Below are 60948 nucleotides of genomic sequence, written 5' to 3'. Positions count from 1 at the left end.
CCAGGCACTAAAGGTTGTCTAAACCTTTCATCCCAGGGCAGCTGTGGAGGAGTGGGGGTCGTCCCTGCAGCAGACATGATCCAGCAACTGGAAACGGAAGCCTGCTGTTCTTTTAAAAGTGGTTGCCAGCATCACGTTAACGTTAGTTCATCTAGAGCTATAGTGAGGACTTCTTTTGCCAGAGCCAGGTTTTCCCTGGTTAGAATTGCAGGTAGCAGCAGCATAACCTTGAAGGCAGCAGAATTCCTGAAGCAGAGAACTCATAGCCTTTCCCCCAGTCCAGCTCACCCGGCTATCATATTTGCTTCTGAAACCGGTTTTGTCACTTGCTTGCTGAGTCCCCATGGCCTGTGTACCGTTCTAGCGAGGGGTCTGCTACATTTCTCATCCAAAGCTTGTGGAGAGTCATTTGTATTTCTGTCACTGTCTGCTGTACCTCTGGTTAGAAGTAGTGGCCATCTCTTATTTTTTTGACACCCAATTTGCTAAAGCTTCATTGCAACTCGTGTCTCTGTCTTTTGGATGCAGTAATAAATAATCATATTAATCGATAGCCATACCTGTGAGGAATGGTTCAAGACATAGGATGCACATAAGCCTTTGGGTTTAGAGGCATGCATGCATCAAGGGCCTGGACAGGGGAAGTGCCAGATGACTAATGCTGTAGACACAATCTAGGCTTTAGCAAAGCCTTTGGCAAAGTGCCCAACAAATTATGACTGGCAACTAGCAAAAAGTAGGCTAGGTAGAACAACTGTTAGGTGAATCCACAATTGGCTACCCAAATGGACTCAAAGCGTACTCATCCATGGCACCTTCTCCAACTGGGGAGAGGTAACAAGTGGGGTGCTGCAGGGTTCTGCCTTGGGCTGTTACTCTTCAAACATTTTAATTAATGATTTAGATGAGGAAGAACAGGGAAAGGTAATTAAATTTGCAGACAACACAAAACTGGGCGGGATGCCCTCAAAGACAGATAAAAGATTCAGGTGATCTTGATAGGTTAAGGTGCTGGGCTGAGAACAATAGAATGGAATTCGATAGGGACAGATGCCAACTCCTCCATCTAGGAAATAGAAACCAAACTCACTACAAGCTAGACAAGAATTGACTCAATATTGCAAATGAGAAGGATCTTGCAATTATTGTAGATCACTAGCTAAATATGAGCCATCAATGTGATATAGTTGCAAACAGACAAATGCTATTTTAGGCTGCATTAATATAAGGATCACTTCCAAAACACGTGACATACTAGTTCCCCTATATTCAGCACTAGTCAGACCTCTCCTAGAGTGCTGTGTCCAGTTCTGAGCACCACAGTTTTAAAAAGATGCAGAAAAGCTAGAAAGGGTATGGAGGAGGGCAACAAGGATGATCCAGGGACCAGAGGGAAAGTCCTGTGAGGAAAGACTGAGAGAACTGGGCATGTTCAGCCTCAGGAAGAGAAGGCTGCAAGGAGATATGACAGCATGTTGCAAGTACTTGATAGGCTGCCACAAAGAGGAAGGACAAGATCTCTTCTCTTAATGGACTTAAGTTAAAAGAAGCCAGATTAGACTAGACACCAGGAAGAATTTCTTAACTGGCAGAGCAGTATGACAAAGGAACCTATTACCTGGGGGAGTTGTGGGCTCCCCCTCACTGGAGACATTCAAAAAGTGCCCGAACAGTTATCTGAATGGGATGGTGTAACTTGGTGTCCAGCAACAAGGGGGGTTGGATCCAATGTTTTTCTATGATTATGTCCTAAATGACTTAGAGATGTCATTAGATATTGCAAACACTGGATTTCCTTTTCCTTGGGCATGTATGAATGTTCAAATGATTCTTAAAGCAGAGCTGTGCTTCAGACTCAAATGATGAATGAATGTGTTTCCTATGAGCTTAAGTATTACAACTCCCTCCTACAAACTCCCTCCCCCCATAATTCTTGGATAAGTGTGTTCAGAAGCTCTGCTGGAAAATCCCTAACCAGCTGTGTGTGCAACAGTTCCTGTGGTGAAAGGAATAATACTTAAATCACTGCAATTGATGATTTCTCTTTTCTGTGATGTTGTACTTTGCTATGCCACTGATGATTGCAAGGTTCCCTGTTATGATGGCCCACAGGAGCTTTTCCACTTGGCAGCTGTGTGATTCAGATTCTTCTGAATCTGGGCTTGGGGAGGGTGCTTTACGATGCTCTCAGCCCAGTCTCTCAAATGATGGTTTGTCATATAGTCAGATGTAAAAGAAGCTTGCTTCTCTTTTGAATATGGTGGAACTTAATTCCTAGCAAACATGTGTACAGGATTGGCCTCTAAGTCCTGGAAATCATTCTTTGGTGATCTTCCCTAATGCCCAAGCAGGACTAGAGGTATTCTTTGCATTGCCAACAGTTTCTGCCTGATCTGTTAGTATGGAGGTAGAACTATGCAAGAGAACAGTGAGATGTATGAGTAGAACTGCAGCTAAATTCCCTGAATTATTAGACTGGTGCATTTGAGGCTATACTAACCAGAGTCCCGGAAGCCAGAAAGACCTCACGCTACAAGCCTATGGGAATTCCCATGGTAGAATGGGAATGGAAATTAGAAATTATTAGAAATGAGAAATTAGAAAACTAGTTGCCATGAGAAAGAGTTGTGCATTCAGATTCCCCTGCCTGCCTCCCCCCTAACCGCCCCCCCCATCTATGGACCTGGCTTGCTTGTTGACTGGTTACTAAATGACTACAGTCACATTCCTGTATACCCTCCACTTGTAAGGCAAATAGGATAAAGAGGGATTTACTTCTAAGTTAACAAGCATTGAGTTGCACTTTAAAGCTGCATTCCTCTGTGCATTGGCCTGGGAGCAACCACATTGGACATGATAGGATTTGCTTATGAGCAAACATGTATAAGACTGGACAATTAAGCCGTAGCAGCCAAAGATACTGTGGTCATAAACCAGCATCAATGGAACTGAAACTGAGTTTTGGCAGCTGAAGCAGGGTTTGGACTTGATGGCCCTATAGGCCCCTTCCAACTCAATTATTCTATTATCCCATAGAAACATAGAGTGAGTCAGAAGGGGCCTCCTGGGCCATCCAGTAAGACCCCCAGCTGCAGCCAGCTCCACTCATGACATGCCTGCCATGTGCATGTCTATCCTATCCTTGAACACCCTCACCATTGGGGCCTGAACCACCTCCCATAGAAGCCCATTCCATACTTTTGGGGTCCTAACTGTCAGGAAGTGCTTCCTGGTATCCAAACTGAACCTTGATTCCCTGAGCTCGGCTCTGTTGGAAGGCGTCCTGCCCCCCTCCGCAGGGGAAAACAGGTCTCTACCCATCTCTGTGTGACACCCCCTCGCATACCTAAATGTTGCCAACAGGTCCTCTTGGAGTCTTCTCTTCTCCAGGCTGAAGAGACCCAGTTCCCTCAGTCTTGCCTCATATGGCTTTCCCTGCAATCCAGCCACCATCCTTGTGATCCTATGCTGCACTGATTCCATGAAACCTAACTTCAAACACAAATGCTTATAATAAGAAGAATATTAGAAGATCCTCATTAAATTAGTATATTTAGCCACACACGTATGGCAATTATTTATATTTATTTTTTAAACTTATTTTATGCTAAATTGGCCCAAGGATTACAATCAAATAAAAACATGTGATAACAATGACAATAAAATAAAGTGGTTAAATACAATAAGCAAAATAAAATAAAACAAAACAGCTGAGGACAGTTGATTTAAAAGTGCCAAGATAAAATCCATTATTAAAATGCCTAGAGAATAGAGTTGTTTTCACCTGGCGCCTCAGAGATCATAACTAAGGAACCAGGCGAACTGCTTTTGGGAGACTGTTCCACAGGTGGGGCACAACTACTGAGAAGGCCTCTCTTCTATCAGTCATCCTCCTTACCTCCTTGGAGGAGGGCTCTTTCAGAAGGGGGTCTGAAACTGATCTTAGGGGATGAGTAGGTGTGTGTGGGAGCAGGTGCTCCTTCAGGTCCCCTGGTCCCAAACCATTTAGGACTTTATATGTTAGAACAAGCACCTTCGATTGGCCCAGAGCTCAACTGGTAACCAATGAAGATGATAAAGTACTGGAGTCGCATGGGCGTGCAGTCCTGCTTGTACCAGTAGTCATGCTGCCCTCTTCTGTACCAGCTGAAGTTTCCAGACCGTCCTCGAGAGCAACCCCATATGCAGTGCTCTACAATAGTCCATTTGTGAGGTTACCAGAGCTTGGGTTACTGTGGCTTGGCTTTGCCTGTCCATGTAGGGCCCCCGCTGATAAATCATCACAGCCAACAGAAGGAGCTTCTGGCCACCAAGTCTAACTGAGACTCAAATGATAATTTTGGGTCCAGGAGCACCCCCAAGCCGTGGACCTTGTCCTTCAGGGGGAGGGTGACCCCATTCAGGGCAGGTTGAAGGCCCAACCTCTGGGCAGATAGATCATCCACCAACAGCACCTCCATCTTATCTGGATTGAAATTCAGATTGTTAGCTCGCATGTAGTCCATTATAGACCTCAGTTGGTGATTCAGAAAGGAAACCGCCTCACCTGGGTTAGATGAAAAAGTGTACTGATGACACCTCAGTCCCCATCTCCAAATGACCTCTCGCAGCAGTTTCATGTATATGCTAAACAGCTTGGGGGACAGTGTAGTGCCCTGAGGAGCCCCATAGCATAATTGCCATAGGGTAGAGCAACTCTCCCCCAGCACCACTATCTGGACATAGTTGGCCAGATAGGAGTGGAACCACTGTAGTACAGTGCCCCCAACTCCCAGCCCACACATCCTGTCCAGAAGGACACCGTGATTGATGGTGTTGAAAGACACTGAAAGGTCCAGGAGAACCAAGAGGGTTGCACTCCCCCATGCCTCTCCTGGAAAATGTCATCCCATAGGGTGACCAAGGCAGTTTCCATTCAAAACACTGGCCTGAAACCCAACTGAAATGAATCAGGATAGTCCGTTTCATCCAAGAGTGCCTGGAGCTGCTTGGCCACCACCTACTCAAGCACCTTGCCCAAAAATGGGATGTTTGCCACCAGCCTATAATTGGCAACGCCCCTTAGTCCAGGTTTGGATTTTTTAGAGGTGGTCTTATCACAGCCTCTTTCAAAGAGTTTAGGACCACCCCTTCACTTAAGGCATTGATGGCCTCCTGGGTCCAGGTGAGAACCCCTTGGCTAGATGACTTAATGAGCCAAGATGGGAAAGGTGACAAGTGGTGACAGGAACAGAACCAAGCACCTTGTCCACATCCTCAGGCTGCAATAATTGAAACTCAACCATCAAATTTGGACAAGATGGTGCTCCAAACATTCTCAATGGGATGAAGTCAACTGTAGAATCCAATTGTGGCATATCTGAGTGACTTTGTCTTCTTTGTCTTCAACTGCAAGCATACTGCTTGTTCTTAGCATGTCCTATTCCTGAATGTAGAGCTTCCCCTAGTTAGTTAAAGCTATTAGTAATGTTATAGTCACTGGGTTCAAACAACCCAATAGACCACACTAAGTGGTTAAGTATAGGTCATTGTTCAATCATGGATTGTTTTTAAAATGTCAGTTGTCATATCGTCTGAACCCAGCTTGAATAACAAGTCACAGTTGGTTGTTGTTGGTGAACTGTAGGCCATTCACATGGTTTGCCATCTTGGCTGGGTTCAGAGAACACAGCAACTCACATTTCAGCCCATACTCAACTTCTGAGTGTGGATTATCATGTTGCACTGTCTACTTCCAAGATAAACAGTTGCAAATATAGATAGACTAATTCTATGGTCTATATAAATATATACTCTATAAATTAATAAAGGCTAATAAATCTTAATAGACTAAATCTATAGTCTATAGATTGATAAACTAAATCTCTTTGGCCAGTTGTGTGTTATATTTACCACGATGAATGAAAGCAGAGCTCTTGAATCCAACACATCTATTATTTTGCACGATATATATTTTCAAAAGCCTTGATTGCATAATTACAGTAGCCTTTCAGCATTCTGCCATGATAAAGACAATGAAGTTTATTTAGCATAGGGGAAAAGACCATTCTTCTTGTGAGTATGAAATCTGGGAACTTTGGCAAGGAGTATAACCTGGCTAAATGCCAAAGAACATTGGCTAAGTGTTGCAGCATTTAACTATTACATGGGAGAGTACCCACTTTATAGCCACCCTGAACATATTTATCAATATATATTCTCCTGTTTTGGTAGCTTAGGTAATACCAGAAATACAAGGCTATCACAAAGGTATGGCTTTATGATGATCTGGTGAAAATCTGTTGGGTTTTCCTAAAAGTTCTAATTTCCCATTTCATGGGAAAATGGGCGAAGGAGAATTGCTGTTGCTCTCAACTGGTTGTGTGGGGAGAGAGGTAGAAGCATGGTTCCATTCCTGCCGTGAAGGGCTGGGCAATCTGCCACCCTCCATGCAGTGTTGGACTGCATAAGAGCAACTGAGTTCTGCTGGATCAGTCCAAGCACCATCCGGCCCAGCATTCTGTTCACACAGCCACCAGCCAGATGCCCATGGAAACACGTAAGCAGGGCCTGAGTACAGCCATGGCTCCCATCTTCCCTGACCACTGGCCACAGTGGCTGGGGCTGCTGGGATTTGGAGTGCAGGAACATCTGGAGGGCCACCAGTTCATTCATCCCTGTCCTAGTGATAGCTTTGGAGACTTTTCCTATATTCACTTGATTTGCAGTCTGTTATAATACGTGCCTCCAGCCTTAGAACTATTCAGTCAGTGTGGTCAGGAATCCTGGAATGCATGATCCAAAACACCTGGAGGACTCTGAGTTGAGGAATTGGATGAGAGTACAGTTAATGCACTTTGGGGAGCATTTAAATTATGTGAGGTTCATAAAACAATAACGTAGGGATGACAAAAAGTAGGGCCAGCCTCACAGAGTGGATTGTAATAATTACTGAGTTAATATATGCAAAATGTTTTCAGCCCCTATAAATACTATGTACCACCATGAATTTCAATTTTAACTAGCTCCACCCATCTCTGTGTGAGTTCAGGCAATTCCATTAATGGCCTTTGCAAGGGAGTCTGATATTTGGATCACAGATCCTGGCCAAGCAGTTAGGATGCTAATCTGCAAAGTGACTTTTTATGGGTGCATTTCATCAACAACCTTTTCATCTCTAATAAAATACGTAAGCCAAATGGTACCTAAAGGCCGACCCTACCATGCAGTCTGTTGCCAGCAGCTCAAATTAATGGTGGCTCAGAGCAACACTCACTTTCTGGCCATGTGGTGTGACAGTTCCTTTGGAAGGAGAAGTGGGGAAGAGGCCCTTCAGAACACATTTGTGCCTGTTAACAAGAAGTGCCTCTCAGGAACTCGCAGGGACCATTCTCATGTCCCTAAAAAGCATCTGGGCTACGAGAAAGCATACTCTGCCTCATGCTCTAATTGTGATGTGAATTCTTTTGGCTGGCAGCCAGAAGGGATGGCAAGAGAGGAGGCATATCCACATCCATTATATAAATGTTAGAAATAATTACAAGTTAAAATGGAATGTGTTTCAGTATAATGGTGTAACTGGTTCTTCCTCCCTCTTTGCATACCTTCTAATGCAATGCACCAGCAGCAGATGAGAATGTGGCACAAGGGTAAGGTGCAGCAACATGATGTTAGGGAAATCTTTTGGGGTGCAGTTCTGGTGGTTTTCAGCTTGTGGGAGCATTACAGAGAACTGAAGTTTCCAGGTTCCAGCACTGGTTGCTTCCGAGAGGTTGCTCCTTCCCTCTTCTGCTTCTTGAATGCTGTGGGATCAGCAGCTTTCTTCTGCGAAGTGACCAAGTTCTGCTCACTTGCATCCATTCCCTGTGGAGGTGTGTGGCTGCCCTGGGGCTGAGAGTGAGCCCTTCTGAAGGACGCCAGAGGCATCCTTTTGCCCAGCTAGCAAAGCAGGTCAATCGGGCTGTTCTGGTCTTCGGTCTCTGCTGCACCGCAGCAACTTCAGGGATCTTGGCTGCTCAGTGCTTGAAACATTTTGGGCCCGATCTTATGGCTTCACAGTGTTGCCTGGAGGGTGGGGGTGGATAGGATTATTTGGAACCGCCCCTCTGAGGGTCCCGTCACCTTGTCACCCATCCCACCTGCCTTGTGGGCAGACGCCTCTCCGAGTTTGTCTCAGGGGCTTGGCTGCCTAAAAAGGGGTGTGCTTGGGACTTGTGCAAATTCCTGCCTGTGCCTCCATCTCCTCCCCTCCCCAGTCCCATTCCCTGGCCCTTAATCTATATGGCAAAAAACAGCCATCTGGAGAGAGCACACAGTGTGAGGCAGGCCGTGGCTGGAGAGATTGCTGCAGCTGTATCTCATTCCAGCTTTGATTTTTGCAAGCCTCTTGAGTTCTGAGGATTACGTGCATCTGAACGGAGGACATTGGATTGCACCTCAGACAATGGTGCTGTTAGGCAATTTTGACTCTGGACTTAATAAAAAGAATGCGCAGGCTCTGAGAGCAAATGTGATGGCCTCCCTTCTCATTTAAAAGGCTGGCGCCTTCAGTCTCTCATCTGTTAATAGTGAGCATCCTCAGCCCTCCCAGTCACTGTGAGGCTCCTGAGTTCAGAGAGAAGCAGCAGGGGCAAGAAAAGCAGTTGATGGCAACTGTCAGGTCTGCGATACTGGAATGAGGTGTCTGCACTGGAGCACCAGGACCCAAGTGGTGGAATGGAGATCATGAAGATGCAGCATGACTAGAGAAAAAGCTGAAGTCAGAAGCAAGCCAGGAGCAAGTGCGGTCAGGTATTGTCAAGGCATAGTGGGGCCAGGAGTAAAGACAGCGCCAGGGACAAGTGAGGGCCCGATATTCAACAGGGAGGGGCAGGGCAGGGCAGGCCCAAAGTCCAAGGCCAAGCCAGCAGCAAGGGAGGTCAGATACTGACAATGCATGGCAGAACCAGAGCCAAAGGTCAAGTTAGAAGGAGGCAAGAACTGAGGCGTGGCCAAGGGCAAGACAAGACTGGAAGCAGGATCTGGGACGCACAGCACAGGGCCTGTGATGCTGCGGCCAAGCTGAGCAGCCCAGGAGAGCCTCCGAGGGAGCCTTCCAGCACTCCCGGCCGCACTGCATGATGACATAGTCTCCACTCCTTGCAAGCTCCTGCAGGACTGATCCTTCAGCATCGCACCACCAGGGGAAGGTTGTGGAGCCTAGAGGTGCCTCCCCTCCTTGTGAAGGTGGCTCTGGAGTGTAGGATAAGCACCATGAAAGGTGTGGATGTGGCAGGGCCCTGGTACAGAGAACCAGGTTTAGAAGAGGGGAAGCTGCAACATGGTTGGCAGGAGTTGGATCCTTTGTTCTAGTAGATGCGCTGCAGGACTGGATATAGCTCTGATATCTGGCTGGAGGGTTCACCACCAGAAGACCCAATAAAGCAGTTTGAGCACCCCACAACACTGCCAGGGTGCCCATTTCCTTAGCACTGGGCTCTAGCAGGACAGGTGGATATATAATGCCCCTCTGAGTCCCAATACAGACAATGCCCAGGGCTCATCACTGCTGCTTCTCAGTTTCCATCAAGCCACACTGCCCAGCTGCACTACATAGGCTAGGTCTCTGGACACAGCTGGAACAGCTGCTTCCATTAGCTAGGATGCTTCTTTTTGTCATGGTGTGGCAGAAGAGCTGCTGGGGCTCCGTAAGACTTTGGCCATGGAAACAGTGCACGTGTGAACCTCAGCCTATAGGAATGAGGCAGGGGGTATGAAGAACATCTGGTAGTTCCACATCCATTCTGTGCCTTGCGCAGCGTGTAGAAGTGACCACAGCAAATTGTCAGGTCTGGGGCATAGCAGGCAGGTGGCTCGGGCTGGCACGCCAGCACCAGGAATGCTGGAGGTGCCTAGAGAGCCTGGCATTTTTGCAGCAGGGCCAGAGGCAAAGTCAGGCGTAGGCAAGGATCAGATACCGACAAGGTGTGGTAGATCTAGAGGTGAGGATGAAGTCAGGAACAGGCAAGGGTTGAATGAAGCACAGTCACAAGCAAAGTAAGACTGGTAGTACTTTCAGGAATGCAAAGCCTGAATCACGGCAAGTACCTACAAGTCTAATGCTGGTCTGACAGGCTTGAGTGGGGTATGTTTTGCAGCTCCCCAGTGCCACATGGGGAGGCATGTTTCAAGGGTTCATAACCTGATGGCAACCAGTAATTCTCTGAAGATCCAGGGCACTGCCTGACAGGTATCAGTGCCCATGCCTGGATGACCCTGCCACTAGTCCCATGCGTAGTTGGCAGGGTTCTGGGGCAGATGGCCAAATTGAATATTTGGGGCTCCAGAGTAAGTTGGCCACCCCATAACAATGCCACTGATTGGGCAACTTACAAATGAGACACACAGAGAGAGAAATAGTCAATGAATAACACCCATGCAAATTGACTTGCAAGGGGCTAAAAAGCAGGAGCAAGCAAAAGCATTTTTGCCTTGTGCCGGGATATTTTTTTAAGTTGGTGCCTAATGAGTTTGTCTAAAATAATAGCTCTGCAGTGATCCCAGCAGCTCTGAAAAAGGGTATTTTTCTTGTTTCTGAAGAACATACCTTTGATAAAGGAGGCCTTGCATGGGTGGGTAGATGGAAAGAGACCCCAGAAGTCAGCAGAAGATCACAAATGTAGCTGGACTGAGATGGATAAATGTGCTCCTCCATGTGCTGAGGACCCCAGTCATTTAGATAAGAATATAAGAAAGGCTATGCTGGATCAGACCTGAGGTCCATCTGGTCCAGCACTCCATATACACAGTGGCAAACGAGCTGCCCACAGGATCCCTCCAGCAGGATGGGGCAACACCTCTACCAGCCCAAGCTCATCAGCAACTGGTACATGGGGACCTGCCACCCTTGGGGAAGAGGGGGCACCCCTCCAGACTGCTGCCATGGGAAGTGGTGATGGCCACCAGATTCCACAGTTTATATGTAGTGTGAAGGAGGACTTCATTTTATCTGTCCTAAGCTCCCACCAATCAGCTTCATAATCAGGTCATTAAAGAACACTCCAGTACCTTGACCCAGCCCTGGAATCAAAGAAGCAGAAGAGTGCCCTGGAAAGGTATTGGTGATGGGACTAAAATCCATGAGAACTTAGAGGAAAATAGGCAGAGTCGCATTCTTCCTGGTCATTCCTCAGGGCAAGCAAGGCTTTTTGTGCCAGCTGTGTAGGGGGCAGGCTGGGAGCATGTCCGAGAGAATCCCACCTCCAAGATGGCAGTATCTCAGAGCTGGGACTCCATGTTGGGACTGGAAGTGTAGGACCTCACCATGAGGGTGTGTTCACTGCAACAGGCCAATCCATCTGCCCTCTGGAAAATGTATAATAGGGGCATTTCTGCAGTGGTGCAGTGTAATGGTAGAGTTATCTCCTTCCTCATCACAAAGTCATCCCCAACACAGGAAGCTGTTCATGAAAGCATGGGACATGGATGAGAAGCTGCTGGGGGTTGCTCAGTTCCTGCTGGTCCCCCCGAGAACAAGCAGGCAAAGTGTATATAGTTCAGTATACTGTTACTGTGTGGCATCTTGCCATGGACCCCGGGGGCCCAGCCTCAGCTGACAAAAGCTGGCATTTTGTCAGTTTCCAGCACATTCACAAAATTAGCACCCACCACAGGTCTCCTTTCTGTCCTGTCTCTCTTCTGTAGTTCCCTCACTTGGCACATCCACATCAACAACAGTAAGCGGCGTGTTCCCAGGCGCCTGTCTTACAACTCGAAGGTCTTTTTCTAGAGGCCTGTTTCATTTTCATGATATCTGCTACCTGTGAATGAGAGTCTTTATAAAGTCCACATTATGAAGTTCTTCCTGCTCTGTTTTTTAGGCCAACAGGTAAAATTTTGCTCAGAGATGCAACTCAGGAGTGTAAAGACAACTGTGATCTCTTGATTTCTCTCTCTCAATTTTGAAATATTGCAGAAATACTTTTGCTGTCACAAAAACCATTCAAATATTTTTTAATTACTCCTGAGAACATTTTTGTTTGTTCTGTTTTGATGGGGCGGTGGTGCAATCTTGTGATGTCTGCTACTGTATCTTCCTGGAATTTGTTCACGCAACCACTGCGAACATTCTTGTCCCCATGCGGCAAAGTTGCCAGCACATGTTGTGCAATGGAGAAGCAAACCTCAGGCTAGCGTGCAGCACTTACGAAGGTGATGAGGTTACATGCTCACTGCATTCCCCAATGATCTTCCTCCAGAGAACAAGAGTTTTAATTTATCTTACTGATAGCTAAACAAGCCCATCTGAATTACCGTCTGGGGAGTAAATCTCAATATCTCCCTTTTGGTCTTGTTTTTCTATTAAACTCTGCAAAGCAGCTTACAGCAACTTTGGAATATAACAGCACATGCCCTCTATGTGGTAAGCACAGGATTTAGATCTGGGCTTCAAACTGCAAGATAGGCAAAGTGTTCTTGACAGGATGGGAGCAAAGCAGATATGTGACCTATTCTGACCGTTGTCCTGATTTAGGGATTCTTTTTTTAAAAAAAATAAGTTTTATTCAAAATTATAATCCTAAAAACAAAGAAAAACTAAAAACAACATCAATCATCTAAAACATCGGGCCTGCTGGGTCAGCCCCCACATTTTTTTTCCAATTATGATAACTTAAAAACATGTTTAAATCTATACGAACTCCCGTTTCTCTAGCCAATAGTAAAAAGAGTCTCAAGTTTGATAGAAGTCAGTATCTTCTTTCTCCTTCAATGATAAAGTCAATCTATCCATTTCTGTACAGTCCAAGATCTTTTTTAAAATCAGTTCGTCGGTCTGATTTAGGGATTCCTTGTGTGCACATCGAAGTGAAATTATTTCATGGACACACAGAGTCATAAACAGTCTTAAAATCAGAGGATGGATCCCACCTTGCAGTGACCCTTGGAAGGCACATGCTATAATTTAAAAATAGTTGTCAACGGCTCAGTTTATTTTACACATGCATACTTAGCAAAAGAAATAAAGAGATACAGCTGAAGTCAGCAAAGTTTTATTCTTCCTGAAATCCTTTAAAAACACACAAGGAATTTTAATTTTGTGGGAAGGATCTCAAAACATTCTTGATATCTGACAGCCTTGATTGGGAAAAGAGTTACATTTTTCCAGAGTTTTCTGTTGTTCCCAACACTTTGGACAGGCATTGAACAAGCTTTTCCCAGAAATGGTTCTTTTTTTTAATAAATATTTTTATTAAGATTTTAAACTGAAAACTAAAAAAACATCAATCATCAAATACATTGGACGTACTGGGTCAGCCCCCTATAACATATCTTTTTAACATTCTATAATCATATTCAAATCGATTTATAAAAATTTAAAGACATCTTTAAATCTAAGCCAAGTCCCATTTCTCCAGCCAATCATAAAAAGGGTCCCAACTTTGATAGAAGTCAGTATCTTCTTTCTCCTTCAGTAATAGAGTCAATCTGTCCATCCAGAAATGGTTTTGCAAGGAACCAACACCAGGCAGCCCCACAGATGTACACGACTTAGAAGAGGGCAGCCTCTGTCAGTCTGATCTAGTTGTTTATTTATTGTTTATATCTTCATTTAAAGTGTTTTTATTTCATTCCTCAGTCAAAAACTATTCCAAAACAGCTTACCTATAATGACAGTCCCTGCCTGCAAATTTACAATTAAAAAAGGCATGGCACACAATGGAAAAAGGATGAGAAGAGGGAATTAAGTCTTTCTCGAGCAGGACTGCTGGAACACGTTGAGAAGGAACTTTTGTTGCAGTGTGCTCTGGGTTCCTGAGGCGAAATGGGGGAATGGGTGGGCAAGATTCAAATAAGCAAGGGCCAAGTTGCAAGCTACAAAATTCCTACATGGAAAATGGAAGGATGGATGGCATTATGTCAAGGATGTCTTCTTGCTGGCCTGAGCTGATTTTGCAGCGAATTGTATTACTCTGTATATAATTCAAGAAAACATTTCCATAATCATAGAATAGGAGACTTGGAAGGGGCCAATAAGGCCATCAGGGCCAATCTCCTGCTCAGAGTAGAACTCCAAGTTAAGGCATCCGAGATGGCTGTCCAGCTGCCTCTCAAATGCCTACAGGGTGGGAGAGCCCACCACATCCCTAGAATGATGGTTCCATTGTCATATTGCTGCAGCAATCAGGATGTTTTTCCTGATTTTCAGCCCAAACCTAGCTTCCTGACATTTGAGCTCATTATTTCATGTCCTGCACTCTGAGATGATCAAGAAGCGATCCTGGCCTTCCTCTGCGTGACAACCTTTCAAGTGCTTGAAGAGTGCTATCATATCTCTCCTCGGTGTTCTCAAGGCTAAACATGGCCAATTCTTTCAGTCTTTTGTCATAGGGCTTTGTTTCCAGTCCCCTGATGTTATTGCCCCCCTGCCCCGAATGTTACCAAGTTTGTCAGCATTTTTCTTAATCTGTGGTGCCCAAAACTGGACAAAGAACTCAAGCTGAGATCTACCAGTGCTGAGGATAGTGTGTTGCCCCAGCTGTGGGCGGAGGATTTCTAAGGTCAGGACTTTTTTTGTCATAGAATGCACCACAACAGCGTTCCGACACCCTTTTTTGATGAATTTTTCCAGGGGATTTTTCCAAGTGATTGTGAATCGCCCTGTCAGGCATAGCAGGTCAGCGGCAAAATCATTAAAATAGTGCCTGCGGGCTGCTTGTGTGTTAGTGCTGATTGTGAGGGCGCTGCTCGGCTTGGGATGCTGCTTGGCTTGGGATTGGTTGTGTGGTCGCGCGCTGAGTGCTTACTGCCGGCGGCGATCATTATGTTTATGTGTGTGTAGAGTGACTGGCTACGTGCAAAAGATAAATAAGTTCTTTATTTCAAAAAAGTTGGTGAATTGAGAATCTTTTTTAATGTAAAAGTGTGACCGCAAGACATGAGTTCCGGCACTTTTTTTTTTTTTTTACAAAAAAAAGCACTGTCTAAGATTATCATCTTAATAATAATTAATGATCAGCTAGATCCAGGTTTGCTTAGGAGACATTCTTGTGTACAAACCACAAGTGAGCTAGCTTTCAAAGAGTCTCACAGCAGATCACTTAAAATGCACAGCATGGTAGGCTTCAATCAGCTGGACAGACAGTCAGTGAAGCCGCCTCAGGGTGATAAAGTCAAACAGCACACAAGGGAAAGGACCAGTTTATACAGATTCAGCAACTATACACCAAAGTTAGATATTATTAATTAATGAAATAACATTGACACTTGTAATCTCCAAGCAGGTGATGGATGTTACATGAGTGTCTATGACATACATGGTGGGACTGTCTGTTTACTTCATTTCTAGGCCCAAAATACATAACTTATTAAGTTTCCTATTAGTGGCAGTTAAGATTCCCATAATTTTAGAGTCTTATTCTTGCTTCGGGTACAATATCATAAGCTAAACAAACAGCAAAGCACAAGCTTGTTAGCAAGTCCGAGAAGGTACGCCTCCAAAATAGGGCACAGCTGTGTGCCTGTCTTTTGTCCCTTCTCTCTTGCCAGGAATGCTTCTCCATATCTTGGAAGGTCAGGGCCAAGAGACAGTAACTAGAAGCCTACACTTTAATTAGGCTAAGCGAGGTAACTAGAGTGCAGCACTTTGCTCATGTTAAGGAAGACCAGAGACCAAGGCCTGTCTTTTACAGCAGAGTCCTGATACAGAAAGGGAAACCAGCACTTCACATGATTTGACTCATATTCAGCTTGTGATCATATTCAGTTGACTCATGCTCAGCTTGTGATCTACAATTCCAAGATCCTTTTCACTTGGAACTGGAATTTATTTTCCTGTAATGGGTTGGGGTGATACACCCTTTCATGGGCAGTTAAGGTCTCCAGGGTTCTAGACTTATTCAGTTAATTCTTAGTGTGGCATCCATCCTGGACCACTCTAAGACATACATGCCAGAATTGCTACACTTCCAAAAATGATCAGTCTTTGATATACACAGGGGTTTGAGTGGTTCTGCTGTCCCAAGACAAGAAATTTATTTGCCTCGTATAAATTTCTGTATTACACTTCCCTTTAATTGAAGATCTGACCTGTTAGTTGCTTAATTTTCTCTACTGACTTCTAGGGATTTTTTCTTTGTGGTCTTTTTCTCTCTGCTGCTGCTTTTAGCTCATTGTAAATATGTTTTATCGATCAGTTACTTTTTATACAGTTTCCATATTTTGTAAGCTGCTTCATGCAACTGCTTTGGGAGAAGAGAAAAGAAAACTCATCTGGTTAGTAGTTACTTAAGTCATACGCTCAGGGAACCAAGGTTCAATTTGGATGCCAGGAAGTACTTCCTGACAGTTAGGACCCTGAGGGTATGGAATGGGCTTCCATGAGAGGCCGTTGAGGCCCCATCGGTGCGGGTGTTCAAGGATAGGCTGGACGTGCACATGGTAAGCATGCCATGAGTGGAACTGGCTGGAGTCAGGGGTCAGACTAGATTGCCCAGGAGACCCCTTCTTACTTGTTATGTTTCTATGTTTAATAAGTAACTTCTTCCATTGATTTCACCTGACTTCAGCTTAATCAAGAGCCAGCCTGTGTGTGTGTTTAAAAAAAAATGATTAAGAATAGATGTCGATGCCTAATGTGTCACTTCTCTTTTCTTCTCAACCCCTTCAGAATGGAACAACTACTGACAGGCTTGTACAAATGGTTTTGGTGGGAGAACATTTGGCTCCCCCACAACTGCTCATGGGCAAACTTAGAAGATCGTAATGGAGGTGTCTACCCAAAACCACGGCAGCTATTTGCTATAATTCCATATGCATTTGGGATGCTGGTGATCAGGTTCTTTGTTGAAAGGTGAAGTATTGTGATTTTCTTTAAGCAAATATTTGCAAGGATACAAGGGAAATAGAATTATTGTCTTCTGTTGTCTGCATGTGCAGCAGCAGTGTTATAAAGTGATGTGGTTCACATTTGTTTTTTAATCCTGGGAAGTGCCTGACTGTTTTCTAGTCCAGTAGATTGTTACAGCCTTGAACTGCAAAACCCATCTTTTAGGACATGGATCTTTAGCGTGTAGATGAGGACCAAAACTGAGATACAGATGCAGGTGATGGTAGCAAAGAATGGGGAGACAGCAACTCCATTGGCAATTGGTAGATTTTGGGGTGACTTTACTGTAGGCCAGTTTGTTGACTAAGAATTTGCACAAATGCATTTGCACATATTTGCATAAATTTGACCTCCCCAAAATAATCTATTTTCACACTTCACTCTGTGGAGGAAATTGCACATTTTTGATTGGTGTCTTCATTCTGTGTAATTTTCTACATGAAAACCTGTGCAAACCCCCACATTTAAGAATTAGTTTACAAGATCCACAAATTCTGTACCATGTGGGAAAGCTGGCTTGCTGTATTATCTATGGGGCAAACTTGCAAAATCGACCCATTTGGTTCTGTTGAAGACATTTCCAACATCCCTAGATGGTAGAGCTAAAAGCACCACTTTGGCTTTTCATTTGTTAATGAAGGGAACAAGAAGGCAAAGTAGAAGAATAGGCATGGAAAGGCATAAGGGGGAACTGGAGGAAAGAAAAAGAGAGACAGAGAATGAGAGAGAAAGAGACATGGAACAGAAGATTGGTATTTATAAAAGTGGATCTGGATTTGTAACTTAAGATTAAAGGTGAGCACCAGGTCTTAAAGGTTGGAAGGCTACCCTTTAAGGTAGAATAGAACGGATCAAATTCTGTTCTGTCTTAAAATTGCAGCCTAATCAACCAGCCAGGGCTAAGCTCCAGTGCAGTTTTCATCTTTAAGGAATGAAAATATATGCAGAAACTATCAGGCAAGTTCTGTGATATTCTAGTGTGGCCTTCCCCAGTTCTCCCCATATGGTCATGCTGATTGGGAATTATGAGACCCCCTCAGTGGGGCAAAACAAATGGGTTGCAATCTGGGATGCAGGGAACCTCATTCCTAGCACAGATTCTGGGATCCTCAAGGTCTTTGGATGATTTTAGCCAGACCCATCCCCCTTTCAGCAGTGCTGAAATTCTGTATATTCCTACTCCCCTCGCATAGAAAAATGTCTACTCTTTCATGTGCGAGTGGTGCCATAGGCAGTATTTTATTTCTCAATGTTATCCTGGGGGCCAAACCCCACCTCTTACCTCGTGGGTGGCCCAGATGGCACCAAGTCCCTTGGAAACTAGTTTAAAGGTGCCAAGTCTCACCTGTCATGTTTTTCCAGATATATCGCTGCTCCTCTGGCAGACTTTTTGGGTGTAAAGTCTGTGCAACGCATCAAGCCCCAGCCTAATCTCGTGCTGGAAATTTTTTTCAAGAACTGCAAAAAAAAGCCATCACAGGTGAGCTTTTGCTTTAAAAAGAGTTCTTTGGGAGGAGCCTATTTCCAAAGCCACATTCTCTCTCTGTCTCTCTCTCTCTCATTCTGAAACTTCATTCATCTACTCCACTTGCTAGTCCAATGCTGATATCCCAGAATGGCTCACATGACAATCATGATCTGTGCTCACTATAGTTTTATCCAAAAAAATCAGTTTGAATTCAATTAATTAAAATATTCACTTATCCAAAAGTATTCACCACCAGACTTTATTCAGGGAATAATTAAATTTCAGTGCCATGTACCCTCACATGCAGCACAGTAAAAATGCCACAACACAAACCAATACACAGATGGAGAGTGGCACATCCTCACAGACAGCTCTACCCAAACATCTCTGCCGGTGCAGCACAACCCTTCCTTGCTGGGCACTTCCAGACATGGACTTTGCTGATTCGTGGAACTGGCAGGGGAGCGAACTTCCCCTCATAACTCTCCCCTGCCTTGGCACTGTTTTCTCCACCTTTTCTTCATGCCATGGACAATGGTTCAAGGAAAAAAACCACCGTGACTTCTGTTGGTTTGCACTAGGAGCCCTCTGTCTACCCAAAAGAAAGAAATTAATTAATTTAAATAATTAAGGGAAGGGCTGGTTACCTATCAAGATGCAAATCTCAGCATAAGGACTCTAACAATTTATATAGTTGTTTAAAAAGGGGATCAAAACAACTGTGTGGGCAGGAAAGCTGAACCGGTGTCTTTTCTTCCTGTGGTGACTCTACAGCAACAGGTGACTGGGGAGGAAAGTACCCAAAGCAGCAGGGTGCAAGGGAGGACGGCAGATGGGAGAGCTCTGCTTCCCTTGATCTTAATTGGAGAAGTAGAAAAAATAAAATACAAGGGGTCTTCAAAAAGTTTACACACTTTTATATTTTATATTATATAATTATATTTTATATATTTTTGGCTGATGGCATTAAAAAGTTGGTACGGCGCTGGGAAAATGCATCACAAAGGAAGGTGACCATGCAGAAAAGTTATGTAATTTGTTTTTGAAATTCTTAATAGAGTTTTAAAAAGTGTGGAGACCTTTTGAAGAACCCTCGTAAAAGCAGTGCATTAAAAATGAACTGAAACCCAATAGTGATCAGCCCATATTATCAAACAGATTTGCAGCACAAAATGTTTAGCTCACGAGGGACCACATAATGAAAGCTCTGCATATATGGATTTTTTTAAGTTATTGAAGGAAATGTAAGATCACTTAGCAAATAATCAGTTTTTAGTTCCTGCCACTTGTCACCGTTCCTCAGTTTTCCATTCCCAGGTACAGTAACATAGAAACAGAGCGAGTGAGAAGGGGTCTCTCAGGCCATCTAGTCTGACCTCCGGCACCAGCCGGCTCCGCTCACGACATGCCCACCAGGTGGACGTCCAGCCTCTCCTTGAACACCCGCACCGATAAGGCCTCAACCACCTCTCGTGGAAGCCCGTTCCACACCCTCGGGGTTCTGACTGTCAGGAAGTGCTTCCTGGCATCCAAACGAAACCTTGGCTCCCTGAGCTTTGCTCCGTTGGAGCACATCCTGCCTTCCTCTGCAGGGGAGAACAGGTCTCTACCCATCTCCATATGACATCCCCTCACATACCTGTATGTCGCCAACAGATCCACTCTGAGTCTCCTCTTCTCCAGGCTGAAGAGACCCAGTTCCCTCAGTCTTGCCTCATACAGCATCCCCTGCAAACCGGCCACCAACCTTGTGGCCCTACACTGCACTGACTCCAACCTGGCTATATCCTTTCTGTAATGAGGGGCCCAAAACTGAGCACAATACTCCAGTTGCGGGCGCACCAGAGTCGTGTAGAGTGGTAGTAACACCTCTCTTGATCTAGAAGCCACACTTCTGGCTATGCAACCAAGGGTGGCGTTCGCCCTCTTGACCACTGCATCGCACTGCTGACTCATGTTTAGCCTGCAGTCAACCAGTACTTCGAGGTCCCTTTCACAAGTGCTGCTCTCCAGCCACTTGTCCCCTAACCTGTACTTATGACGGCTATTCCTATGCCCCAAGTGCAAGACCTTGCACTTATCCACATTGAACACCATCCTGTTGTCTCCTGCCCACTTCCATAGTCGGTCCAGATCCTTTTGGATCTGGAGTGCCTGCTCCTCAGTTGTGACCACTGCTCCAGTTTTAGTGTCGTCTGCGAATTTGATCAGCAGACTGTTCACCCCTTCTTCCATGTCATTAATGAAAAGATTAAACAGGGTTGGCCCAAGCACAGAACCCTGGGGGACCCTGCTTGTCACTGGCTGCCATCCCAGTGATTCCCCACTAATGGTTACCCTCTGCTTTCAGTCAGTCAACCATGCCCTAATCCACCGGACAGTGCTCTGGTGTATCCCTAAACTCCTCAGTTTCTCCACCAGGATATCATGGGGCACTTTGTCAAAGGCCTTGCTGAAATCCAGGCATACTACATCCACTGCATCCCCTCCATCTAGCCATCTCGAAACCTTGTCATAGAATTCCACAAGGTTTGTCTGGCAGGACCTGTTTTTGCGGAAGCCGTGTTGTGTGGCTGTCAGCCTCCCTTCTCTATCTAGCATCACTAGATCTCTCTCTATTATGAGCCTTTCCATTGTTTTTCCTACAATGGACATAAGGCTAACCAGTCTATAATTCCCCATGTCCTTTCTACTACCCTTTTTGAAAATTGGGACCACTGATGCCACCCTCCAGTCCTCTGGAACTTCACCCGTTCTCCACGAGTTCTCAAAAATGGAGGCCAGCGGGCGTGAGAGAACCCCTGCCAACTCTCTAAGTACTCTTGGGTGTAACCCGTCAGGGCCTGGCGCCTTTGTAATGTCGAATGCCCTGAGGAGCCCCTCTACTTCAAGGGGGGGGTGACTCTAATCTGTGCCCCTAAGTCCCCAGCCTCATCTAATCTCCTATGCAGATATCCCCCGTCCTGCTTTGGGGAGAACACAGAGGCAAAATAGTCATTTAGCATCTGTGCCTGTTCCCTCATATCAGTCACTGGATCTCCTTCCTCCTTATTTAGTGGTCCTACCTCTTGTCTCCCCTTCCTCTTCCTATTTACATGCTGAAAGAAGCCCTTTTTGTTGCTCTTGATATTCTTGGCAAGTCTCAGCTCGTAATCAGCCTTAGCCTTGCGAAGAATCCTTCTGCAACAGGCCTCCTCCCCTCAGTATACCCTTTTGTCTATTTCCCCAGTACCCATTTCCTACGGAGGTTCCTCTTTCATCTAATCCCTCTAACCACCTTCTTTCGCATCCATGGTGGCACTCTCCTCTGCCTCCCCACCTTACTGACTAGAGGTATCGTCAAGGCTTGCACCTCCAAAACCTCCTTTTTGAGTGATATCCACCCCTCTTCAACTCTCTTACCTTCCAGTAACCTATCCCAGGAGACTTTCCCCAGTCTGGCCTTCAGTTGGCCAAAGTTTCCCCTCTTGAAGTCCCAGCTCGACCTGCTGCACGTCCCCAGTCCCCTGATCTCAAAGCAAAGGATGGAGTGATCACTTGCATCCAGAGCTCCCCTAATCTGTACTTCATCTATCAGCTCCTCCCTATTGGTAAGACCAAGTCAAGGATGTTTCCCTTCCTCATTGCCTCTCGGACCCTCTGTGTGAAAAACCCTCCCTCTATAGCTTCTAGGAAGCGACGTGACCTGGCTGTCACCACCGCGTGAGTCTCCCAACTAATATCCAGGAGATAGAAATCTCCCATAATTACTGTGTCTCTCCCCCAAGATATCCTTAGAATCTGGCCTGTCAGGACATCATCCAGGGTCTCAAGTTGACCTGGAGGGCGATAACATACCTCCACTGTCACGTCTCTTTCCCTGTCAAAACCCCTAAGTTTCACTCAGACTGCCTCTACTGAATCCCCATCTGTGCTGCATTCTATCTGACTGCATCCTATCCCTTCCCTGACATGCACCTCAAAGCCTTCCCACCGCTTCCTTTCCTTGGAGTTCCCAGCCTCCTCCTTCCTCCCATCCTCCCTGATACCTGGCCCCTCTCTGTAGGAGCCCTGTCAGTCCCTGCAGTATCTCTAAAACCCTGCTCCCAGAGCCCTGATCCTCCCCCCACACTTGTCCAGTGCAGACAACGTTACTGGGGGACCTGAACCCCCCCCCCGGCTCAGTTTAAAGTCTTCCGGACGAAGCTCGCTAGAGCATCTCCAAAGGACCTTTTCCCCATCCTCGTGAGGTGTAACCCGTCCCTTGCCAGAAGTCCATTGGCAAGAAACGAGTGCTGTGGTTGAGGAACCCGAAGCGTTCCTTCTGGCACCACACCCTAAGCCAGTTGTTCACCTCAGAGGCCCTCCTGTCCCTTCCTGGCTCAAATCCCCGGACTGGTAAGATTGACTCCCTGAGTTTCTTCCCCAAGGCCTCAAAGTCCCTGGTGGTCCCAACTACACCCTGCCTGGCCACATCGTTTGTGCCCACATGGATCACCAGGAGCGGCTGGTGACCCCCGGAGTGAACAAGACGCTCCACTCTGTCCTTCACATGCCAGATGTGTGCGCCCAGCAGGCAGCAGACCTCCCTTGTCTCCAGGTTGGGGCGGCACACCGCCGGCTCAGTGCCCCTCGGCAGGGAGTCCCGAACAACAATCACCTGCCGCCGTACCTTCCCGGTGCTGGTGGACGGTCATGCCCTGGCCCTCGCCTCTCCTGCAGTGGCTCCCTTGCCGCTTGTTGTCCCAGGCTGGGGGTCCTGCTGGTCCCCCGAGGCCTCATCAGCCCCAGCCCCCCCGAGTGGAGAGAACCTTTTTCCCAGCTGCAGACTGGTACCAGGAGAAGGAGGAGGCTGTGCTGGCCTCCTCCTCCTGTGGGTGACATACCTCCATGTCTCCGTGGCTGCTCCTCCCGTGGTCTCTCCCTCAACCCTCTGTCCAGAGGGGGGCTGTTCCTGGTGGGCCTGGAGAGCTCTCTCAGCCCTCAGGCACCTCACCTCCTCCTCTAGCAGGGTCACCAGCTTGCATCGAGGGCAAGTGTATCCCTGCCAGTAGCACATAGGCACTAGAATTAACTCTAAAAATAAGTATTGCTGGCTGAATGAAGTATTCTTACTTTGGGTGAAGTGTTTCCTTCTTGTAAGCTGGACAATGTTGAAAGTAAACTGGAGCTAATTTTCCAACCTTTAGAAGGCACCAGTTGGTTATAGCTCCCCTGCTAAGACAACATCCACCTATAGTTCAAGTGGAGAGAACACTAGTCAGCCGGGCTCACTTGGAGCTACCCACTGGGTTATTTTTCCCCCCTGCCCTCTGCACAAGAGGCATTGTGCCTTGACATTTCCTGCTGTGACTCTCTCTCCCTTGGCTGGGCTTGCCCACCATGCCTTGTCTTTACCTATCTTGACTAGACTTGAGCTGCCTTGATCTGACTCTACCAGATGCTGCTGACTTGCTCTGTGACCCTCTCTTATTTGCAGAACCTGACAACCTGGTTTCTTTCCTACAGTCTCTGGGTTTTGCACTGGATCATGATGGTATATCAGATTAAGCCTCCATTGATTAAACAGCAAAGTTAATTAACATTTTAACTGTGGGGCCTTATTCTACAATCTTTTAAATATTCTGAATACGAGTTGTCCTATTTGAAAATGGTGGGTTTAGAAAACAGAAGCAAAGAGAAATGTCATGATCAGATCAGAACATTCTATGGCCATGGAGGTGCTTTTCTTTTCTTTTTCTTTTTCTGCATTACATGAGAATTTAGAGGTGCTGCATCTGTCATCATTTGTCACTGCAACAGAATTATACATTGTGCAACTAAAAAGCATTGGAGCTGAATCAGCCCCTCTTTGCCACACCTTTTTACTCAAAACACATTAATTCAGTATTAGGTAATTCTCCAGAAGCAAAACTTCATAATCCGTCCCGTATGATCACCCACATCTGTTTAAATGGGATTACAAGCTATATGCCTGCATATCTAGATGTGTATTGCTGGGAAATATTTATCCTCTGACTCTGGGTGCTTGCCATGGCCTCAGGGTCTGAAACTACAGTTTTTCTATCTTTTTTTGTGGGGTGGGGTATGGAAATGAGGAAATAGACTTTCAGGAGGTGACAGAGTGGAGGATGGACTTCCTAGGGAAAGGATACCACGCTGCCCTCCTTGGAATCTATGAATCACAGACTGTGGAAAGCACAGCACAAATGCAGGTTCCCCATTCCCAGCAGAGACGACAACAGGGGCAGCCTCTTCAGGTACAAGAAGCTTCTCCTAGTGCAGTCAGGGCTTGCTCTCTAGGTCAGCCCTGCAACCTGGTTCCCTCCAGATGCACTGGGGTGCATCATTCCCAGCAAGCTGGGCCAACACATCTGGAGGGTGCCAGGATGGGAAAGACTGGCCTAGACAGAGCTACAGCCCCGCTGAAGTCACCATCTACCATTGTCTGCTGTTGAAGGAACACAGCCAGCTTGCACGTTTTCTATCTGGGAACTCCTTGGAGCTGTCTGAGGTGCTGTATCAGTCCAGGTGGCTCTGTGTTATTTATTCATTAAGCTGTGGAAGCGATATTTGAGCACACTGGTATGACCCTCTGACCTGGGGGTCACCAGTACTTGATGGTGCCGAAGTTACTGTCTCAGTCTAAGGTCCTCTGCTGCTGAAGCACATGCTGAGTCTCCTCGTGGGCATCTCCAACTGGAGTGTTGAGTGGAGCTCTCCCAGGCACTGCCTCTGCTGATGAAGCAAAATTAGGTCTGTCTGCCTGGGTCTCTTGGCTTGGGTGCTTTTTGGAGTTGTCCAGCATGGCACCTTGAAGCCTGAACCAGGACTCCTGTGGAAGCTTTGCATGGGCTGGAAGCATCAAGTAGCTACGACCACCTCCTGGAGAAGATTCGCAGTACTGAGTGGCTGAGGATATATGAAATGTGGTTGACTACTGGCCCCTAGATGAAAGAGATTAATTCCATTCCACTAAGCATCAGCACTGAAATCCAAGACTGAAAATTGCAAATGTGTGTTTAGCAGTAAATTTTCCTTGTTAGCGATCTTCCAGTTGGCACTGGCAATGGGCAAATTGACCCTGGTACAATTCAGGCACCAAATCGAAGGGCCCAGCTGTATAAACGTGTGCAAAAGTGTGCTACGTTAAGATTTCAATCAAGGTTGGATTGGGGTGTGGGACTAGGTGAAGCCTGGCAACATGGCTGGCTGAGAGTGATGTTCGTCCCCACCCCATTTTCTGAAGAAAAGTCGCCCATGCCGAGATGGCCTATTCCCTTGTGAGCCATTGGATGCATGCACTCCATTTACACTCCAGGCCAACCGAGTGGGGAGCTTGGAGAGAACAGGCGACAGCTGCAGCAATGATACTGCCCTGCCTGTCCAAACTTCCAGTCACATTTTTTCTAGTGCCATTTCAACTGCCACTTGTGCCATGTGCAACCTCTTTTCACAGTTGCTTTTCTGCCCCTTTCACAGGGATGTTGAAAATTGTGGAGAAATGTCTTCAGTGCAGATCTTAAGCTAAGGAGATGCTGAAGATCCTTGCTTCACACCTCACATCTAGTTCTGTCCTCGTAACCTCTTTGCTTGCTTGAGCTTTCCCAAAAGCTGCCCTGTGGAAGGCAGAAGCAGAACTTTCTCCCTTGCAGCCTTCCAGAGCTGCTGCCTGCTGGGTGCCTGAAAGCTAACAGCAACCGAGCCAAACCAAAAAAGGTCTCACTCAGGCTGCTCCTGCACTCGAGTAAAGGGAGGCTGAAGACAAAATTGGCTGGAAGGATAGGAAGCAGCGGTTTGTATAGGTCAGGCAGTCCTGGGGTTCCTTTACCCACTGGAGCGGCTCACGTGTCCTGCATTTTTCAGCCAGCCCTGCAGAAAGGTGTGTCTTACAGCTCTTGGCTATCCCAATCAACATTCGCATCAACTATTAATTAAAACTTCTGTTGCAGAGATGAACCTGTCGATTAAAACAATTAAGGGTGCAATTCTAGGTATGTTGGGACATGGGGAAGTCCTGCACGTCTCAGCATTTCTAGCCAGCCACAGTGGCGGCAGTGCCAGAATTTTCTGTCTAGACATGCAAATGATTGCACCCTATGGGCACGGTGATGATAACTGGACTTGCTTAGAGTAGTTGAGGCATGCTGGGATTTGTAGGCCTTTTTCTTCCTAGTTATGCATAAGCTTGCACCCTAAAGTTTATGCATAACTACTAGCATTAAATCTTGACTGCATCACTACTTTCATCCTTAGTGGGAAACGCTCCTGGTCTGCAATGTGGAAAGTAAAAGCAAAACAGGTGAATAAACTTGTGGGATTTAGTACAGCGTATGTTTTTTGTCTCCTTCATGGACCACTGCCTTGTCATGGTGAAGGGGCTTGCATAGCTCAATGAAGCTATGAGTGATGCCATGCAGGGCCACCCAAGATGGACAGGTCATAGCAGAGAGCTCTGACAAAACGTGATCCACTGGAGAAGGAAATGGCAACCCGCTCCAGTATCTTTGCCATGAAAACCCCATGGACAGTACCAAAAGACAAAAAGATATGACGCCAGAAGATGAGCGCCTCAGATCAGAAGGTGTCCAATATGCTTACTGGGGAAGAGCAGAAGGCTAGTACTAGTAGTGCCAGAAAGAATGAAGCAACAGGGTCAACGCCCAGAAGTACAGGCAGGATTTCGAAGAGGGAGAGGAACTAGAGATCAAATTGCCAACATACGCTGGATCATGGACAAAGCTAGGGAGTTCCAGAAAAACATCTGCTTCATTGACTATGCTAAAGCCTTTGATTGTGTGGATCACAACAAGTTGTGGCAAGTTCTTAAAGAGATGGGAGTACCAGACTATCTTCTTGGTCGCTTGAGAAACCTATATGTGGGTCAAGAAGCAACAATGAGAAGTGGACACGAAACCACTGATTGGTTCAAAATTGAGAAAGGAGTTCGGCAAGGCTGTATACTGTCGCTCTGCCTATTTAACTTATATGCAGAACACATCATGAGAGGGGCGTGGCTAGATGAATCACAAGTTGGAATTAAGATTGCAGGGAGAAATAACAACCTCAGATATGCAGATGATACCACTCTCATGGCAGAAAGTGAAGAGGAACTAAAGAGCCTCTTGATGCGGGTGAAGGAGGAGAGCGCAAAAGTTGGCTTGAAACTCAACATTAAGAAAACTATGATCATGGCATCTGGTCCTCTCACTTCCTGGAAAATAGATGGGAAAGAAATGGAGGTAGTGACAGATTTTATTTTCCTGGCCTCCAAGATCACCACAGACAGGGACTGCAGCCAAGAAATTAAAAGACGCTTGCTCCTGGGGAGGAAAGCTATGTCAAATCTAGACAGCATACTAAAAAGCAGAGACATCACCCTGCCAACAAAAGTGCATATAGTCAAGGCTATGGTTTTCCCATTTGCATTGTATGGCTGTGAAAGTTGGACCATGAGGAAGGTTGAGTGCCAAAGAATTCAGGCCTTTGAATTGTGGTGCTGGAGAAGACTCCTGTGAGTCCCTAAGACTGCAAGGAGATCAAACAAGGAGAACAACCCTGACTGCTTTTTAGAAGGCCAGATACTGAAGATGAAACTCAAATATTTTGGCCACCTAAACAGAAGGAAGGACTCACTGGAGAAGACCCTGATGCTGGGAACAATTGACGGCAAAAGGAGAAGGGGACGGCAGAGGATGAGGTGGCTAGATGGAGTCATGGAAGCAGTCAGTATGAGCTTGAGTGGACTCCGGGGGATGGTGGAGGACAGGAAGGCCTGGAGGAATGTTGTCCATGGGGTCGCGATGGGTCAGACGCGACTTCGTGACTAACAACAACAAGTCAACCCACTCCAAATGTTTTTCTGAGCTCCAAACCAGAGTTTCACTTTCCCTGTGGAAAGCACTGCAGCCTTAAAAAGGAGAGGACTTTTTCTGTATTCTTTCTTCTGCCAACTCCCCACATCTTTCTTTCTTCCCCCTCCCTTACAGGCAGAGATACGCAGATTAGCCAAAAAGTGCAATTGGACTGTACACCTGGTGGAAAAATGGTTCAGAAGACGACGAAATCTAGAAATCCCAACATTGCACAAGAAATTCCAGGAAGCTTGGTAAGAAAAAGCAGTGGTACCTTCTGTTTGGAGCTCTTTATTTGCAAAAATATCCTGCTTGTAGAATATTGGCATGTCAGAAAAAAATTGGCTGGAATAGTTTCGTCTGTGGCTAAATGTTTGTTGCATGGAAGAGTGTTCCATCTGGGGCTCTGTGTGCCACCCCTGCCTGAAATGGTGTGTCTCAAGTAGGGATGAAGTAAAAATGTGTGCAGCTGGAGTTTTAATGAGAATTTACTGAATTTAATACTTTCGAACCACTACGCAAACCAAAATTCATTAATCTTTCCAAATTTTCACTGAGTGCAGGTAATATGACATGCCATGGTGCTACAGAGTAAACATCGAACAAGCCATTTTTTCTCATCATGGTTTCTAGAACCCAAACTTAGCATGGTGAAAGACCTTGACTGGGTTCAGACAACACAGCGGACCAAAAATGGTTTTAAAAGATTGTGTGACCTTCTACTTGTTAGGAAAATGGAAGACGAATAGGTTAAGGAAGCCATGATAATACGGGCACAAAACCTTAGATTTAATACTGAACTAGAAATGTGGTAAAAGCTGTGCGAGAGAAATATCAAGGTAACATTAGCAACCTCGTATAAAGAAAGCTTGTAAAAATGTGTTATAGGTGGTAGCCGTCACCAAATAGATTAGCCAAGATGTTTTTAAAGATGTCAAATGGATGTTGGATATGTAAACGTAAATTGGGTATTTTTTATTATATATGGTAGAGGAAGTGGAACAAAAATCCTTAGTTTTTTAAACCTGAGATTTCTTTTTCATTAGGCATTATATTAGGACATTAGTAAATAAGAAATGCATCTGATTTTATATGTAATCATTGCGGTGAGGTTTGTATTCGTTTAACACTGGAAAAGTAAAGAACTTCCCACCGATGAATTGATTAAAAGATCCTTGATTGTGCAGAAATGGATAGACTGAATTTATCATTGAAGGAAAAAGAAAATACTGACTTCTATCAAATTTGGGAATCTTTTTATTATTGGCTAGAGAAACGGGACTTCGCACAGACTTCAATATGTTTTCTAAGTTATTATAGATGGAAAAAGAAAGGTGTGGGGGCTGACCTAGTGGGCTCGATGTTTTTTGATCGTGGATCTTGTTTGTAGTTCTCTTTTTGTTTTTGTATAATTTCTCAAATAAAACTTATTATAAAACAAAAAAACAAAATTGGTTTTAAAAATGGCTTGCAGTATTGTCTGAACATAGCCTATGTGTGCACCTGGTGTGTTTGTGCATACAAGTGTGCGTTTCTGCATGAACTTTTTTTTTTCTTGTTTTCTTTTTTGCAGTTGGCGATGTATATTTTTCAGTATATCATTTGTTGCTGGAATTATATTTCTCTATGACGTAAGTGAAACACAGGATGATAACCAAATTTTAATAAAACATTGAACAAAATGAAGACCTTATCCTGTACTCTATGGTCTCAAAGATGTGCATCATGGATTACCAAGTGTTCTAAATTTGGGTTTGTTGCAAAATAAGAAATAACCCCTAACTTTCCACCAGTTTCTGAGCAGCGGTATACTCCTCATTACTCCTGAAGTACTTGTTTATTTTAATAGGTTTAATGTGTTTTCATGTTAAAAGGAGGGCAAAGAATACAGAATAGGAATACAGGGAATGGTATATATTGTAGCATAGCTTTAAAAAAAAAACTGACATAGGAAGTCAGGGCCAAACCAGGTATTATGTGAGAGAACTGTGAAAAGAATCTTCCATGGGTTTCTTAAATGAATGATACCAACATATTTTATACTGGGGGAAATAGCAGCTCCATAAAAAAGCTTTAACCAAGAAAACAGTGTTCTTGGTTTCAGACCTCCTCCTTGGTGCCATGTTTTCATTAGCCTGAGTATGCAGCTGTAAATCATAAATATTTTTGATTTCAAGATTTTATTGTTTTCTAAACAAATAGTTGGGACTAGGCTACATGAAAAATGAACTCCTTCCGCATTTCTCTGCCCAAACTTTGAGATCACCTTCAAAGGTCTTTTTCCAGGTGTCCCTGCTAAGTGAGGAGTGGGCTTTTTCAGTGGTCCTGGGAGATTTGTGATCCTTTTGACACCCACTTTCCAGTTCTTTCAGGCACTGGGTGAAGACCTTTTTATTCTTTTCAGTCTTAAAGCTTTTAGGCACAATTCCACGCATGTATAGACAGAAAAAAAGCCCTGTAGCTTCCAGCGTTTCCCAACCAGAATGGGATTATGGAGTGCAAACATTTATGACATACTGGAAGTGTGAAGAGTTTTGTTGTACTAATTTCATTCTTAAATTTATGCTGAATTGGTTGCTGTCATATGATGACCTTATTTTCTAGTATCTGTTTGAAGTTTTACTGGAAACTTTCTACATAATTGGCTACTAACATGTTTTAAAAGAGGAGGATCCCTTTTATGGATCACTCTCTTCACATTCAGTTGTTCTCTTAACAGTGCATTCTATTCCTATCTCCTCAGGAGTAAATCCCATTGAGTTCAGTAGAGTCTACTCCCAGAGAAATAGGTATAGGCTTACAGCCTTAATTCATCAATTAACAGTAGCCTATCTTTCAATGATATTTGACATTTCTGTATCACTTTAGAACAGCTTTCTCCAATTAGGTGTCCTTCATATGTTTTGGGCTATAAATCCCAGCATCCATGACTGTTGGCTGTGCCAAATGATGGGAATTGGCATCCGATACATTTAGAAGGTACCAGCTTGAGAAATGCTGCTTCAGTGCTTGAAGCACTGTGCATTCTATTATTTTAGTCATCCTCAAGGAATAGTGTAAATTTGCTATTCTCTTATCACAGGAATGCATTGAGGGCAAGAGAAGGTGAAGGTCACAGACTAGTAAGCTTGTGGTAGAGGTGAGATTTGCCCCAGGTCAGTTATACAGCCACTATGCTATGCTTGCAATGTGTGAACAGATGCCAGTTCTCAGTCTGATTCTGTGTCTCTTGCAGAAACCCTGGTTTTATGACATCTGGCAGGTGTGGGTGGACTATCCGTTTCATGTGAGTGTTGCAGCTGCTGAGCGCCTCAGAGTTCTCCTTGTCTTTCCATGTCCCTTCTGGACTGAAGTGGTCAAGCCGCCCTCTTAGATGGGCCCCCAGTAGTTTCTTTGTTCATATTCAGTCACTCCTGGACAAAACGGTCATGGGAGAAAATTCTGTGGATCATGGGAGGTCATGGGAGAGGCAGCCCCACTGGAGCTTTCCTTTAAGAACCATGGCTTCAAGACAGTCTCCTGAACCACAGTTGCCAGATATGATATCCATTTCAGTGGTTGAACTATATCAGCTCTGAAGACCCAGCTCTATAGACCTGAAGTGAGCTGAATAAAAGCAGTGAGCAGATGAACAAGAACCAAAACTTGGTGCTAAAATACATGTAGGCATTCTCAGCTTCAGTCTCCATATCTGCAGCTGTAAAAGAATCAGGTAACAGGTGATGGGAAGGACCCCTGCTGGAGAACCCAGAGAGTCCCTGCCAGAGACAGACAGAAAGTAGGATGCTGAAGAAATCTGCCATGGAGTCAAACAAGTTCGGATTTTTATGAATCTAATCCATGGATTCCACAGTGGACCAGGCTTCTCTGATTCCCGTAGGCTCTGTGGATTTGTCTGCTAGCTTTTCATGTTGGCAAAGGATTTGTTCCCAGTTGCAATCACCCTCCCCTGCATTAGCACAACTGTGCATTTGCACTAATGCTAATTCATTTGTGCACATTATAGCTACTTCCCATTAGCCAAGTTGTATTTGCACAAGTGCACATGAGTACTAATGCCACTTAGCACAAGCAGAATGAGAGTGTTGAAAGGGAATCCGGTTTCTTCAATAAACAGATGATGGAAGCAAAAACATCTGGCAATCCACAAAGCTTAACAACTTCCATACATCCTGGTTGATTTGAATCAACTGGTACATCTTTGATTGATATTTAGCAGAACAGTAATCATTTCCAACTTCCACTTGTTCCACAAGAGCAGCAACCAAATTACCAGCATCCTTCCCCCAATTATACTGCTGAAATGAACAAAGCTCACAATAACCAAGAAAATATTTAAATAGAAAATAAATGGGACTACGGAGTTTAAAGAAAAGGCTTACATAAATAGTGGATTTTCAGGGAAGATTTAAAAGAACAGAGGTTTTCTCACACGCCCATATAGGCATCCGGCTCTCCCAGTTCAGAATAGGTTGTCTCTGTGACTTTCTGTTTTCTCCTTCACCCGCTGCTGTGGCCTTTTTGATATACAGTATACCCCCGTGAAGTTGCAGTTCAGCGTTCGCGGCCTCAGTCTTTCATGGAATTGTCTGTGTGGCAAGGAGATCAGTTTGGACTCACTCGAGAAAACGATCTATGTGTGTGCCCGCCCCGCCTCATCGTCCCGCCCACACACCACCTGTTCTAAGGCTTTTGACAGTGAACCTTTACCACATTCAAAATTCACAGTTTTTCACAATCCGCGGGTACTCTAGGAACACAACCCCCACAAATGTTGGGGGACTACTGCATTTCTGTTATTCACTGCAGCAGTCGCAGGACTAATCTAAATGCCTTCATCACCATCCCAGAAGTGCGGATGTTTTACCAATCTGAAAACTAATGGTCTACTTTCTCTTTGCAGCCCTTGCTACCATCTCAGTACTGGTACTATATGCTTGAGATGAGTTTCTACGTGTCGCTGCTATTCACCCTCGGGATCGACACCAAAAGGAAGGTATGTCCTGCTGGCCATTCACCATTTATGTGCTACACATCTGGAATGATTTGCTAGCTTTGAGGGGGAAGATCTGGCCTTGCACACAGTGCATGGTTGAGCTATGGAGTTCACCACCCAGGATGCCATGCTGGCCAGCAAACTGGGTGGTTTTCAAAGGCCCGATTCACGGAGGATGAGCTACTGCTTATGAGGGCCATCTGCTACTCCACATATCAGGACCGCACCCCTGCAGACCCCAGTGGCCAGGGGACAGACACAGAAAAGTGCTGTTGCTCTCGCATCCTGCTGCCATAGGCAGTTGCTTGGCCACCGTGAGAACAGATTGCTGGAGGAGAGGGACCTTCATCTGATCCAGCATGGTGCTCTTAAGTTCTTAGGTGTCCATGGAAGTTTTCTTATTTAAGTGCTAAAAAGGTAGGTGCCTCTGTATGCAGCCAGCAATCTGGCACCTCCCAGATGCATTGGACTGTAACTTCCATCCTTTTCAGCCAGCAGGTCCCAGAGCTGTGGCAAATTAGACGTGTGGCTGTCTCTAGCAGAGGGCTGGGGGCTGACATGGTCTTGGGCATGAACACTGCAGCACAGCAAGGTGCTTCTAGTCACAAGTAGCAAAGGGAAGCCTGGTACAGTGGAAGCTTGCAAGTTATTTAGGGGAAAGAGCCTCAGGCAGCCCAGATAAAAGGCATGTCACATTTTGCCTGCTGGTGGCTGGAAGAGGATGCTCTCAGGTGAATTCCCTCCACTGCAGCAATGTACTTGCTTGTTGATCTGAGCAATTGCCCCATCACAGAAAGGTGATGACATTCTTTTCCAGGTGCTACTGACTGGTCCTTTAATTACATAGCTTGGCTGAAGATTGACCAACAGGGAACAGCCTCCCTTTCATTCGTACAGGCAATTAGGTTGCATAGCACCCTGGGTTCTGTACATTCATCCTGGCTCTGCTGAGTTTAGATGCAACTATTACTATTATTTTCATAAAAGGTGGAATGTAAAAAAGAGAAAGAAAATAGCAAGAGAGCTTACATGAATATTACATATAGTATCCAAATCAAAATGTCTCACAATAAATCAGTTACTATTATTATCTCTTCTGTGCTCATTCAAATTGATTTAACTAAATTAGGCTGTCACAAAGAGGAAGGACAAGATCTCATTCATTCCAGAGTTCAGGACATGGAATAATGGACTTTGGATAAAAGAAACCAGTTTTAGACTAGACACCAGGAAGAATTTCCTCACTGTCAGAGCAGTACAACAATGGCTCCTATTACCTGGGAAGTTGTGGGCTCTCCCTCTCTGGGGACATTCAAAATGCATCTGAACAGTCACCTGAGTGGGATGGTGTACCTCAGTGATCTGAAACAGCAGGGGGCTGGACCCAATGGCCTTCTTCGCCCCTTCCAACTCTACGATTCTGTAATTCTAGAACTCACAGACAATTTTGTCTGATCTGTAATTCTTAATATTGACTTGTGTTCTATTCATTCTAACTCAGCAAAATAACAACAAAGCATTTGCATTTAAACTATAACTCACAGTTTAATATTTTAACATTTTGCAATAACTTTTGGGTGGTCATGGTGCTTTCAAAACTTTGCCATGTTCAAATGAAAACTTTTGAATATATGTTTCTTCCATATGGATGCAAGTGCATTTTTAAGAAGAGAACCTAACGTGTGATTTCCTTCCCCTACCCACTGCACAGGACTTTAAAGCCCATGTGATCCACCACTTTGCAGCTCTGGGCTTGATGTTCTGCTCCTGGAGTGGCAATTACGTCCGTGTTGGAACGCTGGTGTTGCTTGTGCATGATGTTGCAGATATTTGGCTGGAGGTAATGTTGCTGGGGCTTCAGGTGTGCACTGGCATGAATCCCTTGGGACTGTTTATATCTCGAGTGGCTCTACACAAGGACCCTGCTCAGAGGAGCTCTGGCTAAGGCCTCACTCAGCAGAACACAAGGTCACCAGAAGAGCCCTGCTGGACCAGATGGAGGGACCATCTAGCCCAGCATTCTGTTCACACATGGCCAGCTGGCTGCCCACCGGATCCCCCAAGCAGGACAGAGTGCCACCCCCTCCCCTCCTGCCCATGTTTCCCAGCAACTGGTATACAGAGGTGCACTGCCTCTGAAACTGGAGGCAGCATAGAGCCATCCGGACTAGTAGCCATGGATAGCCTTCCCCTCCATGCGCTGGTCCAATCCCCTTTCAAAGCTGTCCAAATTGGTGGCCTGATCCCTAACCCACAACTATCTATGATTGGGTTTGTTTATTTATGACATTTCTCTCTCACCTTCTTCAGTGGAAGTGCAAGTGGCTACACTGAATTTCCCTGCAGCCTCCCCTCCAAGCCCTGGCCCCACCCAGAGCTACTTAGCTTCAGCAGCCCGGCTGCTTCATATGCCTTCAGACCATGCTCTGAGTTCCTGATGCAGCAACATGGAGAGGATGCTAGTGAGGTCAGTGTGTCCTTGGTTGCACCCTCTTGGTATGTAGCACAGGTGATCAGAATTGTAGGGTCCTGAAGGTGTGAGTCCCAGCAGGGTGAGACTGAAGCTTTAGCCTAGGAAGGGCTGGAAGACAGGCAAGCAGTAGGACCAGGGAAGAAATCAGAAAGCTGAAAGGCGCTAGACCAGCCTTCCTCTAAGTTGTTCCCCCCTTGAAGTGTTGGGCTGGAGCTCCTATACTACTTGGACAGTGCAGCCAATGACTAACATGGGCAACGTCAAGGTAAACAGCATCCAGCATCAGTGTGGTCCTGCAGTTATGGTGCACTGACCTTTGAGACTGCCCCCCCGCCCCACACACATGCTGTCCTGCAAAACCTTGTATCTGCAAGCCAAGGGAAATAATTTGCACAAGGTGACTTCCAAACTGAACACTTAATTCCTTTCCCTGTCTGCTGATGAGCCATGTTGTTAATTCTCTTGAGACGACTACAAATCACATTCCTTCCCCATCATCATCGTTTTTGTGAAAATATCGTCAAATGCATACCTTCTATTGACAATAATCCAAATTCACAAGAACAAAGTGCAAGGTGGGCATTTCACACACATGCACGCACACGCACTTCATAGTCCTTGCATGCAACCAGTGTCTTGGGCTCAGCCCTCCCCTTCTTGCCCTCAGGCTCCAAAACAGCAGGCAGTCTCTCTGCAAAGCACATCCTCAGTTGCATTTCACAGCTACGAGACAAAGCAACTCTTTGAAGTGCTGTAATGAGTTTGGAAGATTAGCCTCTGCTCACATCAAGAAAGTTGATCTCAAACTGGGAACTTTTCCCTCAAAGCCTTCCCTTTTGGCAACTCCATGGGTTGCACCTTCTGAGTGGGTCCTGCTGGAGAAGGGCTGGCTGGCAAGACCTATGCAGGCCCTCTAACGGGGCAACCCATTGCTCCCGTTAGTGCCTTGCCATGGGGTCAGGGGCTAGACATGGCACCAGCTCTCCTGCCTCTCCTTCTTTATCCCCTCCCACCCCTTCCCCAACATCCCTGTTCTGCAGGTTAGCCTGGGACCCCGTGGGCAACCCTTGAGCGTGCTTCAACAGCACCCTGCTCCCCAGAACTTCCACCCCCACCTCCTCAAGCTTTCCTGCTTCTTCTTCACAATTCCAGCCATGATGTCCTGGGATGCCAGCCGAGAGTGGCAGCTGGCAGCACTTGCTGCAAGTACACTCGGTCTCCCAATAAGCCTTTTGCCAAACATTTAGTTGTGCTGTCAACCAGCTGGGGGAAGGCTGGCCTTGAGGGCAAGACAGCCCTGTTTGGATCCACAAGAAGGGCAAGGCCAGCCAGGGAGCCTGAACCATGGCTGCCATGTTAGAACCTGAAAGTCCAATGATTTCAGAACCTCCCCTTGACTGTCATTAAGGACTTCCCACAGGGCCTGGTCAGCCTCCACCGAGCTCACCCCTTGGTCTTTGCTTCCAGCAGACAAACTACATGTGGCAGTGGGGTGGGCTGTGCCATTCTGAGGTGCCAAGGGGAGCACAGGGACAGGGAGTTCCAGGCTCCTTCCAGCAATGTGCACACAGACACAGTGCTACTGCCAATATTGCAAAGGAAATGTTCTAGTGGGGGTAGGAAATCTACCCAGGGAGTGGAGAGAATTGGGCAGGGCCAGGATGCACTTGGGATCACATCTTGGAATTGCATCTTTAATTTTATGTGGGATTTTACAGGCCTAACCTGAACTGAGCACTGTTTGTGCTGTTTCTTATTTTAAATTGGTTTTCACATTTTTTAATTTAGGGAAAAAATGACAGTGCATCATAGGATAGTAGAGTTTCATGGAAGGGGCCATGAAGGCTATCAGGTCCAACCCCCTGCTGTTGCAGGACACCAGCTTACACCATCCCACTCAGATGGCTGTCCAGTTTCTTTTTGAAAGTCTCCAGTGTGGGAGAGCCCACTACCTATCTAGGTAGCTGGTTCCACTGTTGTATTGCTCTGACAGTGAGGAAGCTCTTCCTGATATCCAGCCTGAATCTGGATTGTCACAGCTTGACTTGATCATTCCGTGTCCTGCGCTCTGGCATCAGCAAGAAGAGATCTTGACCTTCCTCTTTGTGACAGCCTTTGAGGTACTTCTAGAGGGATATCATGTCCCCCCTCAGTCTTCTCTTCCCAAGGCTGAGCATGCCCAGTTCTCTCAGCCTCTCCTCATAGGGCAGTGTTTCCAAACCCTGGATCATTTTTGTTGCCCTCCTCTGGACCCTTTATAATTTTTCTGCATCTTTCTTAAAAATTGGTGCCCAGAACTGCACACAGGATTCCGCATGAGGTCTGACTATAGAGGAACTACTGCTTCTCATGATGTGGAAGTAATACTTCTGCTAATGCATCCCAAAATAGCACTTGCCCTTTCAGCAGCTGCAACACATTGTTGGCTCATGTTTAGCCTATTGTCCACAATTACTCCAAGGTACTTTTCTTTTTCACTTCTGTTCAGCCACATTTCCCCATCTTGTATTGATGCATTTGGTTTCTTTTTCTTCGGTGGAGGCCTTGGCACTTGTCCTTATTGAATCTCATTCTGTTGCTTCCAGTCCAGTGTTCAAGTTTATCAAGATTGCTCTGGATCTTCATTCTGTCTTCTAGGGTGTTTGCTATTCCACCCATTTTGTATCATCTGCAAATCTGATTATTGTTCCTTGTACTTCCTCATCCAAATCATTAATAAAGATGTTGAAGAGCACTGGGCCCAGGACTGAACCCTGCAGCACCCCACTAGTTACCTCCATCCAATTTGAGTGCATTGATGAGCACTCTTTGTGTCCAATTCTGGATTCACCTAATAGTTTTTCCATCTAGTCCTGTTTTTGCTAATTTTCTTATCAGAATGTCATGTGGCACTATGTTGAAAGCTTTGCTAAATTCTAGGCAGATTATGTCCATGGTGTTCCCTCTGTCCATTTGGGAGGTTATCCAGGTAGGTATTCCATCCCGGTATTCCTTGACCATTTGTCTGTCAATCTTGCCATCTTTCATTTTCGGCTTCCTCTTGGTTGTAGATTTCCTTGTAGGAGAAGACTGAGGCAAAGTAGGAAGTGAGTGCCTCTGCCTTTTCCTTGTTGTCTGTTTTCACTCTGCCGTCCACTTTAAGTAGCTGGACATCTTTCTCTTTCCCATTTCTTTTGTTCTGGATGTATCTGAAGAAGACTTTCTTGTTCTTAGCATCCCTTGCTATTCTCAGTTCATTTCCTGCTTTAGCCTTCCTGATGCTGTCCCTGCAATCCCTTGCTGTTTGTTTATATTCTTCCTTCATGGCCTGGCCCTGCTTCCATTTCCTTTACATTTTCCCTTCCCTCAGGCTTCTTTTCTGCTGCTTCAGCTTGCTGAAGTTTTTATTGCATTGTTGGTCTTAAGAAATGTAAGCTAACCAGAAGACTTTGACTACTGGGGAGTGTTGGGGAAATCCAAGTAAATCTTTATAGAGAAAGGTTGCTTTTATGTGCCCTTGTGATATAAAAACAAACTTGCAGTGTCCCTGATCTTCTTGCCCAGCAAGAACCAAAATTCCAAGCCAAGCTCATTTTTTGTTGCCTGAAGCATTATTAGTCATCTCTTCCTTTGAGAGACTGAGACTCTCCACTGGCGGCTGCTACAGTTACTTGCAAAGTTAATCCTCTGCAGAATGAAATTTCCCAAAGAAAGCTAATTGTGACCATTCTTCTGCTAGCAGTGGCAAAGCTGGTAAAGCTGCTCTGATCGTTTTTCTTGTCATATTGTAATCAGAGTTTACATCTTTCTTCAACTGTGATGCCCAGAACTGGATGCCAGATGAGGCCTAAGCAGGGCTGAGCAAAGGGGAACAAGGACTTCATGGGATTTGGAAGTGATCCTTCTGTTAATGCAGCCTAAAATAGAATTTGCCCTTTTTGCAGCCACATCACATTGTTGACTCATAATCAGCTTGTGATCTGCAACAATTCCAAGATCCTTCTCACTTGCATTACTGCTGAGCCAAGTTTTCCCTATCTTGTAATGATTATATTTGCTGTTGTTGTTGTTTTGTTGTAGTAGTTATAGCTATAGCAATTATTTGGGGTGAGGGGTAATCCTGGCCTTACTGGTAGCACAGTAGCATGGGAAGTGTCCCTGGGAGAGTCGGTCTGATGCTCTGTGCTACTGTAAGAGTAAAGGACGTTCAAGTCTGGGTAAGGGCTGGGGTGGGGAGGTGGAGCAGAGGGAGGTTCTTGGGTGCCAAGTTCAGGAGTCTTGCAAGTGTTAAAGTGAACCTTAGAAGGTGAGTTACCGCCTTGGTCCATCTAGTCTGGTACTGCAGAAAGCAACAGCCATGGCTCTCCGGGGTTTCCAGCAGGTGCATTTCCAGCCTGTGTGGAGATGCTGGTATGAAACGGGGACATCTGTGTGCAAGCAGGATGCTCTGCTGTGGAGCTCTGCTCTATTGCCTTCCCATGCATTTGCTCACTATTGCAGGCCGCGAAGATGTTCAATTATGCTTGCTGGGAAAACACCTGCAGTGCCCTCTTTATCTTGTTCGCAGTTGTCTTCTTCATCACACGACTCATTCTCTTCCCCTTTTGGTGAGTAGCATCATTTTACTGATGGCCTGGATGAGATGGGATTTGTTCTCTCCCTCCTACCCTAAAATGGTCCTCAAGGTAGCTTCTAGGCACAGTCAAAAGAGATGAAACAAGGCATCACAGCACACTAAAAGCATGGCAAACAACAGGCCCACTTAGAGATGGAAAGCCTTTGTGGATAAAGTGGGCTGTGCTGGCTAGTGGAAGGTTAGTGCATAGGGAGCCATCCTGACTTCCCTTGAGAGGGAGTTTCTACCCTGGGATAGCCACAGAAAATCCCCTCTCTCAAAAGAAGGGCCTCACCAGAAGAACAGGCTATGCAGTGTGATTTGATTCATTCTGAGCCTCCTGAAGCAGATTATATGATGATGGTGGCAGTGATGAGGATGAGTATGATATTTGGTTCAGGTGAGGAACACCTCTCCCAGCTTGGACCTACCCTGTGATTAACATCCAAACTCTTCCTTCAAGTACCTCCTTCATGGGAAATTTGGAAGGTGATCACAAGGAAGAGGGCCTTCTCAGTAGTGGTCCCACAATCATGAAATGTTTTCTCACCTGACATCTATTTGACACTAACCGGGTCATCTTTTCAGTGCCAGGTTAAGACTGTCTTCCACTTCCAGGCATTGGATAGCATATGACTGGGCATTTGTGTTGAATGCTTCTATCAGATTCTGCATCATACTGCAAACATTTTAGCTGTTTAAACTGCTTAAAATTCTCTTATGTTGGAGGTTTTATATTATGATACAAACTTTTTCCAATCAATTTTAGTTCAGGAGGGGACCTGCGTTACTTCACTCAGTTTAGGGTTCAGCATCAAATTAGTGATTCCAGATGTAGGAACAGGAGGCCACCCTGGAAGAGGCCTTAAAACATGTGGACTGGCCCTTCCACTTGCGTGCAAGTGCTGAACTGGCATTCCCAAATCTCCACGGGCATTAAGTGCTCTGGGCCTGCCACAGGGTTTGACCTCATGACACCTGGCTCCACAGCTTGTATATCTATGATATCTATGTTGAATATCACTGTGGTTAGCATGAAGTGCTGCAGGACTCGGAGGCCCCAGGACAAGTTGTGACACCCTTCTTGGGGACTGGCCCTGTAGGCAGGAGTGGTTCCGGTGAAGTACCACGTCCTGATACCGTCTCACGAAGCCAGTGGCAGGTGGTCTCCAAAGCCTCTGAGAGATCAACTAAGAATAGCAATCCTTGTGTCACTCATTTGATACAAAACATCCAGTATGGCAACCAAGTCTGATTTAGTCTCCCAAACAGGCCTAGATGATTGGTTTCATTCCCAACCCCACATAGCTATCATTTTCCAATGAAACCTTCAAATTTCCAATGGCCTTTTCTAAAACCAGCTTGTTTATCACAAATCTGCCATCCAAGGGAGGGCTTATCACCTCCTTCAGACCCTTCCCAGCACAGGGCCTTCAACGCACCTTTGTCACCTGCACCTTGTTCACCCGAAGGGTTAACTGACATGCCACACAATGTGGGCCGATGAGTTTCTTGGTGGGCTTCCTCCATGGTTCTAATTCTGTCCCATCATTCTCTGCCTGGCATGTTTTCAGACATATTTCTGGAATAGTGAGGATGATACATTTTCTGTTTAATAATAGCAAAGAGTCTTGAGGCATCTTAAAGGAATCAGATGAAATGGACTATTGCTGCTGCTACATTGCATTTACAACCTGCCTCTTGTGAGGAACCCAAGGCTGCTTACACAGCTCCATTTAGTTCTCACAAAAACACCCATGTGAGGTAGGCTAGGCTGAGACTCTGTGACTTTTGCCTTTTTACTTTTTGATGCGGTTTCAGTCTTTTGCTTTGCATCTTGCAGTTGTGATGTGTCATATGCTGTCTCGAGTCCTTTAAAAGTGGCATCAAAGTACAGCATAAACACAGGAACAAATAAAGGCATACATTAATTAGAAATTAAGGAGGGGGTTTTCTCACTTTGTCACAACACATTGTGTATTGTAGGATCCTAAGGGCCACGCTATATTATTCTATCTACTATTCCGCTGTGCCAGTCATAGCATATTTCCAGATGAACGGGCAGCTCTTGGTCCTGCAAGCTCTGCATCTCTACTGGGCCTACTTAATTTTCAACCTTCTGAAGAAATTCATTTTCATAAAGGTAAGGAAGACCAAGCTTCAAATAGAGCATCTGGGATGATTTTGATAAAAGCCTCTGTTATTATGCAGTTGAGCACACAGATCTTCTATGGAGCTGCAAAAGCCAGTGGTGCAGGTCCCTGCCCAAAGGAGCTTATTGTAAATGTTTGTCACCAAAAGAGGATGGGATGGAAAAGGGAGGAAGGTATAATGTGGTATGAATTGCAGAGGGCTGTGTTGGTCTTTAAGGAGCCATGGAAATGGCCACAAAATAGTGGGTGAGCTTCTGAGTTGAGCAGTGCTCTGAAATTATCACATTTCTGGACCACACGCACTACAGGGGCAGTTCTGTCAGTGAGATCCAAGCCAGCCAATCTGCTTCTGCAAATGCAGCGCTTTGCTTTCCCTGATAGGAAAAGCAATTGCTCCTTTGTGTGGGGAAAAAATACAAGATGAAATCTAAAATCTAGTGAGTCCAACTACATTCTTTATATGCATTGTGCCATGCTAGGTTTTGTTTCTTGGTCACCCCCTCAGCTCTCTAAACTATATCCAGGTATAGGTAAAGGTAGATAGACGACTATTTCACATGGTATTCTGCAAATGGACCATCTGGTTGGTATATATCTGCATAGTGGCTGCAACAATTTGTTTCCAACCCATTGCTGGCTTGCAAAACCTTTAGGGCTCATCCATCAGCTTACTCTGAGCCAATTAACTAGGACTCATTTTGAACCAGATAATTAGCTCAGTGCCATTTCAACACTTTAAGCCAGCTATTGGCCAAGAGGTCTTTTCTTCTACCATAATATTCCTAAGAATGATTAAAGAATCTCACCCATCATGTTAAGATGCCACTAACATGTTGGTTGTCAACCATTCTATAGCAGATTCATCTTTGCAGGTGTTCAAGGTTCCTATACCAGCCTGTGCTGGAATAGACAATGATACGGTAAGGCTCACCCAGGACTCAAAGCTATTCCTCTCTGTCTCTTGTCCCAGTGGTTGAACACCTCTCACTGTCCTCCATAACAGCACATGTATATTTGTCTTGCCCATCGGAACTGGCAGTTCTGCCATCTCAGCCTTGGTTAAGGGGAACTGTGCTACTTGAGAAGCATTGGCACGTGGTGGAGGGGCAAAGGTGGCTGGGATGGTGCTTGGCTGTTGGCCTTTGGTGCTCCTTTCTCCTCTGCTGATTTGGGACAAGACCTGCACTGGGGTCAAAGAGGCTCCTTACATCACTTCTGCCAGCCAGGCACCCTTTCAGGAGCCAGGTTTGTCTGGCTCAGTTCCTCCTTTAAAACATGCCGTGGTCTTGTGAGGCTGAACACCACGGCTCAGCTTGGATCTTACCAAGCCAGATCTCTGCATCTGGACCAGACCATTCTCTCTTCAAACGTAGCAAGTGATGGCTTTATGTAATAGCAGAGAAAGTCAGGAATGGTTCCATTTCCAGTTATTTATTTATTTGATTTATATCCCACCTTTCATTTTTAAAGAACTCAAAAGCAGCTTATATCATTCTCCTCCTGCAGCTCTCAGTCTTATCCCTGCAACAGCCACCCTGTGGGGTAGACTGGACTGGGAGGCTTGAGGTTCCATGACACCAACTTGGGGACAGTGGGTGATGGTCAAAACCGCCTTTCCCAAGAGCTGTTGGGTTTGGGTACTTTATAAAAATCTTACAGGATGTGTTCATGCAGCACCCACAGAGTTGCTTCAGCATGCATTCTGATGTCACGAGTTACACTGGGCTACTCACCTCTTCCAAATGCATCATTCATTTCCATATCACAGAATCATGGAATACTAGAGTGGGAAGGGGCCAGGAGGGTCATGGGGTCCATGTGTGCTTCCAACCACTCTAGCGCTTCTCTGTTCTGGGTCTGAAAAGATGCATCCTTTCCAGCCCCATTTATTTATTTATTTTATTGTATTTTTATGCTACCATAGCCCAGGGACTCTCAGGGCAGCTCACAAAAAAACAGAAATGTAACTATAGTAAATAAAACAATAACATCTAAAACCACATAAAATCAACTAACATATGGTGTGAAACAGGTGGACAACAAAAACAACAATAAAATCAGCAGCAAAAAGCAAATAAAACCATAGTTCTAAAAGCAGGTACTACATTAAAAAAGTCTTTGCTTGGTGGTGAAAACAGAATAAGGAGAGTACCATTCATACCTCTTTAGGAAGAGAGTCCCAAAGATGAGGTGTGATAACAGAGAAGACCCTTTTTCTTGCCAATTCCCCCCTCACTTTATTTGGCGGGGGGTGGGGTTCATGAGGCAGGGCTCGTTGAAGATCCAAGTGATCTGGTAGGGATCTAAAGACACAGGTCCCAAGTCATTTAGGGTTTTGTACGCAGGCAGTCCCAGCAGTTGGGGGAGGGCTGGCATGATGTCCCCTCTAGGACTGGTCCTTGTTAATAACTGCATTACTCTGTTTTGGATTAAAGTGCCCAGACCATCTCCAAAGGCAGCCCCACGTAGAGCGCGTTGCAGTAATCCAGGCAAGTGGTTACCAATGCATAGATAATGGTGGCTCCGCTTTGCTCATCCAAGTAGAAACACAGTTGAAAACCAGCCTGAGCTGAGAGAAGGTGTTCTTGGCCACTGAGGCCACCTGCAAAACAAGTGACAGCTTGGGGTCCAGGAGCACCCCCAAGTTATGAACTCTATCCTTTAGGAGGAGCAGAACCCCATCCAGGATAGGTTGGGCAGATGGACTGCCCACCCACAGTACCTCGTCTTGTCTGCACTGGGTTTCAGCTTATTGGCCGTCATCCAGTCAAGGCCGTCATTCTAGCCAAGGCACCGGTCCAGAACAGACACAGCCTCACTGGATCAGACGAAAATGAGAGGTAGAGCTGGGTGTCATCAGCCTACTGGTGACACTTCAGCCCAAACCTCTGGATGACCTCTCCCAGTGGTTTCATGTAAATGTTAAATAGCATGAGGCAGGACTCCATGACACTGGCGCCATGGCACAGAGTGGCAGTTCCCCAGCTCCAGCCACTGGAAATGGTCAGCCAGGTAGGAGTGGAGCCACCACAATGTGGTGCCACCAACTCCCAACCTGGACAACTACTCTAGAAGGATACCATGGTTGATGGTATCAAAAGCCACCTGGAGGTCCAGGAGTATCAACAGGGTCTTGCTCCCCGTGTCTCTCTCCCAGCAAAGGTCACCCCACAGGGTGACTGAGGGAGTTCCCATTCCACTATGGACCACCAAGCCCAGCTTGAGGATCCATCCACCTGGCATCCTACTTCCAGCAGTGGCCAGCCATAGTCCCCCAGGAGGCCCACAAAGAAGCTTGCAGCCCAGTGGGTTACCTGTGTGGCACCCAACAGCTCCCCTGTTCCCCCTGGTTTTAATTTTACTTCCTAGCTTCTTCTCAAACTCTTTCTTTAATGGTGAAGCTGGCACGCTGCAAAGCCAAGTGCTTCCTTTCAGCACCTTCTGTGCTTGGATCCAAAACAGCAGCCATATGTTTTGGACCTCAGACGCCCCCACCCCTGCCTTGTGTTTACAGAAATTTCTTTCTTTTCTGGACTTACCAGTTTGCTTTCTGGAAATGAGTGGTTTTTGTCTGGTGTGCCTCTCCCACAGCAGCCTTTTCAAGAAAGGGCCAGCCTTGCGTGAGCACGCGCCACCCCTGCAAGATGCCCAGAGTGCTCACTGGCCCAAAGGCCGGGACCCCACTGGCCTCTGCAGATTTGGCCAGCTCCCTGCAAAGGCCACCTAGGCCTCTGTCCTAGGTCATCACTTCTTGTAGCAATGGATTCCATTCGTTTAACTGGACTTATAATTCGCACCCCCTAATTTGTTTCTTTGCCTCTCTCTGGAGCTTTTGCCTACACCTTTTCTTTCTCTCCTACCACAAACTCTACTACTGGGGCCAATTTATGCGATTAGTGCCTACATATCTGAAGGCTTCCATATGAAAGTCCTCTCCTTTTACGTCCATATAACAAAGCAGGGAGAAGCTAGGCCAGAGGACCCTAAACACTTTGAGCCAAGGGGCACATTCCAAATTTTGGGAGAGTGGTGTGGGCACTCTCACAACATGGCTGTGCTAGGTGCAGGGAGGAGCTTCCATGTTCACAAAATGGTGGTTGTTTCCCAGAAGGCCAATTGATGAATCTTAAAAAGAAACTCACCAAAGTCTGCAAATCAAAGCCAAGCTACTGGGGGGAGTTTAATTTCCAGATGCCGAATCCCATTGTCATTCCTACAAAGCACAACAAAATACCCCTTTCACAGAAAACAAACTGGTAATGTTCAGAGAAAACTAAACACACATGGGGAAGATACTCAGCCTTGCCCAGAAATAGAAACTGAGGCAAAGTGTGTGTGTTCACAGACCTGCAACAAAAACCTGGGAAAATGCAGCACTTCACTTTGCAACACGCCTGCTTCCCATTTTAAAACTGTTTAAAACAATCTTTCAAAGTTAAATGTTAAAAAATTAGGGAGAGTAGAGAGCCCAGAGTGTTTCAAAGGACATGTTTATGGGTACAATGGTGCCTGTAAGTACCATGTTGGGGACGCCAGAGCTATGTTGGACCCTAGCCCTGGCGTGCTAGCTTTCTACATGCCAGAAACATCTGCAATGTCTCTGCCTATAGCTCGAAAAAGTACAGATGGGGATAACCCTTACTATTTGTTTCCTGCGATGGTAAAAATGGGCCCAAATGGCACTTGGTATTCAAATTGACACCAGCTCACCATTTCCATGCATTTCCCCTCAAATGTACCGGGTTCATAGTCTGATAAAAATCCCAAACAAAGAAGAATAAAATGGTTAAAAATCAAAAGAGAGAATTAAAAGATTTAAAATCAGATTATACCAATAAAAGCATGACTGGTCAGCCAAGGAAAGGCTTGCTTGAATAAACTGGATTCAGCAGGCACTGAAAGCAAGACAAAGAGGGTGCCTACCGGACAGCAACAAGCAGGCGGTGCCACAGAAAAGGGGCCAGTACAAGGAAGGCTCTGCCCTGGCTGGACTCCAAATGGATCAAAGATCCAAGCAGAACCGCCAGGCATGCCTCCTCAGATTGCCTCAGCGACTGGGCAGGCTGGTGAAGCATTGTGACGTTCCCCAGCTCTGTTTGTTCCAGCATATGAACTCAGGCAGTGCTACTCACTGAAATCAATTTGTAAGTTGTCTTGGCATCTTCCTAAACTGTCTACAGCTTCTCTGGCAAATGCCTGAAGTGTTAACATTCCCTTGCCACCCCTTTGGAGCGGCTTTGCTGATTTAGCGCACGATGCTGTTTCCTCTTGACCAGCCAAGGTTTCCAAGTTGGATGTTTCTCTATGGAGCAGAGCTGTCTGCCTTTTCCTTGACTTTTTTTTCAGACAGAAACCTTGGCCGCGGTACAATGTCCCAGCCCTGGAATGTGTTTCGTGGATAGCTGACTGGCCATGCTTAAGGCCAAGGCTGGAATCGGATGCAGCATTTAGTACCATAAAGTGTTCTTATGGCAGGGGCCAAAATCTTAGAGGAAGAAGTTTGGCGCTCTCCACCCAGTGAATGAACTCACTGGTGCGGAATAAAAAAAAAAATGAAATGCCAGGCTTTCCTGTTGGCCACAAACTTGTAAATGGAGGCAGTTGAACAGGATATTGGGTAAAGGAGAATATCCCAAAATGTGGCTTGAAAGGAGACAGAATGACAGTTTCCTCACACTCCCTTTGCACAGTCAGGTACCGCATCCCAAAAAGTTTGACGGATGCGTTCGTTCTGAAATTGCCATTGAGCAGCTGACGCCCCATGCATGGCTCTGGCTGATCATTCTGGCAACACTGCCTGCCATGAGCTCAGCTCCTGTTCTCACACTTCTCATTTACTTGGCATCGCCATTTATCCTGCCTGAATGCCAACAGAAGATGTGTGGACTTCTACAGGTTTCTCTGAGGGCCGCTGGCACAGTCCTATGTCGAGACAGAACTCCCGTGTCTGCATGGGAGGATATTGTAGGATATTTTTTGTTCCTGTCTAAGCTTTCATAGGATGGTAGTAATGTGTGGGAACAGTGGCAAGCGATGCAGTAGTATCTGGACCCATTTCAGTCTGGCTTCAGACCCGGGTACGGTACTGAATCAGCCTTGGTTGCCCTGTATGATGACCTGTGCGGGGAGAGAGACAGGGGGAGTGCGTCCCTGTTGGTCCTCCTGGAACTCTCAGCGGGTTTTGATACCATCGACCATGGTATCCTTCTGGATAGGCTGGCGGGACTGGGAGTAGGAGGCACTGCTTTGCAGTGGTTCCGCTCCTATCTCAATGGCCAATTCCAGAAGGTGGTGCTGGGGGACTTTGGCTCTGTGCCATGGCAGCTTTGCCATGGAGTACCGCAGGGGTCCATTTTGTCCCCCTTGCTATTTAATATCTACATGAAACCGCTGGGAGAGGTCATCAGGAGGTTTAGGCTGTGGAGTCATCAGTATGCTGATGACACCCAGCTCTACCTCTCTCTTTTAACTAACCCAGCTGAGGCAGTGGCTGTACTGAACCGGTGCCTGGCCGAGGTAATGGACTGGATGAGGGCCAATAAACTGAAACTCAATCCAGATAAGACAGAGGTTCTGCTGATGGGTGATTCGAACTCCTGGGTAGGTGTCTTGGGCCTTGCCCTGGACGAGGTTGCGCTCCCTCTAAAGGACAGGGTCCACAGCTTGGGAGTGCTCCTCTACCCGGAGCTGTCCTTGGAAGCTCAAGTGACAGAGGTGGTGAGGAGCACTTTCCTTCAGCTTTAGCTAATCCATCAACTGCATCCCTACCTGGAGAAAGATTGCCTAGCAACAGTAACACACGCATTGGTTACTTCCCGGATGGATTTCTGTAACATGCTTTACGTGGGGCTGCCCCTGAAGACAGTCTGGATACTTCAGATGGTGTAAAACAGAGCTGCCAGGATGCTGTCGGGGACTGGGCATTATTCTCATATAACCCCAGTCCTCTATCAGCTCCACTGGCTTCCCATCGAAGTCTGGGCTCAATTCAAGGTGCTGGTTATTACCTATAAAGCCCTAAACGGCTTGGGACCAGGATATCTAAAGGAACACCTTCTTCCCTATTTGCCCTCCCGCCCCCTGAGATCAGAAGCAGAAGCCCTCCTCTGGGAACCCTCTGCGAAAGATATTATGAGACAGAGTACCTGGAGGAGGGCCTTCTCTGCGGTGACGCCCCGTCTATGGAATGCGCTCCCCAGAGAGGTCTGCCTGGCACCGTCATCATATGTTTTTCAATGCCAGGTTAAGACCTTTTTATTTAATCAATATTTTAATAAGTTTTAATATTGAATTTTATCATCATATTTTAATTGCAGCCAGACTGGGTCATTAATTTATTTATGCTATGGTAGATATTTGTATTTTATTTGTGTAAGCCATCCTGAGGCTCTTGCAAAGGACGGCATATAAATATCCTAAATAAATAAATAGTATAGAAGGTGGGATCCCCTTGCAGCTGCAAGGAATCACAGAGGAATGTATTTATTATAGACACAGCTCACCTCTTTTCCTATCAAGGAGCTCAAGGTGACTTTACAGAATCCTCCTCCTCCCTATCTTATCTGCGCAACACCCCTGTGAGGAAGGTTGGGCTGAGAGTCTGTGACTGGCCCAAAGTCATCCCATGAGCTCCAGGGCTGAGTGCAGACTGGAACCCAAATTGCCTGAGTCCCAGTCCCATGCTGTTAACCACTACCTCACACAAGCTCATGTTCCATGCAGAGGGCATCCCTTGTCATTTCAGAAAAGCCATACTGATCAGAAAACTGTTGATCTGGAAATCCACCTTGATCCAAGCTTCAAATTCGGGTGTTTGATGTGTGTGTGTGACTGGAAAAACAGAGTTGGCAAGGTGGGCCCGGCCGCTTTGCACCTGGTGGAGATGTGGACTGCTAAAACTGGTTGGTTGTAAGCAGCAGTTCTGGGCTCGCCTTGACAGTGCCTGTCCCAGTGAGCGCCTGCATTTGCCACCCTGCTTTGCAAGCAAATGGGAAGAGGATGGTTTCCTGTGAGTACAGATGACGTGGGCGAACAGGCAATCAAATCTCTCCCAGATTTGCTCCCACCCTCTGAAGAACATAAAGAACATAAGAAAAGCCCTGCAGGAACAGGCCAAAGGTCCTTCTGTTCCAGCACTCCATACACATGGTGGCCACCAGCTGCCCACAGGATCCCTCCAGCAGGATGGGTGCAAGACCTCCCCTGCCCAAGCTCCTCAGCAACTGGGGAATGCAGGAAGGCCACCTCTGGGGAAGGGGGAGCCCATAGCCAGCAAGGCCAGTAGCCACTGACAGCCTCCTCCCTCATGAGTCTGCCCAATATCTTTGCAAAGCCATCAAGATTGGCAGACATCACTGCCTCCCAAGGCGGCAAGCTCCGTAGATCGACTATATGTTCTGTGAAGAATTGTGTCCTCTTGTCGGTCCAAACCTCCCACCAATCAGCTTCATGGGATGGCCCCAAGTCTGAATGTTTTGAGAGGGATAAAAATGTATTTCTCTCCACTTTCTCTGCATGTTGCATAAATCGAAACACCTCTCCCCTTCCTTGCCTTCTTCTTATGCTGAACAGCCCCAGTTGTAGCCGCTCCTCACAGAAGAGCGGCTCCAGCTGCCAAACATTTCTGTTTCCCTTCTCTGTACTTTCCCCAACTCAATAACATCCTTATTCATGTGATGTGAGCAACCATACCAAGGATTTGTATAAATGGAGTAAGATCTTGCAAACACCCAGACCTACCTCCTCCCATTCAGTGCCCTGCAGATGCTGGGGATGATGAAAGTTGTAGTTCAGCTCATCCGGACAGCACCAGGGTGGGGGAGGCCGACCCGGTTGATTTGCAATGGCAACACCCAATAAAATACACAAGACCCGACAATCTGTTTTTCAGCCAAGCAAGCATTCATAATGTGAACTAAAGTCTCTCACCAAGGAACCCTTTAGCTCAACTCTGAGCTTTGTCTTAGGGTTAACAAAGACATTTCAAAACAGCACCAGAACGCTTATTATATTGTCCTTTGTTTCACTGCCAACAGTGGATTTATAATTGGACTCACTCGGAAAGCAGTGGGATGTCATGACTCATGCGGGACTGCCTGGGCTTTTGACATTCTCCAAATCCACATACCCTTGAGTAGTTAGTGAATTTCAATAAACACAACTAGCAGAATTTATGGGATCAGTGGAGTACAGGATTAATCATAAATGATGTATTTCTTCAGGATAGTTGTGACCAGCCATATCTCCACTGGGCTGAGCTGAGCAGGAATGTAGTTGGTTATTTGTTTGATCTTGGTCATTCGTTTGATCCTGTTGTTTGCAGGATCCTGAAAAAGGGAGGTGAGGCAGAGAGATGAATGTAATTTTTCACTGGGCTGACTCTGGCTGCAAAGAAAAGAGAAAGCACAGTTTGGGTGCAATCCTATGCATGCTTAGACAGCAAAAATTCTTACACGGCTCAGTCTCCATCATGGAGCTCATGGGCATCTCTCCTCAGATAGAAGGTTCCCCATTCTTCCCAACTTTAATTTCATTTCTTGGGTGTTTATTTTTAATGCTGCAAGGCAAAGTGCTGGCCCCTAGCACCATCTTTATTCAGGGTAGGTTTGGATTTGGAGCAGACCCCATCTCTGTCTTGAACTCAGGTTCTTGGCCAAGTTACTCTCCCTTGCTTCTCAGCAGTTTGGGAGATGAGTGCTGGGTACGACTGGCCATAAGCACCATGGCCGCCATTTTGTGAGAATGCCAACAAAATTTCAAATGTGCCCACCAGCCCAAAGGGATTGGGGGCTGCTAAGTTAGTGAAACAACCAAGAGTTTTCCTGGAGCAGGTAAAAAAGCCCATCTTCTCCTCTCATAGTCTGCTCACATTCAAGGGATTCTCCTTTGCATGCCTTGTTGGGACTAAAACTGTATAATCCTATAAAGTTATACTCCTATGCCCATTTCCTTGGGCCCCCAGTCAAGAACTTATCTCTGGCTAAGGTAGAATTGGTACAGCATGCTGGGTTGGACTTAACTGTGCAGAATGTGTTGCACAGTTTGTGCTGCAAGTGTAGTAACTTTCTAAAGTGATGTGATGTGCTAGACAAAGCAGCCCTCCCAGAACTTTGCATTTACTTATTTCGAATGGCTTGAGAGTTCTTTTAAGGGCGCAATTTTTAAGCTGGTTAACACCTCTCACCTGTGTTCGCAGTAAATTCTTTCCCACTGGAAAAAGTCAACAGTTGCTAAAGGTCTCTTTTACTTAAGAGACCTGTTTCCTAACTATTTGTGTCCTCTTTCTTGAGGAAGTTCTTACTGATTTAGTACAGAGAAGAGTTCTATGGTTAGCTGTGGCAAAAAGACAAGCATACTGGAATTTCTATTGGGAAACTGATGGTTGAAAGTAAGATCAGTGAAACCAACCGACTGGCGGATGGAAGGGCCAAACAGAGGTAAAGCAAATCCTGCAAAGTTCTCCCTTCATGATTAAACGAATCCCTTCTAAACTTCCCAGGAAACAGTGCACACCTTGGCCAAGACTGAAAGGGTGAGTTGCCCAGAAGAACGCAGCACTCTTATTGCCTCTAACTTCACCCCCCCCGCCCCGCCCCGCCCCACCCCACCCCGGGGTCCCATGCAGGACCCCTCCAAGCTACGCAGATGCAAGAGAGCAAGGGTGAGTTTGGCCTCTTTCAACTGATTATTCCTCTGTGAATGCAGTTAATGGGGCTGAAGGGAGACTTGCCGAAGAGAAGACTGATAAGCTTTCTTTAGACTGGGAGAATTCTTTCTGCCACCCTCTCCCTCTCTGTCACTGACCCTGTGGGCTTCCACCAAGTGCCAAGCACCTATGATGCTTTGTTGCACCCTCTCTTCCCTGGTGGTCTGCAGGGAGACACTGTGGGGGGCAATGGGGCTCGTCTCTGGGACGGTTGCTCATGCCCTGAAAGGCGGCAGGGAGCGTGGGAAGCTGCACGGGCATCCATCTCCTGGACAGCAGGAGGCCCGATCATCCACAGCTGCCCTGCTCTGGGGCAGCTCTTGGAGCAGCAGCGGGGTCCAGCTGGCTGGTTGTCTCTGTGCGGCTGCCCCAGGAACAGAACTGCCTCCACTTGATCGCGAGAGGCTGTTCCGGCCTGCTGATTCCCCTGCTCCTGCCCAGGGGCCTCTGAGGGGGACATGCCACAAGCAGGGCAGTGCTGCCCCACTCGGGACAGCCCTGCCCAGTCAGTCAGCAGAGCCGCTGCTCCCGAGGAGCTCTCCAGAGGCAGGAGGGCCTGGGGAGGGCCAGGCTGGGGCAGCTGCAGCTATGCAGTCTGACTAGCTGCTCGGCAAGAGCTGCAACAGCAACTCTGGCCAAATGGCTCGATGGCCAAAACCATGATGGGGCACGCTGTCCCAGTCTGGATGGCCCAGCAAGTAATCGGGGTACGGAGAGACCTTAGAACAGATGGTTGTGTCTGATTGTAGCTGACAACCATGGCAAGCCACAACAGTCATTCACCAGTGCTGGGTCCAGGCAACAGGACCAAGTGATCCAGCTTTTAGTAGCTCTTAGCTTGCATTGTCCAAATCCAGAGCCTCTCCCTGCTGCCTCAGGAAGCAAACTGCTGGGGAGGGATGCAGCTCTGTTGCCAAAGAGTGCAGCGGTCCTCTTGCAGAGAGCTTCTGGAACAAGGCCAAGGGGGCCCTAGGGCAGGGGGCTGGGCCCTTTGGGTGAGACCATGGGGTTTATACCTGCAAGCACACTGGAAGCACCTTTGCTGAGGTTGTGTGCATGGGGGAGGGCACAAGAGGCTGCTTTGGGGTCACCTGGGAGAGGAGGAGGCTAAAACATCCACTCCCTGGGACCCTGGGTGGGGGTGTCACTAATTTCATACTTCCTCCCCCCTCCCAGTGGCCCCAACCTGTGGAGTGGCACATGGGGGCTGCCCACCCTCTGTTGGCAGGGCATAGGTTGTGCATCCCTGACCCAGAGGCTTCATTCCTCAATCCCATATTGCAGGATCCACTTTCTAAAACTTGCAGGGGCATGAAAACTGCCGAGAGATGCTTCTTTGGAATGCTCCTCTTTGGTTTCCATCCCACGAACACAAGAGTTTGCCCAGGGTCATTTAAGAAAGCCACATTCGTATTTCATATCCCAGATCATGCACTAAGGGGAGAGGAAGGATGAGTTGTCTCATAAACACGTCCGCAAGTCCTACACGCCATCACAAGCCACTCCAGCATGCGGTGTCCCAAGAAGGAAAGGCGAGCCAAGTTTCCCCCAAGCCCCCTCCCTCCTCTGGGCTTAGCATGCGCATTCTGTTTGGTTCACCACCATGAACTCCCCAGAAACGCCATTGCCTTTGCTGAATGCAAAGTGGAGCTCCACTCGGGAAGTACCATTGGGCGAGTTGAACAAAATGATACATCATCAGTTGTCTGTGCAGGGAAGGTCACTTTTCCTTCCTTCCATCTGATGATCTGCCAAGTTTATCCTGCAGTATTTACACTTTGATTTGTTTGGATACCCTTCTGCACAATCCTCTGCAAAAGACAAAAGAGAGAACCCCAGGAAGTTTATGTTGTATGGCCAAGCTGGTAGAGTTTATGCTTTAATGTTCCTTTCTAACTTCATTTTGTTTGCATAGAAATTGAAAATGCAAATGGGGGATGGGATGAGTGCAAGGTTGTGTGGATCAATGGAGTGCTAATGGTGAGGACAGGAGCCTGGAGACTTGGCTGAATGGAAATCCGCGCTGGTTTTGTGGAGCAGGACGAATGTAGATGGCAAAATAAGATGCTGCCCCAAAGACTGAAGTTCTACATGCACTTGCGTGTGCATAAGCACAAGGGAACTTACTTCTTGGTAGAGAAGCCATGCAGAGGATTCTGTATTTATACGATTTATAAGTCACCTGATTAGCCATAGGCTCTCTGGGTGGCTTTCAAACAGAGTAAAATCAATGATATGATCTAACAATGGCATCAATAAAATTAACAGTAATAAAAACAAGTAATAAAATTTAAATATATACAATAAATAACTAAATGATAAATTAATGAACTTAGAGGGAATATAAACCAATTATTCAATAATACAACATAGTTCACAACCAAAAAAATCTCCATAAAGTTACAGTTACACAGTTGCACCAACTAAATTGACCATCAAGCCCAAGAGATTCACCCTTTGAAACAAGCATGGAGACAAATTAAGCAGTTTCTCTCTGATATTGGGTGAGATAGATAAATACTGAAATGTCACAAATATTTTCTCTTGTAAGAGCTTGGTGGATGCATTTGTCTTCAGAGCAATGAAAGATATTCACAGCCATTTTTCATACATGGAGAGGTATCTTTCCTCTAAATCATATTCCGAGCTTTAAGGAACTGGATATTTCTTTCTGTATTTTATTTCTCAATTTTATAGACTGCTTTCCACAGACTTAGAGTGGTGAACTTCAAATACAATGGCATGCAACAGTGATGTGCTTCACAAGAAAAATGGCACAATACAATCAGCCATAAAACTTCACACTTTGCTATTTGCTAGAAACCATAGTGGGCAGGACCACCCTTTAGGGAAAGCATCTGTGAAGAGGTGCATTTTCAGAAGACACCTGAGTGTCAGAACCACAGGGCCTGTCAAATGATGGGTGGCAAAACATTCCAGGGGCCAGGTGCTGCCATGCTGAACGCTCAGCTAAAGTGCTCAGGAGCATGTGACATCCTTAGATCCTCGGCCGGCACAGAAGGGATGAGGTGCTTCTCATGGGGACCAGGCAACCAAAATTGCTGAGGGCTTTCTAGGTCAGCAAACACACACCATGGCCTGTAGCTTGTTGGCAGCCAGTGCAGGCCTTTGAGCATGGGCTTAAGCTGCTTTTGGAATGGAGCACCAGTTCACAGCCTCTCTGCAGTATGCGGCCCCAGCTGCAGCTTTGGACCAAGCCCATGGGTGACTGCAAAAATCCGGCCTTAAGGTCAGCTATGCCTGTATCACTGTGGCTAAGCTATCATGGTTTGGGAACAGCTGCAGCAGGCATCTGAGCCGAAACTGGGGAAAGGTTCCTCCAGGCACCAATGCCACGAATGCTGAAAATGAACCTAGGAGCACCCCTGAGTGAGAGCAAGCCCATCCAGGACTGGCAAGGGATCTACTCCCCCAGTGGTGCAACTGATCACTGAGGACATCGGCTTGCGCGTGTACTAAGTTTAGGGACCACAGACTTCATGCAACCCAGTTCTGCAGAAATCTCTTCTTGCTACAACTTCTGCGGAAAGCAAAATACTTGAACTGTTGACCATCTTGTTGCAACTTTAGAACTGCAAGGCCTTTGCTTTCCCACATAGGGCATTGTTTGGGTTCTTTTCTTACCACATGGATTATTTTACTAAAGGGATAATCTAGTGGACTATGTCCTCTAGTCAATAGATTAGAGTCCAATAGATCATCCGGCTTAATAGAATCATCCAGGTAGTCAAAGAATAGTTTCCCCTTCCTCTCGAACTTCTCTGGTGCATCGTGCCTTCAGCGTGCCCAGTAACATAGCCTTGGATCTCATTTTGCTCATTACATTTCTGCGCTCCCACTAGCTGGAGCTGCCTGTGAAATTTACAGAGCTTAAAAATACACGACGAAAACCATATACACACCGCATATAAACATAAAACACAGAGACACACAAGTATCTAAAACACACACACATGAGAGCCGCTGCGGTGTTGTGGTTGGAGTGCCAGACTGGGGAGACCTGGGTTCAAGTCTCCACTCAGCCACAAAGCTCACTGGGTGACTTTGTGCTAGGCACAGTACCTCAGCCCAGCCTCTCTCACAGGGTTGCCGCTGCAAGGATAACATGGAGCTCTGTAAGCTGTCTTGGGTTCTTCACAAGAGGAAAAAAAACCAGGATATAAGTGCAATGTAATGATAGCATCATCTAAATAATCCACAAGATCAATCAAGACCTGATTAAAATGTGGATGATATGAATTAATTTGTATATTGAGTAACTAATGTGAGAATTCTAGCATAGGGTAGGGAATTGGCTAGACTTTTTTGCCGGCTCGTTATTGCCTTTGCCTGCATCACAAAGTGCTTGTCTGCCATCCAACTATGGCATTTCTTACAGTTGTCAAGATTCTCCTGTTTCATTTCCCTGGAACCCTCATCCCGTTTCCTTTTCTCTGGTTTGTTTTGCTTTTCTCCCACGTCAGCCAGTAGACGTATGTGTGGGCTTCTGTTAACACTGGCTGATCTCTTTCCTAGAATTTGAAAGACAGCCGAAGTGCTGATGAAGAGGAAGATTCCTGTAGTGACGCCGAAGAGGAATGTGTGAAGAACGGAAGCAAGAATGGCAGTGGCATGAGCAAGCCGCTTCTCAACAGAAACCATTAGCCCGTGGCCAGCAAGACCTCGCTGTGGTTCCCCTTGCTGCACCCACCACCCAGCCTGCAAGAGAGAGCTCAGCTTCAACATCTTACTTGGAGTCCATGATTAATTTTATTGCTGGTCACCAGAGCTGGAAGACAGCCCAGTTTTGAGAAAGAGTGAAAGTAATGTGCTTAACTCAACAAAATGTGTTTAATCACCCACTTTCTAATATGCTGTTTAGGGGCACATGGCAAGCATGACCCTTTCAACTCATTGAATGCTGAAGGATCTCCAGACCATCTTGGAACATCGTCATTTCCAACTGAGGTTATTTAAATTTGGATAAAAGCTTAAAAAGAGTTGCCAAATCTCTACAAATGTTTTAATGTGATTTGAGAAGTAAGGATTTCGTACAAATGCCATCAAGAAGCTGACTGGTTTTATGTGGGAGAGATCTGTGCTACCAGAATGCCTACCATAAATCATCAACCGTTCTTGTTGGGTTTCAGGCTTTTATCATGGGAAACCTACCTGAGATTACCTTAGGGCAGTGCAGATGACCAGAATCTATTGAGGTTCTTCATAGCATTCTCCTGTTACTTTACAGTGGCAGCTTATGACTGTGTAGACTGCAGGAAAAGCCTTGGTGGACTGGCCAGAGCCCTGTGGACCTTGCATGCCTTCCTCTGGTGTGAGAGTTTGCCAGCCGTGCCACAGAGCCCTTGACCCCAGACCCACAGGGATCGGACACCTATGGTCTTGGCTGTATCCATCCACTTTAAAACCAGTGATTCTGGTGAGCAAGTATTGCCTGTGAGATTCAGGAGGGAAGGGCATCTTCAGGTTTGTCTAGAGTTCTGGAAAACTCAGAGCTGCCCTTGCTTGTTGGCTCATGAAGGCCATTGCAATAGAAACACTGACCTAGCAGTTACAGTTTAATGAGGATTTTGGTTTAGGTTTCAGCTAGCAGCATGGCCAGGTCAGGCAGCTGTTAAGTGGGGAGAGAGTCCAGACATGAGAGGGGAGGGTCAAGCAAGGTGTCCAAGCCCAGGAACACGCTGAGAAGCCCAGGAAGACCTTGCTGCTCGGCCATCTTCCAACCCAAACAGAATATTTTGTGTGTTCAGGAGAGCCCAGTGAGCAGCTTCAGGTGAATGCAGCCTGTCTGAGACTTCAGGATAGTTCCCTGCCATGGAAGAGGGACAGCTGCATGCAGATCGGAGAGCTGCCTCTCCAAGCCTGGGGTGGCCAGGTCACCCGTGCCCCTCTGTCACTTGCAGTTAGGGAAACTGAGGGAAGGCCTTCTCAAGCCTCAAATGATACTGACCCCAGGCGGCCATGAATCCTCAGGTTACAGTCATCAAACTTCTTTTAGCCCAAGGGCCAGATCAGTTCCAGGGACTCCTAGTGGCAAGTGAGTCAAAGACAGAAGGTCCAGGCCAAAACTACCAGCATCTTGTCATGTAGAGCTTTTTACTGCCCGTGATCAAGACTGGAGGGGTGTTTCAACTTTTTAGAAAGGGGAATCATCTGCACCAAGGCAGAGAAACCATCAAATTAGCAGTGGGGGAGAAGGGCGGGGCCACAGGAAGGGGGTGTGGCCATCCAGGGAATCCCAGAGTGATGGATTAGGACCACAGATGGGCTTTACACTCCTGATGGAGAGTCTTCGAGGATTGTGGCTGCATTGCCTCTTCCTCAGGTCCTTTTTGGAGGGTTCTTTTTGCCTTGTTCTGTTTTGTTGTCATATAATTGCCACATAGGGACTGCAGGTGGCGCAGTGGTTTAAACCGCTGTGCTGCTGGGCTGGTAGATCGAAAGGTCACCGGTTCGAATCTGCACAACGGGGTGAGTTCCCATTGCTCCGTCCCAGCTTCAGCCAACCTTGCAGTTCGAAAGCATGCAGATGCAAGTAGATAAAAAGGCACCACTTCGGTGGGCAGGTAACAGCGTTCTGTGCACTTCATTGTTTAGTCATGCGGCCACACGACCACGGAGACTGTCTGTGGACAAACGCTGGCTCCCTCGGCTAGGAAAAGGAGGTGAGCACCACCCCCTAGAGTCAGGTATGACTGGACTTAATGTCAAGGGGAAACCTTTACCTTTACCTTTAATTGCCAGATAAGAAGCTCACTGATGAAGCCCAACAGTAACTTTTTCAAGTTTCCTGTTGCTTTCATTCTAATGTTTTGTTGAAGGTGTCCTTCAGGGCCGCTTCATTGTTGCTTTTTTAATTTTACAAATAAATATCGCATTTTCCCTGCTCCAAAGCAACTCACTCAGGGCCACAAGCATCATCTAAAAGAATTGATGAATGCAGGATAAATGCCCTCTGTAGAAAAGCTCTCTACCTCTTAACTTTGCTGGATATGTAGATTAAGTGTCACTAAGTAGTAGACTCTATTTTGAGGTGAATTATCTCCCTTGGATGGTCACTCAGGGATATGCAAGAACTTGCCATCATCCTAGTCCATGGCAAGTTTGCTGGGAATCAGCTGCTTGACCAGGAGCTAACTTGACCATAAGTTCCAGATCCACTGAAACTCAAAGGATAGCTGGGACTCAAGAGAACCCAGGCTGTTTCCTCATATCCTGCTGGGAGTCAAGGAGACATGTGGCCCTCCAATGTCGCTGGAAAGCGGTTCCCACCAGCGGTGCGGCCTGAAGGGAGTCATAGTGCAGCAACATCTGCAAGGTTGGACAGTCAGTCCCTTCTTAGATGTGTCTTCCTTCAACTCCAAATTTACAAGCTGTCTGCTCAGAAGACTTTTATTTTTCAGTCTTTGTGAATCAGGAATAAAGAGGCTGGGGTGAGAGACACCCTTTCTAAAGAGGTTCTACTCATGTATTTCTCTCCCACCTTCCACCCACGGTGCTGTTTGTGCAACAGAAAGATGCAGCAGCAGCACCTCAATTAACATGCTTCATTGTTGTGCTGTCTGGGCTATTAGGGTGGTATATAAATGCAAATAACAAATGTATATCGCTCTTTCTACACACCAACTATATGCTGTTCTTTTCCTTGGGGTAAAAATGCCACAACTGCACTATAGCAATTGGGATGCGTGTGCCAAGGAATACTGTACATGTGCACGTACAACGCTATGCCACAGATCATGCACACGCCCACTCTAAGACGTGCCGTGTCCTGCTTCTTTGCAGAGATCCAGGACTGGTGGCCAGTCCTTGGGCAGCATGTGTGTGATGGCAGACCAAACAGACGTTCTCCTCTGAGCTGTGAC

The 60948-nt window shown here is 46.2% G+C and overlaps 1 protein-coding gene across 1 annotated transcript; it reads left to right on the top strand.

Annotated features, from left to right (window-relative positions):
- The first annotated feature begins 16625 nt into the window (after positions 1–16625).
- On the top strand, positions 16626–57921 carry CERS3 (ceramide synthase 3). The gene is made up of 10 exons (XM_044445043.1): positions 16626–16807; positions 18206–18323; positions 28280–28398; positions 29718–29775; positions 31380–31430; positions 33048–33140; positions 34852–34980; positions 40093–40199; positions 42194–42350; positions 57602–57921. Exons 1-10 carry the CDS (start codon positions 16626–16628, stop codon positions 57728–57730), a joined length of 1143 nt encoding a protein of 380 aa, XP_044300978.1. The 3' UTR covers positions 57731–57921.
- Positions 57922–60948: the final 3027 nt, after the last annotated feature.

The sequence above is a fragment of the Varanus komodoensis genome, unplaced genomic scaffold (assembly GCF_004798865.1).
Source record: "Varanus komodoensis strain SLA01 unplaced genomic scaffold, ASM479886v1 scaffold46_3, whole genome shotgun sequence".
Classification (NCBI taxonomy): domain Eukaryota; kingdom Metazoa; phylum Chordata; class Lepidosauria; order Squamata; family Varanidae; genus Varanus; species Varanus komodoensis.
Note: the sequence above shows the minus strand (reverse complement) of the source record. Positions and strands in the feature narration are given on the sequence as shown.

What these genes read in the sequence shown, in the direction of transcription:
- CERS3 (XM_044445043.1), top strand. Translation starts at nt 16,626, where the DNA reads ATGGAACAACTACTGACAGGCTTGTACAAATGGTTTTGGTGGGAGAAC. An exon ending in GGGTGGACTATCCGTTTCAT is followed by an intron (nt 31,431 to 33,047) that starts GTGAGTGTTGCA and finishes TTCTCTTTGCAG; the next exon opens with CCCTTGCTACCATCTCAGTA. An exon ending in CTCATTCTCTTCCCCTTTTG is followed by an intron (nt 40,200 to 42,193) that starts GTGAGTAGCATC and finishes TGTGTATTGTAG; the next exon opens with GATCCTAAGGGCCACGCTAT.